Below are 72,089 nucleotides of genomic sequence, written 5' to 3'. Positions count from 1 at the left end.
TGTTCGTGCTAGGTTTTCGCCACCTCCTGACGTGAATGTCATGTAACGTAAGTTTAATTATGTAAATTTTTGCGAACTACAAAACTTTGCGAACTACTCTGAAATTTGCAAAGTAAATGTCACTTTTTTACACCACCAGTGTGAAGAGCGCGCCGAAGTTACTCAAATTAATGATAATTGACAGGAATATTGAGGAGCTATACCATCGGAAATAATAGCCGAACATTTCTCTACCGCCGAACATGCTCTACGGAGCTCCCAGAGGATAGCGCTCGTCGAAGTTTTCAGCGCAATCGATGTCAGTCCGACGAAAGGAGGTTGGAAAACCGGCCCACACCGGGACAATAGAAACAGATAACACAGACATAGCTTATCACGTCCGGCTTCCGCTGGGAACACGCATTCCCTCTCCCAATGTCAGAAACTGTTACTTTCTCTACTATCACTCTGTGGGCTGGGCTTGCGACCTCCTTTCGTCGGACTGAGAGCAATTGCGCTCAAAAAGGCGTCGCGCTGTGTTCCGAAAAGCTATTTTTTTCTGATGCTCCTTCTGAGCTCCCGAATATCACTGTCAATTATCATGAATTTGAGTAAATTCGGCACGCTCTTCGTATTGGTGGTAAAAAAGTTACATTTACTTGGCAAATTTCCGAGTTCCGTTCGCAAAAATTTACATAACTAAACTTACGATGTATGACAACAACAACAACATAGATGAATGGATGATGATGATGTGGGATGTTTCCCTGCGTTGAGTGCAGGACCCTACCCCATTCCCAAAAGGTTCATATGAAAGGATGACGAGGCAAGGAAATCCCTACAGTTCGTGAAGGAGGCCGGTGGCCCTCAGAAAGGAAAGGAAAGCGCCAAGTGCACGGCACTGATGTCCAGGGTTACTCCATGGGCCGAGAACTTTGCAGATGTTGAATGGCCTCTGATCCAGCATTTCAAGTTGACATTTAAAGGCCCGCCGCTCGCGTACGTACTGGCTGCAGTCTTCTATAATGTGTCGGATTGCTGCCGGGACACCACAAGTTGTACACAGCGCCGTGTTGCTGTGGCCCAGCCTATACCGGAGTGCAGGGGTGAATGCGACGCTAAGTCGTAAACGACGCACGAGAGAGTTAAAGAGGCGAGGGAAACCGCCTGGCATTTCAAATAATAGTGTTGGGTCAACAGCATACAGAAGCGACCACCGGGTGATGTCATGACACCATTCCTGATAGGCCCAAGGCGAAGTCAATGCTGACAAGAGGGAGCGTCTATCCCCATTCGAAAGTATGATGGGGACTGCTGAGCGGCGATGGTGAGCCGCATCAGCTGCCCGATCCGCTACTTCATTGCCTCTTATTCCAATGGGGCTAGGAACCCATTGGAGGGTCAGCCGGTGGCCCCTGTCTCCTAAAACCTTGAGCGTCGTCAAGATGTTCACCACCACCGGAGCCAAGGAGCCACGGATGCCCATGTTGTCTATGCACTGCAGCGCTGCCCGCGAATCTGTGTAAACCACCCAGAGGCGGGGGTGGTGATCCAAAATACACTTTAGGAATAACAGGATGGCATACAACTCCGCAGAGGTGGCCGAGGTGCGGTGCGATATAGGCGGAACCCACGTGAAATTGATTCCTCTGGAACTACAAATGCCGCAGATGAGCCGCCAGCAGTAGAGGAACCGTCCGTATATACGGCGGTTTGGTTTCCGTATGCAGCGTCCATCCACTCCAGAGTAGCCTGCTTGAGGACTGGAGCAGGGGTTTCGGTCTTCGACCCCTTGATTCCCGGGATGTGAGACGAGATGGATGGTTTCGGCAGTGTCCATGGTGCCACTAAAGAAGCGGTTGGGCAACAGTGAAGGCAGGTATATGGTCCGTTAGTTCTTGCGCACACTGCGCGATTTTGCTGTGGTTCCGCTTACGAAGCTTCTGTACCAGTGGGTGACGGCGATGGTGAGCGCGCAATCGCAAATAGTGGCGGAAAGTTTCTCTCTGGCGGAGGACGCCAATTGGGAGTTCCCTGGCTTCGGCTACCACCATCCTCGTCTCAGCGCAACGCCAAACGCCCAGACAGGTCCGCAAGCTGCGCGCCAAGGCGCAACAGAGCTTGTGTTCGGATGTTCGTGATAGTCCGTGCAACGCAGGAAAGCTGTAGGCTACTGAGCCACGAACAAGCGCTTTGTGGAGTGCCAAGAAGGTCCCGCTCACTACATCCCCAGCGCAAGCCGGCAAAGTGACGTATCACATTTCCCCAACGTTGCGCCTTTGAAGTGAGATAATCATTGTGTCTTGCCCACGACAGGTTGCGGTCCAACACAACACCGAGGAACCTGTGGTGCCTGACCTGCCTTAAGGGCGATCCTCCGATGTGTAGTTGGAACCGGCGCATCTCTTTCCGGGTAAACGGAAGCGTAGCGCTTTTCTCAGTGGAGATGTCCATCCCAGCTTTCAGGAAGTAGGCATGTATGACATCAAGTGAGCTCTGGAGCCGACGCTGAATTGCAGGGCGGGACTTGCCAACCGTCCAGACGCAAATGGCATTTTCTTTACATATCCATCCAAATAAGCACGAGGCAGGTACATAGCAATACAGTTTATAAACTAGCGAGATGACTGGGCGGCAAGGATTCAATAGATATTCACACATTCCATCCATCTATGCGTGGATGGGATCGTGATAGCAGAATACAGTAGTAGTCTGTGAGCAGGCGCGAACCACTATAGAAGAGCTCGCTGCGAAGAGGGCCGAGTCTATCTTGTTGTCCAGTTATAGGACCATTTATAACAGCAACTATCAAGAAACAGTCACCACAACGATAGAACCCGTGCGGCAGCGGTCGCTGGATTCCTGACTAGCTTTCTCAATGGCAACAGATATCAGTAACCTCTGCCTTATATAGCTTATTCAAAGATCGTGCTAACTGTACTTACCATCTCCTTATATCTATTTATCTCCTTATATCTCACCGCGCAGCCTGAACCCCCTATGTTCACGTTTGTCTGTCTGCTTTTCAGTCACGTTGTAGTTTAAAGAACGATTGTGGAAACGGCACCAGCAGTGGGCGTCGATCCTATATACCATCCCAGTTCCTGTCAAGTACGCTACAGTTACACCATGCTCTCTGCCTTTATATCGAAACAACAAGCTTAGCTTGAGCTAAAATCAAATCAAATCCAACAACAAGATTCAGTATGACACACAAGGACACATGGTCCGGAGGAGCTGGAGGACCGTATCTGTGCGTCGCTTGCCACCCGCGCTGTGATAGCGCGACATCTGATTTTTTTGTACTTTCGTGCCATGCAGTGTCACTCCTCTTCTGGTCCCTCGCCCAGTGCGTGGACGTGCCTGATACTTTGTCGCCAACCGGGTTCCTTTGACAATTTTTGAGAATATTTCAAGTGTGGCAATAGATCTTACGTAATATGATTACAGAGATCCTCGATCCCGTTGCCCTCGAAGTCTCGAATTATTAAATTATATGTAGCGTATCTACGAACGACAGAATCGACAGAATCCCGCAAAAAACACAGTATATCTTCCCGAATATAGCAGCAGCAGAAACGGAAATACATTCAAGAATTGTCCAGTGAGAAAATACTCGGTTTGTAAATTGTCGCGTAAATACCTCACTTGCAGAGTAAATAGGCGTGTTTTGAGTCCTTTGCTCTTTAACATTGTCATGGTGGGTCTCAAAGGCTGCGTTTCCAAGGAAGTGAACCTGTCAATATACGCGGATGATGTATGTATATGAACAGTAGGAAATTCTCGTCCGGCCGTACAAGCCTGGTTACAGCGCTCGCTCGACGCCATCACCAACTACTACCTGGATGCAGGGATGGACATCTCAGCTGAAAAATGCGCGGTCCTCTCATTTACGAAGAAGCATATGCATCGTTTTCGGCTGCAATTCGGTATGCGTCACCTGCAGCAAGTTAATCATCATAAGTTCCTGGGACTTATTTTAGACCGCAGTCTGTCATGGCGCCGACAAGTGGACTACCACGCTTCTAAGATGCAGCGCCGGATAAATGTGCTCTGCCACTTTGCTGGTGCACGATGGGGCAGTAAGGAACGGGACCTTCTCATGATGCATAAAGCGCTCGTTAGGGGATCAATGCTTTATGGTCTACCTGTTCTCCATGGCGTGTCCGGGACCTCGATCTCCAAACTGGCATTGGCACATTGGCGTAGTACATTGGCACGTAGTCTGCGGGTTTGCATAAGTGCAACGCGCTGTACTGACACACGCATGCACGGCGGAAGCGAAAGAGATCCCGATTGAGATCCTGTGTGAGAGAGACTATCCGGCATCACATGCGCTTGTATGCCTACCATTGCTGTCATCCTCTGGTCAGAGAAGTCTATAAGTGAAGAAACAGCAAAGTCTCCGTATGTGTCCGTGAAGCGCATCAACATCTCCATCGTTTCACTGCGCAGCATGTAGTTTCCTCCTTACCTCCGTGGACACTCCCAGAACCGGCAATCTCGACCTATGTCCTCGAGATCAAGAACAAGAAAAAGGGAGTCACAGTTTCTGTTTTGAGGCAAACGACACTAGAAATGATGGGTGCGGTATACACAACTCACTATGCTGTCTCCACCGATGGGTCTCCCACTCAAGAAGGTTCATCCTCCGCTTTCGTCCTACCAGAGGAGTCCCTGTCATCCGGGTATAAGCTTTCGCACCGCACGTCATCCACCTGTGCGGAGCTCTATGATATACTCTTTTTCCTGAAACAGCTATTGGAGTGTCACTTTCAACCCCACTGCTGGGTGATCTATACTGATTCTAAAGCAGCCCTACAGTGTATTGCAAGCAGGAGCATTCGAGGTTACTTGACATCAATCGCTACTGACGTAGTGCAACTTTACAAGCGACTACACGGACAGGGACACCGGCTGGTTTTACAGTGGATCCCGGGCTTCATCGCTATACGTAGTAATGAAGACGCAGACTTAAGAGCTGCAGAAGCCCACCGCCGTCGACATACGATCTCCATAAGAGCATTGATCTCCATTGCCAAAAGGGAATAGACGATCTTACCTGTCGGCGCTTGCATGAGCAACGGCCGCCCGTCAATGGCGTCAAGACATCCCGGAAGGATCCCTCCTCCACTCAATACATCCCACACTGCCCTTCATAATGCCGTCTCCCCTTCGTCGGACCCTTACACCTATCGTCCGTCGACTTCGTTTGAACGACGCATTCACCCCATACCTCCACCACAAGCTGGTTTACAGAAACACAATGCTATACCCTTGCTGTAATATTCCAAGTACCGTCCAGCACAGTACTCAAGTACTGTCAGCAGTATTCAACTGAGCGACGCGTCCTCCAGCGCCAACTTGAAGCCACTGGGACACCCTCACTTGCCCTTCCTCAACTGTTTGGGCTTCCGGCCAACCCAGCGCATCAGCTATGAGCTCTTCAAGCCCTCATCACCTTCTTAGCAGCAACAGGACTCTGGCGTGAACTCTGAACATTCATCATCATTCACCATCTTCTCCCTCTCACGCAATGGGATAGGGTGTCGCCTCAGCGGCGAAACATCTCACTACATCGTCATTACTTTGTTGTTGTTGTTGTCCTGACAATCGCTGTTGTCCTGTCCTTTCTATGTCTACGTGTTCCACATCGGCTGCCTGGTACTTTCCAATATGTTATATCACGAACTACCTCGCCTTGCGACACTTGTCTGTATAGATTTTTCTAGAGACTGGCGGCCGATCTGCTGCCGCGCGCAGTTGCTAGTGATGCCAGAGGATGGGGCTCTCTAGCCTCAACCTTGGGGGTTTTCTTAGCCATCCTTAGAGTCCCAAACTCCGTTTTCTTTTTAATGTAACGTTTTCGTCATGCCGATTTCCCCCCTACAAATGCAAGGACCGGAGGCGTGCAGTATACTCATTATCCGCGCAAGTGCGGACGTGGATACACCTATGTCAAGTAGCGCGGCTGTGGATCGGGAAGCGGATCTTACATGCTCGGGTACAGTGCAGATGTGGATACTATCAATGTAATGCCTAATGCCACCTCCATGCATAACACGCCGCAGCCAGAAACGAAAATCATGTGGAGAGGAATTTATTGCTCATTTAATACGTCCACAGCACTCTACGGATCATCATGCTTTTTCAAGTCTGCCGTCTTCAATTATCACTACTACACAACGACATATATCCAGCGTTCCTCATTCAGTTATGCGTAAATTAAGGAAGGGTTTTCTCTCTCACGGGTAGCGTTCGATTTCTTCGATTTTCTTCCACATAATATGCAACGACGACCTCTTCTGAAAATGACGACTTTTAATGGCAGCGAGAGCAACACAAAAAGAAGAAAAAAGCGACGTGTTACAGCGAGAAAAAAGTAAGATGATGATGACAAAAATGCATTTTGACTAGAGGCGGAACGCAACTTTCGCATGCACTTGCTCTGTCGTGAAGTGCAGTTAGCAACTCTAACGTTGCAGGGAACTCTCTTGCAATCTCTCTCTCTCTTGTATCCGCGGCACAGTTTGTATTGTGGTGTTGCCTCGGTTCTTTCAATTCTTGGACGCTTAGTGCGTAGAGAGCGTGCGAGAGGAACTGCAGTAAAAGGAGGCGAGAAAGCTATCTAGAAAGTTTCTGCGCTTTCTATTAAGTACTGCCACTTAGGTTCGTCCTCCTTCAGAGCATTATCGTACGACGAAATGACCGTTGCTTGTGATGCAGAAATGCTTCGCCAACAATGCTCATTTCGTCGCGTACGCGTTTTTACATATAGGGCAGAGCATTGCAACAACAAAAGCATTAGACAATCTTTCTATTATTTATTTATTTTTTGTCACCTCGTATCGCGTTTTTAAAATTTTTGTTATTGAAGTTATCCATGATGAAACACACGAGACGGGCGATAACAAAAATGCGCGGCAACAACCTCTTATCTGTATAGATTAAGGTACGAGAGAAACCTTTTTCTCGCGTACCATGATTTAAGCGAAACGGAATAAAGTGGGTCGAAATGGAAAGCCAACAGATCGCAGAAGCTCGTGTTCTGGTGTTGGTGGTGCTAATTCGAGTCACCAAATAAGCTAATGAAAGAGCTCGCCGATGTCGGCCTCACTTGGGCAACGTCACAAATAATGATCGGGGGGAATGTGCGCCTGGGCCGACTTCTAAGGGAACTACGCCGACATATGTCGGACCGTGTCTGAGGAAAACCCAGGAATAACCGCAGACAGCACGGGTGGCACCGGGATTCGAACCCGGGTACCTCCTAGTCTCGCAGTGACGTGACCAGCACACTAACTATGGTGAGCTAGACACTAACCACACAGCCACGCGAGCTGGTAGCTCGTGTTCCGGCTTCGTCGTCTGCTAACTCATGTTAATTTCGAAAGCGGGCCCACGCGGTGCAAATGTGACGACACTGGATATACAGGGTTCGCCACGATAAACTTTGTGGTTTGTAACGAAGGTAAAACAAATAAAAACAGTGTCGGGAATCTAAACTAGATGTTAGATGGCGTATATAATGTACCAAAAGTTTATATCGATACTGCCACTAGGCACGTTTCTCAGCGGATAAATCGTGGGAATTAAAAAGCCGGGTATACCTGTGTTTCGAATCGGCTATACCTGTGTTTAAGCTCCTTTCGTCAGATGGCGAACGCACCTTTGCAGACGATGTCGAAACCAAGTGAACAAGTGGAACTGAACTTCTCATATCACGTTAGTACGGTTTCGATATCGTCTGGAACGCCGCGTTCGATCGTGTGGCCATCTCATGGAAGGAGCTTAAACACAGGTACAGGCGATGGGAAACACAGGTATAGCGTTTATTTTTTTTCTTCTTGTTGTTTTTTAATCTCCACGATATATCCAAAGAGAAACTGGCCAAGTGGCTGTATCGATATACAATTCCGGTGCATAATACGTCCTCTAACATCTAGTTTAGCTTCCCGACACTGTTTTGATTTGTTTTATCTCCAAACGCCAAAGTTTATCTTGGCGAACCCTGAAGTTCAGAAACTCGCTGCCGCGACGTATCGAGGCCGGGCGAAAAAAGCGCTAGCTGGTAAATTCCTGGAGTTAGGAATGTGCCACGAGAACAACCGCGATTGCCACGTTTTGATCGAGGGAAACCCAAATGCTCCGAATCTGGCAAAGGAAGCTTCTAGGAAATGAACACATGACCATTGTACACCAGCGCCGCCAACTTGGTAGACTGGAACTACTATAGTGAACAATCAAGAAGTGACAAGAAAGCCGTATTAAAATAGAACATTTGATATTCTAAGAATCTTACGTAATTTCTTACATAATATTAGTCGTACGGCCTTGTTCTGCTCAAGTCTTCCTGTAGCCGTATCTTTTCGGTAGCTCTTTCTAAAGATGACCACCGGACTCTTCCATGATCGAGAGGCTAAACACTGTCTCGGCGTATACGTTTTGTTTCCCTACAAAGCAAGCGCTCACTAAGTCGTACTAACAAATCACATCCCGCTCAGGATTACGACATTGACTTTCGAGACGATGCATCCCTCGGGTGGAGCCTTCTTTCCTTTCCGCGATGGATTGGGAACACGAAGCGCATGCTGGCGAAGACACCAAAGCGAATAAAAACATGACCTCATTTGTGTGTACCATTGATGCAAAGAAGGTACCCGTGACCTCGTAAAGGAATACGGCTTATTGGAACGACGGCGTTCTCCGTCGGCGTTGTTTCGGTTTCACTGTCTACCAGTGTCATGATTACGTCACAGTAGTTCCTTGTGCGCCAACAGGGGCAGTGATGCACTTAACGCGCGTTACGGGTTCACGACAAGTTGAAGAACTGACCCCTGATTCGTCGTGCTATGTACATGCACATTAAATAGGCAGTCCACGTGCCATATGTAGCTCCGGAGACTTCCGGCGCACGTCAAAAGAACACTAGATGGTCGAAACTATCAGTAGTCCTACTCGGGCACATGCAACATGTCGTCACACAAGTAGGCTGACACGCCTTACGTGTAAATCTACTCCAATTACCATCTACGTGTGGAAAGATTTGAGAAAGAAAGTGATTTTTTCTTTTCTTCGAACATCTCCATGCCCACGAACTGGTTATTCATTCATTTTACAGCGACAGTTGTACATGCGGAGTTCAGCATCTGATAGCGTGCGTGCGCTGTCCGTCGTAGATATCGCGACGCGGTGAGTCACGCACGCAGAGCGCTGGGAAAATGGCGTGATGTGACCTTGGGTATTACGTGAAGTGTGGTGATACAGGTTGCGGGAGTGGAAAGCACAAGACGGCAGGCCTCTAGCCCGCGGCACAGGGTGGATAGTGTGGACGCAGTGGGTTACGAAAAAATGGACTTCAGTGTTGTCTCATCAATCACACACCCAGGACGGGCTCTTGTATCGATTACGTTCTGGCTCGAAACGTGGACACCACTCTCACCACTATACCCATGGCTACACACAACAGTGATCATAAAGCGCATTTAACTTTCGACTGATCAACGGTTATATCCCACCTCCCTTATCTTCCGTACTTGCAATACGAAATCGTTGAGAAAGGACTGAAAGATTCCTAAATATATGAACATGGTTCGAGTTGGAATGCATTTGTAAGAGACAATTTCGAATTATTAACGTATTATATTTTAAGAACTCTCAAACACAGAGAAAGAATCCTGTTAAAGTCGGCCCACAATGCGTATCGACACACCTGTCGCTGTATTTCAACGGCGAGTACCAAAGGTTACTCGTAGCACAGCTACTCGTATTTTGTCTTTGACTCTCCTTTGTTGTGCTTCTCTTGATGACTAACGATTGACTGGGTTGATGGGGATTCAGATATCATGACGTCCATGTTCTGTTCGTCCAGGAAATGCGGTTCCAAAATAGGCTTAAAATTGAAAGTTTCAATAAAATCAAGGTAGCGATTACTCCGTACGTGGCGCCTCCATCAATCGTAGTCGCTATCGCCCTTATCAATCGCACTAAAGAGCTGGATGTTCCTGTGCCTCATCCGGCTTACAATTCCCTGTTCCCTCTCTTTCGTTTTTCTTTAACGATCCAATTAACCTAAATTACCATACTCTGTTACATATAAGCTCCCTCTTATTTTTTCTTCTGGTATCTTATGCCCCTCCTGCGCGATCAGTCCTCATCAATTCCGATTAAACGCCATCAGTCGATGAACGGAGACACGTAAGAGAGCGCTGCAGACTGATACGAAGTGGAACGAGAACTAAAATCCGATAGAGCTCCGAGTTCCCAGATAAACTTCCAAAAAAAGTAATCGCAAGGACATCCGTCTGTCAATGGCCCACACGGTCGATGGACCGATAATTCTGGAGCCATGGAGCCATTAGCATCGGGAATAAAAAGTGAAGAAATGTGTGTGAAGAAAATGAAAGACCAAGAACATGTCGGTGCTTAGCTCTGGATATAGGAAGAGCGGCGGCACTTCGTTGGGTGCTTTCTTTTACTGTAACTTTATTGAGCACACAAGTGCGGGAAACAAGGAAAAAAAAAAAAGCCGTGAGGCTTGACCGATACTTCTATCGGAACCGTTTGCTATTTTCTCATTCGCGTGATATAAAAAAAAGGTAGCTTTTGCGTCTTCTTTTGGCTGCTTGCTTTCTTTCGTTTTCTGAACATGAGTACGTTCAAGTCGTGTCAACAGCCGTTATCGTTGTAGATTTCAATACTCCGCAGTTGAATTGCGTTCCAGAAGCCGCGCCGTTACAATTTGAATGCTTTTGCAGTGTGAGAGAAAAAAATATACGAAAGTTACAAAAAGGTAGTCTTTTGAAGCTGTTGCTAGGATATCACAGGAAACATCTTACTCTTTCGAGTTGCTCGTAAATATGTTTTTTTAATTTCATGCTGGCGACACGAAACAACTGTGGCTATGAGCGGCGTATAGAGGTGGACAGATGGAGAGATGACAGCAGGAAGAAGTGGTGGGCGGGGGAGTGCATCCTGGGCCGACTTCAAGGGGAACTGTGCCACCATTAGTGTAGAAAGTCTTCGGAAAACACAGGGAAAGCTTCAGACAGCACAGCCGGTGGAAGCATTCGAACACAACACCTCCCAGTCTTCAGCACCATCTTGGCTACCATCAAAGAGCGGGACGCCTTAACCCGCTAGGCAATGCCGCTGGTGGACAACAAAGAAATTACGAGGAAACATATGCATTGATTTGATGAAATATATTTGACATTGAAATATAAACTGATTTGCCACGTGTGGTATTTACATACACGACTAATCTCTAGTTTTGAATCATACTATGCGTAGCCGCCGAGAATATTCTGGTGGCAGGGATTACTCAACAGGACAAGAGCATACAATAATAATAATAATTGGGTGTTTACGTCGCGAGACAACTGAGATCATGAGCGACGCCACAGCGGTCGGTCTGTGGATTGCTTTTGCCCACCTGAGGGTTCTTTAACGTGCGATGAAAGCTCATCACACGGCACCGGTACGTATTATTATGAGGATTTATATTTCTGCGTAATATAACTTTTTACAATACCTCAGAGTAATACTAAGTCACCTTTCTTGGTAGCGCAGCCTTGTAACGTCCGCCACGCTACGACAGCTCATGCTTACGTCAACGTAAAACCAGAACCGTTTATCTCAAGAGCTACGTCAGCCTGCTGGACGTAATTTTTGCGTGTCGGAGGTATATGGAAAGTTATGTACAACCGAAAGCACTACTTGGTTCAATGTTTAACTTTTTTCAAGGCTTCAAAAGCGCTCTCTCATAAAAACATAGTATGTGTATAATCTAAAAAAGACAGCTCTAGATTGTCCCGTTAGTTGATTGGTCATACACATCAGCCCTAGAGTTCAACCCGCCGTGATAATTCTAAATTCTTTCAGTCGCCTGCGTGGGGGGCGTGGTTGAAGATATTATAGACACGTCGAAAAGGACATTTATGACTGTGCGAAACGTTACTTAAAGGGACCATGGAAAGATTCCCGAAAATTTGAAGTTATCGGTGCGGAATCTCTCAAGGGTGACTGTTATCTGAAGAATACACGAATTTTGCATTATCGCATTGCACGCGGGCGCAGTTCATGTGCAAAATAAGCGGCTGATCGACTCACCCCCGACTGGCAGGGCACCGTAACGGCAATGGTAACGGAAGGAGAAATGGTGTGCCACCGAAATTAGAAGTGCTAACGATAACAAAAACTCACACCAAGGTACTGCATTACGGGAAACCGAATCCGAAACGACACACACACACACATCAGATTATGATGGGGTGAGCAATTCACCGCCGCTGTGGCGGAACACTGCCCCACTGATGAGGCGATGATGATGGGAGGAGTACTCTTAAAGCTCCGTCGCGAGACCGGTTGAGCGCAAAAACTCCGCAAGAACACTAAGGCCTTGCAACTGGTGGGCAACGTTCGACCACGCTTCGATAATCTTGGCGAGGTTGAGTGGCCGTTGGTCAAAGCGTTGTATAGCAATTTTCATGAGTGCACGCCAGAGTTGTACACGTTACTCGGAAAAAGTAATTGATTACAATTACCGTTACTACTGCGCGGAAAGTAATTCTTTACCGTTACAAATTACTTCATCAAAAATGTAATACGTTACCGATTAAAAATGTAACGCGTTACTTTTTCCGTTACTTTTAACTTGTGGGCCATAGCAAAGCCAGCAAGCCTGCAGTGAATGCAACTATGCAGCTCTTGTTGCAAATTCTAAAATGAGACACCAAAATATATGGTAAGTGAAATTTACAAATACATTTGAAAGCAACATACAAAACACATACACGCGTTTATTACAGATTTGTTTGCTGAAAAGGGTTGCCATTGTTGAAAGAAGGTTAAAAAAGTAATCGATTACTCAGTAATTGATTACCGAAAATTGTAATCAGATTAGTTGGAAAATTACTTGCTCACAAAATTAATTGATTACGTTAAAAATTACTGAAAAAATTAATTGATTACTAGTAACGCAATTACAAGTAACGCGTTACGTACAACTCTGGTGCACTGCACGCTCTTGGTGACGTTGCCCACAAGCCACGATGATGTGGAAGAGGTCGCCGTACACTCCCCAGGTGGGGCAGAAGGAAGACGTCTGGTATTGATGATGATGGTGAATATTGAATTCGGATGATGGCTATTCCTGTTGTGCAATGGGATGAGTGACTTTTCATTTTATTTTGTATTAAATGATTTTCTCTATCTCCAGTAATATGGCGGCGAGACCCTCACTAGGGACGCCGCTGTGCCGCCTCTTGGTGGGGATCTTCGTTTCGATTTCATTTATGTTACTTACAGTAAAAATTGCCATATTGGAATGAGACGGCGATTTACTTGGAACACATATGTCGTTTTCGTCATGAATCATTATGAAATATCGACCCTGGACAGCCTCATACACGTGCAATGCCTTGATACGCAATTCAGTGTGTAAATACTGCCCTGGGACATCCCCACGACACGGTTCGTTCAGTGAACACCAGGGTGCGACTCCGAAACTTCTCGGCGCCTACATGCCTTGAATACCAGACAAAAGCATAGGAAGCGCAATATTAGATCTTCGCAATGCATCCATCGCTTCCTCGTCCAAGTCCGCATGACACCACCGAGCCAACGTGTTTCTCTTCGAACGAAGCGGCACCTTGCAGAACGCTCGTGCTCAGCGTTAGGAGAGCGTACACTGTCGTTCGCTTTTTATTTGCATTGCGCTTGCGGTACAAACACCTAAATACCAATCAATGTCAACTGCTAGATAGTTGGGCTCGATGTGATTGGTAGAAACCCGTATGGGGCAATCTTTTACCGTTTTCCGCGGAAAAGTTAAAGCGGAGCGCTACGGGGGTTCAACTCCTTGTGTACGTGACGTGGTTACATCGTATTTCTTTACTACGTATACTAACAAAAGTTTCGTTTGTAATGCGAAGTGTGACGAGCAGAAACACACAGCCTATATAAGCCCTTTGCTACAAGCTCACACTGACCACAGTATCAGCAAGACTGTCAAGCTGTCTTTCATGCATGTTCTTTGCATTCATTTTCACTCTTGTTTTCCATCTTTCCCTTTCTCCTTTTTTCGCAATATAATATGATGTCCACTTTTCGTTTGACTGAACTGTGCTCTTTTTCTTCGACTTAGCGCATATTCCCCTCTCTGTTGCCTGTTGTGTGCGCATGGTAGTGCATAACATGAAAAAATGAGTTTATGTTGGACGCTGATTCGCGGCCTCTCAACTTCACCACCCTTCGCACAGCCAATCATGGCAACAGGATTTGTAACAATGAAAAATATATTTCTAGTATGTGAAGGAATGAGCAGCAGCGCAAAGGACACACGGTCGAAGAATCACAACACGAATACTGATAACTCGCAACTGAAAGTTTTATTGACTGACAATCGTTTAAATAAGACCACAAAACTAGAATGAAATAAACGAGGTGTGGAATTCAAAACAGGTCTCAGCTTGTTTGAAGATACGTAATCTCCTGTTGTGGCAATCGTACGGACGGCATGCTGAAGCAACGGTCTTCCCCAAGGCCGTTGATATTTCTAGGAGTTCATATCACCACATAACATCACGGCTATGGCAGTATTGCTTACTACTGTGAGCGACTGCCTATGTATGCGACATTGGAAGATGTCTGGTCACTCCCATCTTGAGTTGCTGGACTAGACTTTGCGCTCCCCCCCCCCCACACGCACACACAGACATACATTAGATGACGATGAGGTGGGCGATTCACCGCCACTGAGGCGGTACACTGCCCTATTGCAGATTGGGAACAGATGAGGGGATGATGGTGGGGGGAGCACTTTCAGAGATCCGTCACCAGACCGGTGGAGTGCAAGAACTCCGCAAAAAGCCGAAGGCCTTGCATCTGGTTGCCACACTACGTTATGAAGAAATGTTACTACATATAGATTCTTTTTTTTTAAATCCCGTGAGATGTAAGGATCTCACCGATTAGACATTGCTTACGTGTTGGGTACGCGTGACAGCGAAGCAGGATTCACACATGGGTTTCAAAAAGTGGCGCCGCCTCAGCGTTCGCGGCGAGGTCGAGAGGAGCCTATCACTCATAGCGGAGCCCCCAGCGTGGAAATGCGTTTCGTTGTTTTTGCTACGTCAAGATTGTACTGACACTTCTTGCGCCCTTCGTCCGAATTTACATCGGGGAGCATTTCTGCTTGCACAGTCAATCGTCGGAGAGACTGACGTCACACAATATAATACAGATGCAGAGAAAGAACGGCAAAAGAAGCGAGACACATGTTTACCAGCCAGGTAAGTAATACACATGGTCACACTGAAGTCGTATTTATTTTTGTTCATTCCGTGGTTCGCCCAGGTCGTCGTGGGCAGCGTTGATAACAAACAACGTTTGGTGTCAGTGAATTGACTCACACGGTCGCATCAAACGCACACAAGAGAGGACACAATATCACCGCGCGGCATTGCTGTTGTGTTGGGAGGCCTGCCAGCGCCAAAGAAGCCACTTCGCGAATGCCAGTAAGCAGTGGTTTACCCAGAATTTCGTCCTTGTGGGGGGCTCTGCAAGGGGTGTATGTACACACATGTTTTTGTCAAAATAGTGCGCAATCTCACAAAATTTTAGGAGTCTCACCTAGATTTTCGGGGGTGTGGGGGGGGGGGGGGGGTAGAGGAAGGCCTGGATAAATCACTGCCAGTACGCCAGTAGGCCTGAAACATATAATGTATCTCAGAACCCACCTCTAATATATAGCTGTTTACTCCATAAGCCAACGACTTTCGTCGTAGTGAACGGTCTCATGTCCAGGGTGTGCCGTTCCCTCGTGTATTGCTCTCAAGTCATGAGCGGTAGCTGGAACAGTACATGTGTGGTACAGCAACATGTTACGGTGACCCAGCTTGTGTCGAAAATAAGGAGTAAAGGTGACGTCTAGCCGCTGTCGGCGCATTGGTGACGTGAATGACTAGGTAGTCCGCCCACACAGGATGACAGTACGGGATCCACTGCATGATGACCCCTCGATGTCGTGACTCCACTGTTGGGCAGCGAAGGTTAATACCATCTATGAAGGTAGAGATAGTCTCTCACCTCTTAATATAGCGTGATATAGCGTATTGTGGTATCGGTGGGTCGCTGCTGCCGTCGAGTTCGCTTCTTCGTCGCAGGTTAGCTGCGACGATTATGTTCGCGCAATACGACATTGCTGTTCCTCTGCAGCTAAAAAATAAATAAAAATAAACAAACTATGACGTAACCTTTCGCTGCTCTTTTGCGCGCGGCAACAAGGATAAGGGATAACAGGTATAAGACGAGCCCCAGCCTTTCTTCACGTGGCCAGCTTGGCTTTGAACTTCACACTGTGCGCACGTGCACCGTGACGACAACAAACTCACGGTACCAAACCTTTCCCAAAACACTATTCACCTTCTTGTTGGTGGTGGTAATGATGCGAACAGTTTGCCTTATGTTGGGTTCCCCTGTTAGCATGACTGCACCCAGTCTTTTATATAGAGCCGTGTCTACCCAAATCAATCGCGCTCTACAACATGCTCAGCGTGTGAAGCCTTTATTCGTTCTACGTACCACACCCTGCTTTTCATTCCCAATGTGTATTCAAAGGACCTTCAACTGTCATATCGAACCCGTAAAACGAAATGCTGGATCAACACAGCGTAGCGAGATACACAGTGTTTGTGCAGCCCCACTTCTCTATTTCCTTTCGGAGATTTCCCGCTCTATTTTCGTAGGGAAGTAGAGACACTCAGCTCAAGTGGAAATGCGTGGAGTACTTTTAGCGAGACGTTTCATCGTCACAGAGCGGCAGAATGTTTTGGCGCCGAACGCGTAGAAGCGATCGTGTTTTCGTTCGAGGTGTCATGGACCGTGACATAGATACAAGCGCAGGTTGGCGTTCCAAGTGTACACCGGGTTGCCACCATAAAATGTTGCAAAGGTAATGTTGCAATTCAGCAATGGGACAGTTTTGCAGAATTTAGAGACTCAAAGCTGGCATAAAACGTAGATACGAAGAGCTCACGTGTGACACGTTGGTGTTCCTTAGTTTTTTGAAAATCGTAAGCGTTTTGATTTAGTGTTAAACCGCGGAGCAACTGTGGTTCTGAGTAGCGTACAGACGTGCACAGAGGGAGAGAGAACGGTAGGAAGGAGCGGGGGTGTTAGTATGCGTCCTCTGCACACATCAGTGGGAAATGTGTCGACGTTCGTCTGGAAAGTCTGCCGGATAAACCCAAGGGAAAAAACCTCAGACAGCGCAGCCGGTGGTAGGATTCGAACCCACCACCTCCCAGTCATCAGCAGCACAACCTTAGCTACCACCAACGAGAAGGACGCCTTAACCCGCTCGGCCATGCAGCTGGTACGCTTATGAAAGTAATGGTGTTGCCGTTTACTAGCATGTTCCGCACGCTGGCGCCGATTACAGCACTTCCGTAGAGCGCGGGAGAAAAGTAAAACAAAGAAAACATTTTTTCCGACGGTGCCGCCATCCCTCGCCGGAAGCGAACGTAACAAGATCGCATGAGCCCGCCTTAGAAAGGAACTCCACTACATAGAATGATCCTATAGCCAGCCATCACTCCGAATGACACTGTTCTCTCCCCTGTTGTTGAAAACAGGAGGCGTATGCCTCTTTATGACACAATTGTGGCAATTGCTGCAAAATCGCGTATGCCCATCCCTTTCCACAAATAAGCACGCCGGGCTCTTCAACTAAGGCGCGCCCAGGTGATGCCCATTTATTTCACCAAGGGTGGCGCGGGGCGAATGCTGAACGAGTTCAAACAACGAATGTGCAACACCTCCTGGTTAACAGGATCGGCTCTGGATTCGCTTCTGTTCAAGGTCGACCCAGGGTTACGCTTTCGAGTACCACCTTCCTTTACGCGACAAACGACAACTGTCCTGCATAGGCTACAGCTCAATGTACCGTACAGCGCACGACTCCTCTCCAAATCGGAAAGCGAGACTCTCCGAACCGTAGTGAGTGTGGCGTTGTAGAGGATGTAGAACACATCCTTCTCAGGTGTCAGAAATACGTCGATGCTCGAAGGGCATTAGAGACAAGCCTCTCTCGTGTGGACTCCCGAGATTCGACATCACGAAACTGTTAGGTCCTCCTTCGTCCGACACTTGAAGACTTTTGGCATGCAACCGTGCTTATGGGCATCCTATAACACGGTGAATGTGTGACGTGTCCTGTGTGTGCCCCCGGTGATTCCGCCACTTTACTCTCACTTGGGCGCAGCTCTTGAACTTTTGACCTACATGTTGAACTCCATTATCATCTCTCTTCGTCTCTGGACATCATCCCTTTGTGTTTTCATCATCTCATCATCGGTTTGAACTTTCTGTATTAAGTGTACTGGGGTAGCCAGTTTGACTTCGTCGAAACTCACATCCCCATTTTTCTCTTTATTCACATCACATCACATCCCCTCCACAAATTCGGATTTATAATGGTGTCATTCTCTGGAATGGTTGACCTTCAGCGTGCTACGTCATGAGTATGATTCGGGGTTGTGACTTTTCATGATGACACCAATAGCGCAATCTTGATAATAATAATAATAATAATAATAATAATAATAACTTTATTTTTGTTTAGGCACCCAAAATCAACCAATATTGGGTCTTCTTATTGGTGCACCACAAAAGCATGTTATACATGAAAAACAGACAAAAAGGCAACAAAGTTAACAGAAAAACACGAAGTTAAACAGAAACAATGGCACTAATACTTGTAAGAAACTCATGAGAAGGAGCGAAAATGTCAATCTCATAATGTTGTGACGCGGAGTTCAAGATTGGGTTTAGGAGAACTCGTCCCAAACCCGGTCGTCACAGGCCAACTGGTCATAGGTGAACTCGTCAAGGAGGCCATCTCGTCACAGGGCATCTCGTACGAGGAACTGCCGTCACGCCGGAATAATCGTCACAGTGAACCTGCCACCTGCTCACCGCACCGTACTCCCTAACGTGTGAAATAGTAAAAAGCTCTTTTGACCTAACCTTGGTCAGTCTCGACGGGTGCATATTCTAAAAGAACTGACCCACTCTCCAACGTGTTAAATAGTAAAAGGCTGTTTTGACCTAACCTTGGTCAGTCTCGACGGCTGCATATTCTACATGAACTGACCCACTCCCCAACGTGCGAAATACGTAAAAGGCTCTCCTCACCTAACCTTGGTCAGTCTCTCAACTTTTGTCCGCGCCCCAGCAACGGAGCCCCACGCTGAGTTTTCGTCACTTCCATGCTCTCCGTGCCCTTAGCAAAGACGTGAAATTTGTACGGTCAGCGGTCTTCGGAATCCGGGTTCGCGGAAGTGCGTGTCGGGCACTGGACTAATCCCTTTGGTAAAACACGGTGAAACGCATTCCCTTTGGAACGGGGTCAACCTTGCAACCAGTGTTCCGGTGACGAACCGCCCCCCTTGACAAGTGGTCCGGTGACAAAAGGACCTCATACCAGAGGGCCGGTGTGACCAATTATCTTGTGACGAGTATTCCGGTGACGAGTAGGATTGTGACGAGTGGACCGGTTCCCTCTCTGACTAACTCCGCGAGGCGAAATGTTTGCACTTTAGTGTCCCTTTAAGCTGTTACATGCAAGCCGAGAAAAGGCCACGTGGAAGGTGCAAGCGCCTCTGCGGTTTAGTCTAAGCGTTATTCCATGCTGAGTTCGTTGCAGCCGAAGCGAAACAAAACGCCGTCCCGCAGAAAGGCTGGCTCGTACAGCGAAAAAGAAAAGAAGGAGAACCTTGATCCGTTTCGTCATAATAGGGACGTCTGCTCACATTACACCTCCGTTACCTAAAGTCAGTTGAAACAGTACGTGACGGCAGAAATTGAGGTGTGTGTGCGCAATGTGTTCGCCAGGCCACGCCACTGGTCTTCGATTAAAGAGACGGTCGCATCAGTTCCAGTCGATTCTGAAACTATGATGTCATTTTGTTCCTTGCTGAAAACCAAGGTATCGAAAATCCCAAGCGAAATAGTGGATCAGTTTGGCGAGAGCATGTGCCGGATGTTGAGTGTATGCCGGAATTACCTCTCTGGAAATAGGTAGAAACGTCATTTCCTATTACCACCAATCAGAGCACGGTCCTGAGGAAAGGGATGCACCGGCGGTGCGGGCGTATGGACGGGCCTCCTCTAAGCGGGGCTCTCTCGCTCTTCCGGTTATGGAATGACGTCACGCTGATGTCGTTGTCGCCGGAGCCTCCGCAGCTGCGGGGCAGCGCTGATCTTTAAAATGCGTGTATTTAATATACATGCACTCTTCGGACAAAAAAAAATAATTAAAAAAATAGCCAAGCACATTGTCGGTTGATGCTGAGCATAGCCGTTCATAGCCCGCTCATAGATTCTGTTTCTTAATGCGACCGTCCCTTCAAATGGTCGACCATAGTGCCCATCCTCTTTAATTTCCAACAAAATAAAGAAACAACTAAAAGTTTTACCAACTCAGTTTGCAACTTTTGCCAACCTTACTTCATTTATCGAAGAATGAATCGCCCTTTCAGCTTCTATATGTTCCCTGCGTACTATTAACGCGGCTTCTCAGGAGATGACTGCCGAAAGTGCAACGAAGATACTTCCACGCCCAAGCAATGCAAAGCGAATAAAACCGGTGGAGAAGGCAGTAAAGGATGTCTGGTACCTTCTTATGAGAAAACTGAAATTTTCGCTAGACCCCCCCCCTCCCCCACGTATTCAAGACAGGAAGCGGAAGCGGCGCTCCTAACCGGAAATTAAACGGAGCCGCCGTTTCCGGTTGAGAATTACGTGTGCCCAAGTCCAACCACATACCTGGCCACTATAGATATGGCTCCGTCCTCGAGTTTATCCTTCTTACACTTAACTTCCGTGCTGTGATGTGGAAGATGAGATAAAAGTTGATGTCTTCTAGCTTCTTGTTCTCCGATACCCTCTTATTGCACTTCATATTATGTGAGTTCTAAACCACATGTATGTCATATCTCTGTATATAGAGTGTGATTTTTTAAAATTCTTCACAGTTTTTCCTTTTTATAAAAAAAAGCCATGAGAGCAGCATACATACTGTTTCTGCAGGTGGGTAATACGGGCAGGCGACATTCTGTCGATGAGTGTATATCATCTACGCCAACAACGCCGAATATAATCTTGATGCTTATAATGTCCGAAAGGATTCGTGCGGGGATGTCAGGAGTGTTAACTGAAGACGACGATGTTAGCAGTGTGTGCCGTATACCTGTGCTCAGCATACGTGTGCGGTAGAAGACGACAATAAAGTATCTTTGATGTTTGGTCGCTGATTGCGCGTGACACGCTTACACTTTCAAACGATGGAGATGATTAGAGTAAGTGCTGATCTGCTGGCCCGATCAACCACTTTGCGGCCCAGATAAGACGGCGATGACAAAGTCATGGGCTTTTCATTGCAGGATGTCTCTTACTTTTGTACGAAAGCCCCTAACCAAAGCGTTAATAAATATGTAACGAGTCATCCAATAGTTACATAACTCTCTTCCAGAGAATGTTCGCCTGGCCTTCTAACTGAACTGCACAAACAACAGAGTTTCAGCGAACCGTTGATAACGTGGCTTGCGTCATCGGACCCTATCAACCGGAACCAATCGGTGGATAAGATTCTGTGCCACACACTAATGCGATTGGTTCCGATAGACACGATAACCGTACCAAGGGTTTGCTAAAACTGCCTAACATCTATGCTGCTCTCATCACGCTTCTTGTAAAAAATATTGTACACAATAAAAAGTACGCTGTATATAAAGAGCGCACCTAAATAAAAAAGAAAAGAAAAGTTTGAGACACGTGGGTTTATTAGGGGGGAATGTGACGTAATGGTGCTGTCACATTTCAATCGCCCTGCAATAATCATGCATTGAGTTTATTGAAAGTTTTTATTTATTACAAATTTATGAGGTTCATGGTATATTTCATCGAGGATTATATTTACAAGTATAAATGGGTTTCAATGGGTTTGGTGCGTAGAATTGAAAGCACTGAAATCTTGCAACACATCCACGGAAGAAATAGCAAACGAAAGTAACAAAATATTGTAAAAATTTCGCATATCCACTGTGCCGCATTATTATGCCGCATTATATTGAATATTAACACTGCCACGCTTACCCACCCGCCCCAACAACAGCCAATACATTTAGCGAGGATGAGCGGGAGAGTTATTAGCCCAATGACGAAACCACTTACTACTTTGTTGACAATGCAGAGCTACATGTTGAAGTCGGCCCAAGACGCACACTAACCCCACTGTCCCCCACTCCTTCCTGCTGTCCTCTCTCCATCTGGCCACGTCTGTACGCCGCTCGTAGCCAGAGTTGATTTGCGGTGCTAACACGGAATTTAAAAAAAAAAAGAGCTACCTGTAGAAAGCAGATATCAGTTTCTCAATGGCGTTACTACTCTGCATGGGCTGTTCAAACAAATCCTCGAGATTTTGCGGTCGAGAAAGAAAAAAAAAAAAAAAACGAAGGCGTAGATACCTCATGTAAAGACAAACACACAAGCATAGAAAAACAACAAATCAATGAAAATATACTGAGATTATTTTCATTCATCCCCTGTGAGTTGAAGATTGGAGACTTCGATCTGGCGCTAATTCTCTTCCCGTTCTCGAACAAGCTCAGGAAACGTTACGGCATAATCCGATTAGGCTCAGCGAGCAACTTCAGAAACGCTTATTTTGAGCCCAAGCGTGTTTCAAGTGAGAGAAGTACGCTTCAAAGGAAGCATTATAATTTTTCGAGCACTGGAACTCTTGGTAAACGATGCATAAGTACTGAGCTAACGATGGCGTTGTGCATGTTTCTCTCTAAGATGTAATTAGCTTCACTCGGTGTGGCGAATATCTCTTACGTAAGCTTATCGTTGCGAGCTGTCTATTTCTGCGAACCTTGATCTATTCTTGAGGGGTTTTTTTTTTTTTGTGTGTGTGTGTGTGTGCGAAAGACTTTGGAATCGTTGCGAGACTTTTCTAAACAAAAAAAAAATAAAAAAAGTGGTTATTGAGCATCGAACGCCGATGGTTTGTTCAGGGACTACTCGAGGGACCTGCTTATTTTCACCTTTCCGTTTCACATTTTCTCCTACCGTGTAACCGGCGTCAAATGCGTCATTTCGTCGTGAGTCACTACAAGTTCACGCGCGATGCACCATTTTCCTGAGGAGTGGCGTCCTCTCGAATGTGGTCTGCTTCTGGCTGAAACAAATGCACGTGAGGAGGCGCCGCGGTTTCGTTTTCGTATATTTCGTTCCAGCGTCCTACGTCTCTTCGCTTTTTGAGTATCCGTCTTATACCCCTGTCATACGGCAAACCGAATGGCATTCCCAGCGAATGAGAATCGCACCGAATGTCATTCGTTTGTCTTACATCGAGCTACACGAAGAAACAGAATGTCATTCGCAAACGATGTCAGTGTCGATAATTAAGACACCAGGGCCGAACATATGAAGCATTATACAGGTAGGTTTGTTATATTTTAATTTCTTTTGCTCGAAACTAGCGAAACATTAGATTATTTCATAAAATAGTTGCCTTTTCAAACACAAAAAGGTTGAGACAGGTCATCCTACGTTATCCCAGGTAAACGTAAGCGACGGTCCTTTGGACCAATGGCAACCTGCATTGAAAGTTTCACATCGAAAAGAGTAATAGAAGCGGAGAAAATGGGCACCGCGAATACTGAAACTCATGCGGCTCTGACATCATAGCCCTCACCGCCGCCAGTGAGGCAGCGCACGATACGTCACGTACTTACGGTTGCCAATAGGAATGGACGAAATGCTGAGCTCTCTGACGTCGGCGCTTTGCTCCGGAGTGTGTTCGAGGCTTGTATCGCGCTAAGTACGACACGTAGAAGAATAATTCTTTTTCCTTCAGTATTCTGGCGTGCAGTACAACGCGCCCTGTGATGTAATGAACCACATCTATGAAAGTGTCCCAACCCCTTTAATTCGCTAAGTACCACATGCAAAGACACCCAGGCTGCACAATGTACTGAAAGTCGAGTGCAATAGGGGTGGATGGGTAGGTGGAAGGCCTTGAACAGACTCGTGAAACCAAAGAAAGTTCATAAGACACATACTGTCCACCCCTATTGCACTCGACTTTCAGTACATTGTGCTGCTTGGACAACTAAGAAGCCCATCTGCACCGCACTTGGCAACGTGGCGACTGGGAACGAGGGTACACTGTTAGAAAAAAAATGTATAAATCAGGTATAGTTCTCTTAAAAACAGTGTTTAACCTTCCTTCCTTCGTGTCAAAAGCTATCAAATTTGTGATAAAATATTGGAGTACAACTTTTCGTTCGTCTTTCATTTCTTCGAGCGGTTTATAGTTGTTGTTTTTGACACCTCTCTACTCCGAGGGTACGCTGTAGTTACGAGAGGGAAAATCGAATGAAAGTTTCCTGAACTCATTCGCTAGGCGAATATCATTCGCATGTATTGCCATTTGATTTAACCGTGTGGCACAAAACGAATGTCATTCAGCGCGAATGTCATTAATTGGGAATGACCTTCAATTTGCCGTGTGACAGGGGTATTGGATTTCGAGCCCGGTTTCTGCTGCTTCTGTCTGTACGAAGTTTGAGTGTTCGTTTGTTGTATGCAGCATGACTCTCTTTCTCGCCGTGCCATTCCATGCCAGACAAATGAGCTATGTGCCACTGTTTTGAAGAAAAAGAAGGTTCTTACGCTGCCGCCATTCTGCATTAAATAAGAGCGATCAGGTGATATTTAACATGACTCGAAACGCCGCCTCATCTATGAACCTGTCCACCAGGAGTTACCATGCAAAATATTTTCGCTTTGCGGTGTATTGCCACTATGCCATCGAATTTCCAAAAAAAAAACAGTACGAGAAAGCAGCCGCGGACCACAGACACGCTTCTCGCATGACGTAGAAACGACTCTGTGCCTTTCTGCTTTGCTGTTTTCTACTCAGCTCATGCGCCGCTTATAGACGACCCTCTGTTTACAAACATGTGACGTCAAGAGAAGATCGGTTGGAGATTATATTTTGCTGTGGTGAGCAAGAAGCGGGAAAACCGCGTCGCCTGATAGGCCGATAAAGCTGATAGTGCCCACCAGCATGCTTTGCGCGGCGGTGAAACGCAATCGATGACGAGGGGTGCAGGTGCTTCAGCTGTGCAGCTGTACGTCACTGGTGTCGTGCAGGAGCCCATGATACGTCACGACGTCTTCTCATTCGCCGATGCGCTCTTTGCACGAGAAGAGCATTTTTTTTAAAGGTGTGCGTAAGAGAGCCTTGCGAGTGCTCTGTGGGTCACCCGCGCTCACCGTTCTTTCGCGGGAGGTCATTCTATTCGTTGCAGAACACGCCGCAACGGGGAAAAAAAATTATCGTCCCTCTTGAGTGCTGCTTTAAAGCTGTTCGTTATCGTTCCTGGTTCCTTTCCCAACATTTTTAGTGCTGAATAAAAGGAAGCGTAGCTTCACTCACTGAACTCCAGGAACGGGAAAGTGGTAGTAGCATAGAGAGCTCATGCGCTGTGCGTTCCGAGGAAAATGGGCCAATTTGAAATCTTGTCTTATCACCCTACGTGTAAATCTACTCCAGTTTCCTTTACGGGCCAATCTACACGGTTTTCACGTGCCACCCAGTAACGTTTGGGGCGCGCCAACTTTAAAGTTAACGATAACGCCTGTAGTGTGCGAGTTCAAGGTTGGGGCCCAGGCCCCATTCGGTCTTTTCGGGTATTTTGTGCAAATATGGAACCACCACGAGAAATACTTCGCTGCACCTTAGCATATCAGATTTTATCCTCACGGAAGCTCCGATACCAAGCAAATATCTGGTGAGCAGTTAACGTAACTGCTCATCAGATAAATTCGTCATTGCGAGAACACCGTGTTCTGGACATGCGCAGTGACGACCCTCTTGTTGTTTCGAGCGCCATAGCACTTGGGGGACATACTGTAATCCAGTGAGACCGTGCCCACCCGCGCTTTGTGCAAGGCGTGCGTTATATATTTTGATGCCTATAACTCACACTGACACACTGTTGTAGCAGTGTCTTTTGAAATGGTATGTCTTGCAGGTTAAGCTCGTACATGGCGGCAGGCAAGGGAATCTAGGGCATCTGTCACGGAGTGAAAACGCTATTTCGCAAAAGTTGGATGGCGCTAATTTTTACGCAAGAAAGAAACTGGATGTGAAATCGCGAGTCGCTGGGTGCAAGAAACACAGAAGAACATGATCGCCGAGGAGCTGACGGAGTCGAAAAAGGCCTCGAGGAACAACGGAGATAACTGAACATTAGGGTTCTAATCCCAGTGGAAGTTTCCAGTGTGCTACGCCTATCGTCGTTCTACCTATGCCGAACGAGGCGGTACGCGTTTGCGGCGACGTCAGTGTCACGACATACGTCATCAGCTGGGTGTTGCCCAATACTCCTTGCCTCATCCCGAAGAGCTTTTCACCAGGTTGAACGGCGGAAAGAAATTCACCAAGCACGACCTTTCGGAAGCCTATTTACAGCTGCAATTGGATGAAGAGGTCAAGGAGGCCCCCGTAGTGAACACACATAAAGTCTTGTTCCGGTTCAACAAGACGCCTTCCGGGATTCCCTGAGATCCAGCGATCTCCCAACGGACCGTGGAACAAGTCACCGCTGGTCTGAACGGCGTCGCGTGCTATACCTGAATGACATCATTGTGACCGGAGAACGGACGCCCAGCATCTGTTGCACCTTGAACAAGTCCTCCAGCCTCTGTGCGAACGTGGTTTCCTTCTCAAGAAACAGAAGGTATTCTACCTTCACCGCGTACAAGGTGTTGGCAGTTGTCAACGTGCCCGAACCGAAGAACGTGGCAGAGCTCCGGGCCTTCCTATAGGCCTTGTTCAATACTACGGCCGATACATTAGGGCTCTCGCGGACACGTGCGCGCCTCTGAATAGACTCTTGAGGAATGATGTACGTTGGAAATGGTCCCCTGCGAGCATTGGGTCGTACGTCTGGCGGCCCGGAATGGACAACGACATCGAGCTAGCTTGTGCCTCGTGTCAAGCATGTGCCCTTTCACCACCAGCACCACCACCATCACTACCACCCGCTGCTATTTCGGACCAAGTGCCCCGGTTCCTCTGCATCAATTCCAGTCTACAAAAAACGTGGTGCAGGATGCACGCGGGTTCCACGGAATTTGAGGGGAGGAGCTACCTTGCAGTGGTGGACGGCTACAGTAAATGACAATAAGTGCAGGCTATGAATTGTACAAAAGCTGCATCAACGTTCGAAGCCTTCCAAGCCATTTTCAGCTCAAGGCCTTCCAGTTCTGCTTGTGACCGATAATGGTCCGCAGTTCGTTAGCACGGCATTCAAGGACGTCATGCACCGCTTTAGGAATCAGGCATGTCCTAACACCCCCATACCATCCGAAGTCAAATGCTCAGGCCGAGAACTTTGTCTGTACTCTGAAGTCGCACGGTTCTTCGTCTTCAGAAGGAAGGGAAGGACTTGGGCTCCAGGGCTCAAGGCTTTCACACATCTTGCTAAAGTACAGAGTTACGCCTCGCGCAACAACTAGGCAACCACCGTGCAAGCTGCTTAACAAGAGGCACTGCCCTACAGAACTAGACTTGCTAGGTACAGGTCACTGAAACAGCCCCTGGACAGCCGACAAGGGTCCGAGCATCCGCAGCCTAAAGTGAACATCGATTGAACGCCTCCAGGACGCGTTAGATGGGATGCTCCAATGAGTATACATCAGCAGACGTCCCACGTATATTAACCTGTGGACACCGTGCGCACCTCATCCGCAGTGTGTCCACAAAGAGCCGTTTGAGCACTCCTTTTCGCTCTTCACACCCCAGCTCGCTCTTCTCTGCGTTCTCCTCTGAACAACAACAACAACTTTATTTTCGGCCTTGGTGAGTGGGGAGTTTCATCGCAACAGGCGATACTCTACCCCATTGCTGGGTGGAATGGGGGGAATAAAATAACGAGCCCCTTCACAATAACGATCGAAGTCCGATGGTGTCCAGAAATGTCAGAAGAGCTGTGAGCGCAGAGCGTTGCTGGGCTGGATTGGGCCAGGGACCAAGCCATTTCGGTAGAAAGGGCGAGAGTCCAGCTGACGAAGAGACTCGGAGAGTGTGGTTCGGGAAGGTTCGTAGTGAGGGCAATGAAGAAGAATGTGCTCCAGATCCTCAAGAGCCTCTGACTGCGTCGCCGCCAAAGGAGAAATCTGCGCAGAAGGCTTGTTTTTTGCGCAACACGCAGAAGAGAGAGTCATGTGATGCCATAGCCCGTTGTGCGGATGATTTCAAACGCCGCTGGAGACGCTGGAGAAACATGGCGGCGTCTGCAATGCCTCGGAGTAACACGGTAATTTTCAACGCGAACAGCACCAGTACAACTTGAATTTTTTGATGTTGGGTGCATATGCCTTGTAGGTAACGGATTCTCCATCGGGGGCCACTATCTACGACCCAAATGCAGGTAAACGGCCGTGGTGCCTTTGTTTCCTAACGCTCGCGTTTAAGACTCATTTGTTCTTCAAGTCGCTTTAGCCCACCGGCTAGTGAAAAAAAAAAATGCAATCGATCCTAGCTGAGCTTGTAACATAGGCATATTAGCATTGCGTGCTACTTTTCTTTTGTGGTTCACTCACTGTGTTCTTGATGATCTTTCAGGAATAAAGGGCTATACCGCTTAGCATCGGTCATTCATTGCTGCGTGCGTCTCAGCGTCTTCCAGAGAGTATGGGGTGTTTTCTCTATGAGCAGTCTTGGAATTATTTACTGTCTTATGCGTCACAGGTAAGAATGTTAGGTAAACGAGAAGTATGGCCAAACGCTGGTATGCGTATGCGCCATAGGCAGAGACCGATGATGCCTGATTATGTCTGTTGTTTTTATCAGTGTGCCTCGGTGGAAGAACTTGGCCAGTGAGTTCCAGAGGCCGGAAGACACAGAGATACAGTTGCGTCGGTTTTATGCAAGATGCCAACTAATTATACGGCGAGTAACATGGATGTTTTTTTTTTCTTGTCTTCATAACGTGGTGATATGGTGATCACGATCTGTATGAACTGGAATGATCTGGATATGGCACCTTGTCACGTGCTTTCATTATTTGTACTGCTTATGTGCCGGCAGGCATGTACGAATGCACATGTAAATAAAGTCCACATAGAAATAAAGTATTTTGGGAGCACCACTTGCGTCCTTCTGTTTATCTCATGATTAAAATTACGATATTTCCATAGCCGCGCGATACCTATAGGGTCGGAATAGAGATCCTCCACAGGTCCCTCGAAGATCCGCATCGGCGGTCCTACGACGTCCATTTCGCATAATTTTCTCTTGATTAGCAACTAGCAACTTGATTAACTGGGAGCAAATGTGTACGTTGGTGAGACGTACCCAACATCCACAATCCGACGTTCGCTGGATGTTGATGGGCGGTTAATGGTTCTGTGGGTAGCAACGTGGGGGAGGTAAACATTGCTTCCATTCCTTCCGTGTGTCGGAGATTTCCGGCGCACGTCAAAAGATTCCCAGATGGTCGAAATTATCCGCAGTTCTGCAGTCTGAAAAATGAACTTCATCACACAGCACGCCTGGCATCCCGAATGACATCGCGCTCGCCCCTAACTTGTTGAAAACGTGAGGCGTACGCCTTTTGTTGTACCACTTATGTATACTACAAAACAGGCGTACGCCTTCGATTTTCAACAAATCACGAGACAGAACGATCTCATTCGGGACGATGGTTGGATAGGAGCGTGCTATGAACTGAAGTTAACTTTTAAGACTGTACACTGCGGCACGTGCAACGTGTCGCCAGACATAGAGGCTGGCAACCTTACGTACAATACACACTATCATTATTATTATTACGAGAGCCTTCCAGTTGGGCACACCCCCGGCATGTTCCCCTCTTTCGCACACACTCTCTCTCCCCTGTCGAGACACCATTACGATCTGTATCCGAAATCACATATTTACTGCCATCACTCTACCATCATCATTACCCGCGGAACATCATGTTCACAAAGGGTGCTTTCCTCCAAATCCATCGCCTACCAGTCTTCCTAATCGATGTGATTGCACACACAGCTCGGTACAAATGCTTCCGACTCGTACAGAACAGGTTTGAAACGACGCGATTGTTTACGTCCAGTTGGACATTAAAGTCGTTTGCTTTTCTGTCGGGCCATAACTTGGTGACAGCACCTAGCGGTCATCTATTTGTTTACACACAAAGATAACTGTTTCTGTCGGCCTGCGTGAGAGTCGTTTGGACTTCATATAACTGTCTCTGTGCGAGGCAGCATCTGATAAAATGGCCTCGTTAACCGCTGAACACAAACAAGGAGGACAATAATTTTGAAGCGTTTCGGCCCGACTGGTTGTTCGCATCGCCCCGGTTGATAGCGCGGTACTTTTCGGAACTCCTTAAGCGATGCCATCTTTCTTTGAAATCGATGTTCCTTTCACTGAAATGTCCGGCCCGCATTGTTTTGTTGTAAGTAAAGGAGATGCTGTTGGAAGGATGATGATTGCGAGGTTTCGCTTTGCTGGTGTCGGAGACAGCGCTTTCGAAAAGCGGGGTCATTTTTTTCGATGTCGCGAAAAATGGGAAGAGAGAGAGAGAGATACATGATGACGATGAAATGGGAAGAGAATTACACACTGCACTTCGTTTTTTGTTGTGGTTGTGTTGTGTTAACAAATATTTTTGTGGTACGCTCTTCGTGGGAGGAATTTTGGCGAAGCTATGTTTTGTGTCACTGATTTGTCCTCCTTTTTTGTCCAGATTCAGGTTGCGTCGTTAATTTGATCTTTTATTGGTATCGTTTCTCACAAACCATATGCACAATGGTGTAAGCTACTTTCTCCAGTCGGCTTTAACAATAAACTTGTACGACTAACAACAACAAATACAGTGACGATGATCAATGGGGAAATTCGCCACCTGGGTTGTGGCCCACTACCCTAATGCCGACGGGTGTGCATGAGATGTAAAATGACAATGAGGCGACGAGAGAGGAGAGACGGTAGCAAGGCAGCACATCAGGATTAAAGAATATAAAGGAGATCGGTGTCTTGCAGAAAGTCCAGGAAAATCTGCAGGGCACGACGGTGTTGCAGGATGTCGGTCCAGGGCCCAAAGACTGTCCCCAAAGTGAATGGAGCGGCAGTGATTGACTTCAGTCGGTTTCACGACCTTTCTCGTTGAACTCTGAAGAGAACACAGTCCTCGACCACGTGCTAGATATCTGCTAGCATGGCACACTGGGAGCATAACATGGTATCAGAGCGACCAAGCCTGTATTGAAAGAGAGGGGTGAAGGTGACACCGAGGCGGAGCCTGTGTATAATGGACGAAAAGTTGCGAGGCAGCCGATTGAGCAAGATTAGGGATAAATGGGGATCCACTTCTCTCATAATGGTCCTTAATGGGACAACTTGAAACCATTGTAGATGGGACAGGTGACTCGCCATATCGGTAAGGTAGCTTCTCCTATCCCCCTTTGTAACGACTAGTAAGCCATCGTACACTCCAAAAACAGAACCAACCACGACGACTTATTACCACCATTGCCAAACATTGCCAACCACGAATGATAGGGTGCAATGGTTGGCAATGGTTAGCGCACGGCGTGCTATGCGGTTCAGTTCGGGTTTTAGGGCGTAGGAGTTAGGGTGTAGGGGCACCGACCTCACCGTGAAGATCGTCACTATACGTTCACCAAATTACCGCCAGCGATGCTGTACAGTGTCGCCTCTTGCGACGGAACGCTCCTCTCATTATCACAAAAATAAAGTTGTTGTTGTTGCATGTTTCGCTTGTCTGACCTGGTACGTGTTATTCAGAGCTTGTCAGTGTTTGGGAGATATCTCGATTATGGAAGCCTCTAATCTAAAGTTTCCAAGCTCAGGCAAAGGTCTGGTTGCATCACGGATTTTCCACACTGTCTTACAGGGGCGTGTTTTTTGAGAAGGCAATTCCGACAGAAAAGGCTGAGGTTCATCGCTTAGTGACTGATTTCATTCATTAGTCGAATTTTCCGATGGCAAGAAGCTCAAACTGACATTTTAGTGAACACGTGCCAAGTTATTTCAGGCATTACAATACGAACTTGGAGTAGCTTCGAACAAGGCGATATTGCGCGCATGTAAACGTTGTAATTAATTGCTGCAGGTTCCCAGTTACTCTGGATTATTGCTCTGGCGATTACAGGAAGGCGGTAATCTTTGAGAGACGGAGACACATCTCAGTTCCCTTTCAGAACGTCGTTAATTATGCCATGACCTTTTATATTGTCATGTATTCCAAAGACAATCGACGACCGGAATTAGTAATCCTCTACTGTCTCGTAAACGGAGAAGAATGGTTGATAATTATAGACAATAATTGCAACATAATGCACGTTCGATTATGATCTCCAATTTCATTTGCAATAAACGGGACTACTGCTCCTCTGATGTCGTTATTTATAGTAGAAGCAGAGTCTCTGTCCGAAATAACGGCATCTCCCGACCTGAGCCTTTCGCTTCAATCATTTGCAATTTATAACTTCTCCCATATCAAATACAATACACATATCTTCACTAATCCTGTGTCCTCCCTCACTGCGTTTATCTGCGCCCTGGCAGCGATCCTTCACAATACTAATGGTTGACGGTGTATGAGTTCTCACTCGTGTGCAAAGGAATGCTGGACGGTCTGCTCGCGGCAACGGAACGCGGAGAACGTCGACATCGCCTCTACCAGTTGCCGTTTCTGCCACGGTATCGTGGATTCTGCCTTGAAGAAAGCGTGACGAACCATAAGTCCTGGAAGACAGGCATTGTTTTCGATTGAGCTGCATTTTGTGAGCTATAGTGTAAGCGGTGCAAGGTCCCACATTCGATTCACCGGAGGTGAAGCCGTCGCAGTGTACTCGACCCATTCGATTGGAAAAAGTGTCGCGGAATTCTAGCACGAGTTCACGAAAATTGTGCACCTCCGCCGACGCCATGCACCGCTCCGTACACTGTGGGACAGAAGACGTAAGTCCGGCTGCTGCGGAGCACGGTTCTTGTCGGTGATGCCTTTTCATCATTCCGGGACATACTGGCAATCTACTTTGTCGAGATAGGCCGGTTCTTGCGCGTTGAGCCAATTAGTAAGGCAGCAGTCACTCACAACTTGCTACTCATCAGGGGCAGCGCAACTTGCTGAATTCAGGGGTACCCCAGATCCCAACCGGTGCCCCCTTCCATTGCCCACCTAGATCCCCATCCCCCCGTCGCCAACCTAGCACACATGAGACTGAGAGTTGTGTAAAACATGCTGGAACCCGTGAACACTTTCAGGCGACGTCGTCGTGAGTTCTACCGTATCATTCGGCAAAGCCGTGACTGTGCTGGCAATTTGATCGGTTCATGCAAAGGGTTTATGGCATTTTATTAGCATGCGGCACCTGATATAGCACTCTGGCGCCTCACCTCCATGGGAACTTTGCAGCCCCTTCACATATTTAGGCGGTCTACAGTAACCCCTGTTACCCCCCCCCCCTCCTTCCGCCGCCTACACAGAGTATACGTCTGTTACAACTGAACTAAGGGCCACACTTTTATATTCGATTGAGGGTTATTAGAAGTACATCAGTGCCATGTATTCAAAGGGAGTCTGGCCATTAATGTGATCTGCGCTTAATGGGATCCTGAGGCTCCACCCACTTTTTGAGGTGTATAGTCTAGACAATCACAAGTCGAAATACAGTTCCCTATTATTACTTATACTTAATACTAGTACTTATACCTCACCCTTATTTACTGGGTGCCACCATTTTGAAGAAACTGGATTGATTTCGATTGAAGCGGATATCGACAGACCAAAACGACGGATTTTGCGCCCACTTTCATCAACGCCATCTGCATGGAGAGAGGCATGTTGGGAAGACTCGGAACTGCAGAAATCGTTGCTGGCAGAACTGATTGGCCAGGAGAGCGGCGGAATCGCTTCTTCGTAACAGACGGCTGCCGGTGTCATGGCCGGTATGAACTTTTAACCACGTAACCGCGAAGTAGATGGAATCAATAATGCCCCAAGATGTATGTATAAATACAATTCAATGATACAATGCAAAATCTTACGCATCAGTGGCGTCTTTCATGCTATTTTCTCGAGATCGCGTTCTTGACTAGGCCTAACGGTGGCGACGAAACATTAATGTAAATAATGGTGGCAGAGCGAAAGTTGAAGCCGATTTTGGAGCTAATTACAAGAGCATGTATACTCTCAGAATAATATTGGGGTAGTTCATAAAAAAATTATGTCACGAAATCTCGGCTTCGCCGTTCCAAGCGCCGTCCTCCATTTTGGAGAAATGTTGGTTTCACGGTGGCCCCCATGAGAAACGGCAACCAATGAAATGCGGCCAAGTTTGATTGACAGGTAGCCTCTTTTTTAGGCTCCTGCTAATGGTCAGAGTTCCCTTTAATACACAGCACTGGTGTACTTTGAACAAGGGCGGCACCTATCGTGCACCTGGTTCTGCGCCGTGCATTTTCTGGCGAATTGAAGGCGCCTATTATGGAAGATAGGTGAAGTCACACAACTGTGGAGTCGTGTGGAAGAAACAAAAACTCTCGTTGTCTTCTTTCCCTTGTCGCTGTTGTCGATACATTGCTGCCGTCGACACATCGCGCCGAATAGGCAGCAGCTTGTTTGGTCTTAATGGCGTTGACCGGAAGCACGTAGCGATCGAGGCTACACTATCTATAAATAAATAAATAAAGTATTTTAAAAACATGCTGTTGTGGTAGCACGCCCTTCTCGTGCATGAGAGGCACCACAAAGACGGCGCGTGTCGTCTATAGGCACTAGTGATGTCCATGGGAGTCAAGAAGGCATGCCCCTATGCTGTATAGCCGAGTAGCCGCCAACGCAACAAACGCCAACGCATTGTCCAACGATAACGGAACGTTCCAACAACGAAACTTTCGCGGCATGGGGCAGAAATTGAAACAAAGATGCCAAGCAGCTATGCATTTTTAAACTTCATACGCAACATGCACATGTCTAAGATGGAGCCTCATATTTCTCAGAAATGGAGCGAACGTCAGAACACAACGCTACAACTATTTTTCAAACCGATCACCTTTCTGCAAGAAAAGCAGCAGCAGCCGCACACGTAGAGAGCTGTGCCCAAAGTGATATTCATTTTCGAGCTGCACGGATTTTGCATTTCCCGCGGATGCGTCTTCTTTTTTCTTCTCTGCTATATGCAGGCCGTTTGGCTCGCCTGGGTAAACGCGCTCTCTGTATGAAGATGTATGAAGCGAGCCCAGCTCTATTCTTCGCCGGATCGATGCCATTTCTACAGCGCGGTGTTATAACAACTTTGCCTCGTGAGCCGTGTTAGATGTGTTCTTCAGGCGTTACCCCTTGCCTTGTGATTGTTTGGAAAGCACTTTGGTGAGGGAGTCATCGAGAATGTTGCGTGAATAGCTATCGGAGCTCTACTGAAGGCTGAAGTTTATGCAACCAACCCATTCATATTCTAATATGGATGGGTCCCATACCCCATGTTCTTATTATACGTTCATGCAGGAACCTCTGATGCTCTGGACATCACGAAGGCGTGTCTAGCTGTTGCACCGAACTTCATTTTACACGGGGAGAGGAATGCGAGCATGCCCCACTTCCGAGTTTCAGCAAGAGGACCAAGATGACTAATGTTGTTATCTTTGAGTAAGTATCAACATAAAGTAACACTACATGTTGTATAGGTCATAAAAGAGTCGAAGGTTAAGAATAAAACGTCAAAAATACAAGCAGGGCATTCGGTACGAGGTAGATTCCTTTTGTAATGAAACGTCACATGGGTCAAAGCCTCCTATACATCATCCAGGTTCATCAACGTGCGGTCGTGCCTCCCAACTGTGCCGGCTCCTGCTTGACAGTACGTTGACAACATGGCCACCGACGTAGTTCGTCTCAACTACATCCTTCGGCAAAGGGAACGTCTGAAAGTACGCTGCGATATGTCACAAGGACATGCGAATGATCCACCACGATCCAGTTCTGCTCAAATCCATCTGGAATACATTTGGGGACGAACGATTCTTCCGATTTGCTAAACACACACACACACACATAAATGGGATGATGACGTGGTGGGTCATTCACCGCCGCTATGGCGGTACACTGCTCCATTGCTCTTGCGGAAGGGATGGGAAACGGATCATGATGGAAAGGTGTCCTTTTAGAGTTCGTCCATTAGTCCAGTGCCCATTTGCTAAAAGTCTATGTAGTTCTCTGTAATGTTTCGTTATCAACATAAAGTAACACCACATATTGTAGATCATAAAAGAGTCGAAGCTTAAGAATAAAACGACAAAAAATACAAGCAGGGCATTTGGTACGAGGTAGATTCCTCCAGAATCCAACCTCAAATGGGTCAAAGGCTAATTGAGATCAAATTGCAAACTATAGCCGTGCGAAAGGCAACAACAAACTACAGCAGTGTTGCTCGGAGATAGGGTGACCGTCCTTCCGCAAGGTTCCGGAAGTTCCTTGAAGCTTCACAGAACGGCCAGTTTCACACCTACATACTGTGCATTAGGCTTAGGTTTTGTACTACAACTAAGCCTACATAAAGAACTTGCATAAGTACTCTTGAAAGCGATGGTGAAAGCAAAACATGCGATCAGCCGCGAGTAGAGATGTAATTGCAAGATGTAAATGGCAAGTTGCGACGCAGCGCTGCGTCGTCTCCTCTCTTGTTTGTCCTTGTTTGTTTGTCTCTGGTTTGTCGTTAAGTTGCGCTTGTAATGAGATTCCACAAGAAGGCGGCCCCTTTTTCTTTACCTATATCTATTTCTGTATCTGTATAAATTATCGAAAATAAGCCGTAAGGCCAAACAAGAGGTTTGAATTGGGCGTCGCTCAAAGTGCTTATACGATACATGATCGTGCACATTGAAAGGAGTATGAGACGATTCCAACCCTCACTTGTGTCATTCTCCCAGGCACTTCAAATTTCAAGGCACTTCAATATTTCAGGAACCGCTTTCACGAACGTTGAGGAATTTCCTTAGTGGCGTCCTCAGTAGCTTTGTCAGTGCTATATACACGAGCAGCGTTGAGCACTGCACGTACCGAAAGCACTGCCGAAGCTGCTGAGGACCACCAAGTGAAGAATCTCCTCAATGTTCCAATGTTCATGCAAGCGGGCCCAATTCAGCGGCAGTGGCCAACACTACGCCCTAGGGTATCTAGGGATACTAGTATATCTTTGCGACCGCAGAATCCAGCACACCAACCTAACGTCATTTTGTAACGTCGTTTCTTGTTTATGTAGCCACCTTCGGCGGCTCAGTCGGTACCGTGTCCGTCTGCTGTCCCCAAGACCGGCTCAAACCCAGCCCAGGACGGCGACAATTTGGTGGAAGTGTACAAGTTGCTCAGACACGCAGTCTTCCGCGACGGACGTTAAATGTGGTGTGCCGTGTGTCGAGATTTCGGCGGGCGTTAAAGAACCCTCAGGTGGGCAAAATTAATCCACAGACCCAGCCACTGTGGCGTCGCTCATGATCGCAGTTGTCTCGCGACGTAAAGCCCCGAATTATTATTGTTTATGTATGAAAGGGAATTGCATCAGTACCAGAGCCGCCGATGCTTCGAACAGAGACTGTTCTTCTTCTGGACACTGTCCTCATCATTGGCATGGTATTTAAAGGGCTAGGTATGACATGTTAAAGGTACTGTAAAGCAGTAGACAAGCATGATATGCCGGTGATGTGACTAGAGACTTTGTTGCTTCTAAATACCATATGCGGAACCATACGACCGACAACGCGCTATAAATATTTTTAATTTGCCATGAAAAATGCGGCGTAATGGAGCGGTGCGACGCCTGGTGTCAAACAACCCCCTGTACAGCGGGCAACACTGAAAATTGGTATTACACACTATTACATCGGAACTTAGTATTTTTAGTAACCATATTATTAGTTTTCCTGTTTACCTATGCATTCTGAACCCCTGTTAACAGTGTTTTTTGCGAAGGAACCCAGCGCTGGACGCTGTTGGATGGAGGCTCTCCCTACTTCTCTGCTGCGCCTGCGCGCTCCTTCTGTTCGCGGCCTCTTTCGAACGCGCTGACGCTGCCTTGCTATCGTTCTTTTGGTACTGCGAACTACTCACTTTCGGTTCTTTTGCCTGTTCGATAAAAAGGCACTCGTTGCACCAAGATGCCTGGTACGCAATGTTGTGTTTGGCTCTGCTCAAGCAACCACATGAGGACGCGCGAGGAAAGCAACGACGTCTCGTACCACAACGTACCGAAGTGTAAAAAGCGGAGACTAGAATGGTCTCGGTCGCTAGGCATGGACTTGCAGTTGGGCCATCGTGTGTGTTCAAAACACTTCACGATAGGTTCTTATGAGGAGTTTCTGCCTGGCTCACAACGTCGACGTTTGAAAAAGTCAGCATTGCCGAAGATGGAAACAGAAGCACCGTCGGGAAACGCCGAAGTTAGCGAGGTTTGTTATGTTACATATATACTATATGATATGCACAATGACAGTTTAACATTGAATACGCTAAGGTATTACCTCGCGGTAATAATGCGATTGCAATGGCTTAGGAAAGTATAATCGTGCGGGAGTCAGTCGCTTTGTGTAGTTGTTTGCCTACTTGTAATGTGAAAATGATCCTGAGGCTATGCATTTTTTTGCAGGGTGCAAGCTCTGCGAATGGATCGCTAACCATGCCTGAATTGGTATGTTACATTAGAGACAGTTACAGTGCAGTGTATTTTCACGATTTCCACATTGATCTCTTGCTAAATAGTTTCCAATGCCCTCTCTTTTGAAATCTTTTTAGTTTGTGAGTGCGCTTTCCGCAATGGAAGACGTCGGATCTATTGAAACCCTCCACTCTGGACATTGCATGGCTGCAGATGATGTGTGTACACGAGAATTATTTTGATCAATGGCTCAAAACCAGTTAACCATGTGGAGCCTTGGAAATTGCACAACTGCTTTTTATGTTTCAGAACCTGGTCCAACCTGTGCCTGTAGACTCTGTGACTCCTGCAGACCATGCATACGCACAGTCTCATCCCAAAAAGACCAAATCATCCTGTAATTATCCAAGCTGCATGGTCTTGTTTATAGATCTCTGCTATGAATGCTATCTTGTTTATAGATGCTGTGGTACAATATCAGCTGACTCCTTGTTTTTCCTCTACAGATGCTCAAGTAAGCCTTCGTGCCGAGTCCTGTAGCATTGGGGTTCAGACAAACCCCATGGACATCCTGTGCACAAAATGCGGTGGAGGATCAAGTCATAGTACCGAACACCTGTCAATGCCATCACCTGTGACGGTATCCACCCCAAAGTTTAGAAGAGTGTGTGGAGCCGAGGAAGAACAAAATGACACGATATCTACAGTTCAAGATGACAGGCATGATGATACCTACTCTCCATCTCTCAACGACAGCTTTGCAGAGTAAGTATGGCATGTAAATGGGAGACAAACGAGGCTGTTTGGTACATGACAACAGCAAAGAAAGCGAGAAATCTTGGTTATCTACAATATTTCTCTAGAATTCTGGTCCAGTTTGACGTTTTGAATTTTGCTACCGTTCAGTTGTGGCTATCTTATTTTTGTTATTACACACAGTGGATTGTCTTATTACACAATAGTACATGGATTCTGCAATTGCAGAGGTGCAGGAGAAACAAAGACGTCTGTATGTGATGAACAGAAGTTTATCGTGTTTGAGAGCTGCCTTCGGCAGCTGTTCCAACGGTGCAGACAGTGTGACACATCCTGCAGAATCAAACTAACTGTACGGGGTACCCTGGTTGATGTATCTGCTGAGTGCTTACTTGGCCACATTACAACATGGAGGAGTCAGCCACATATAAATGGATTTGCAGCAGGGAACATTTTACTTGCCGGTGCAATCCTCTTCAATGGAGCAGCTCCCACAAAGGTCAGTCCACTGTTTTTGATTCATGTGAAGCAGTAAGTAAGCTATCACAATTCTGGCGAGGTTCCACATGATCATAGCCCAGTGTAATAAGAAGAGCTAATCACAGGGGCCATAGCGAGGCTTACCTTCCAGTTGGGAACTGAGTATCAAACTGCTTATCACACCATGTATCATTTCTAGAGGTGCGCCTACAAGAAAGCTCACAGATTAGCCCAATGATTAATCTCCCATGTGGTGAAAAGGTGCTATCTATGTGTTGTGAGTGCAGCCAAATTATGATTGTGGTCAGTTTGGAGGTCACGGTGTGCCATATACAAAAGTCGAGTCACATGACTAGTACATTGGAACGCATCTGGAAGGGAGAAAATATTAGATTTCCAATTACTAGAGCCCAGATTTTTAAGGGAACTGGCTGGCCCACTTGTCACCAGAAAAGTCATCACAGGAAAACTGGTCACACCAGCCCATTCATACAAGGTCCTTCCATCACAGGAACATTCGTCAGGTGGGTGGGGTGGTTCGTCATCGGAATACTGGTTGCAAGGTTGACTCCGTTTCAGAGGGAATGCGTTTCAGCTCGTTTTACAGAAAGAGATTAGTCGAGTGCCCGACCTGCACTTCCAGGAACCCGGATTTCATCCGGTTAGGGCTGACCTGTGAACGCAGGTTCTAAAAAGACTGCACCCATATAAATTTCACAGCTCTGCTTGGGGTATGAGGAAATCACACAATTCAACATACGACAAGCCGCCATCTCGAAGTTAAGAATTATGCTGTTATTCGTAAATTTCCAAGTGAGGTTAGGTGGATTCGCCATGGCAGAAGCCTTGCAGAGGCAAGACAACGGACAGATAACTGATAGATAGATAGATAACAACTGGGGTGGTAATCATAAGGCCGAAACTCATAAGGCTGAAAATTCAGAAAACCGACCTATCGGAAGACCTAAAAATAAGGAACCCAAGATACTAAAACTGTTATCTCGAACTGCGATAAAAAAATTAGCACCACAAATTAAATACGATAGACTTGTTGTGAATTAATATGTCAAATAAGCAATATAACCGAACTTGGTGTTAATAACGTACTTTCGACCACTTAGGGGTTAACGAAAACTAAAAGTAGAACAAAATATGGACCACTGTGTTATTGCACGTGTTTATTTTACACAATGGCAATAGGTTAAAACGAAAAATTATGAGCTGCCCGATGACATTTTTCATGTCATTTTCAGCAACGGTTACGATTTTTCAGTCCTTTGACTTTCAGCCTTATGATAGTTCAGCGTCATGATTTTTCGGCCTTTTGATAGGCTTCCTTACAACTGACGAGACCATTACTATTGTAGTGGCCGTAACTGGGACTCACACTGATGCTGGAGATACAACTAATGCCGAGCTACTGAAAGTATGATGTCAGTATAGGCCCATTGAAGCCCAATAAAACTGCATTTGTCATTTGATATCTTTAAACCACATGTCATGGCATACGGTCCAATGAATAATTCATAGGAATAAACAAAAGTAAATTTGTAGTTCGGCAGTCAAAATCCATGCTGTGACACGAGTTTTCATTGTGACGATTATTCCGGCATGACGATAGTTCTTCGTATGAGATGTCCTCTGACAAGTTCTCCTAGACCGGATTTTTAGACACGAAAAACACGTTGTTTTAGGTGCCTATAGCAGGTACTAAAGATCCAGATTTAGGCATGATTTTTTTTTTTTTTTGTCGGTAGCCCTGGAAAAAGAAAAGAAAAAGTGAATATATCAGTTCCACCTGCTAGAACAATACTGTCAATGGAAGTTTTGTCTTTTTGCATCACTAATATTTTTTGCTGCACCAAATGCAGACTTATCCACCTTACTATGGTCGCAAAGCTTCGGTAACTGGGCCCCGCTGGGCAGTCAGGCTTTTTGTAGTGAAATACGATAATAGAACTCTGAATCTTCAGGCATCCCAAACGACCTCTGAGAGGACTTTCAAGGTCTTGAAAGCTTCCTTTTTTGGCAAAATATGAACAGAGGGCACACGGATGCTTGTGCTTACTGTGCTACACATGGAAAATATACACTGATGTTCTTTATAAACGTATGTATATTTGGGGTGAGGCTCTAGGGGATGACATACTGATTTCCTGCTTCTGCTATCATGACAGTTAATTGAAGACCAAGATAAATCAAGATGGCATCATTTTTATTTCACACACCGTCAAATCTCCACACTTCATTCTGCATTCATACAATATTTGTATTTATACATATCTACTAGCAGATGCATAAAACTACACAGATACTATAACGGCGGGTAACGAAACCCTGTGTACGTCTCTGAGGGAAATTCGTCTCTAATACGTGTCACGACACAGGACGGTAGCACTTTACGGTTTTCTTTGCCCAGTGGTCCCCATACCCAATGGGTAAACTGACGGTACGCGATATGTCTGTACCTCCTGTAACAGTGAAAATAGTAACTTGATCATCATTGCCCTGTACTGTTGAGTGCTTGGTGTAGGCAGCGATGTCTACGATACTGATGAAAACAAGCGATTATGCTTACTCGTGGATGCCCCTGTCTGCGTCCATTTCTTCGTGCATTTGCTCTCTGATGTATACAGCCGCAACACCTAAGACTGCTGGGTTCAGGCAGAGAATTTCGAAGTCCTCGTGATGCGTAATACAGTCATGCGGTTGTTTGATAGTTGCCTCTGGCACATCCCTACAGCACAGACACTCGATATGTGTTGGCATAGCGCGGCAGTTATTGCAGGAGCACCTGTATGGTAGAATATTGAGCAGCTGTGAATAACAGAAACTCTATGAAAGTTTGCACAACTTACCAGTTTCTGAAACCATTAGGCCGGTCTGGTGACTGCGGCGGCGAATCGTCGCTATCCAAATCGTCACACTCGCTTTCCGACGTGTCTAGGCGTCCAGGAGTGCTATCGTAACTACAAAAGTTTAACTGCTTTGACACTTCCAAAATGCGTCTCTCCAGCGGAGTCAGGTTCGGAAGACCACTCATCATGCCTAGCAAAGGACGCTCTTACACTCCCGGTTTCGGTTTCCAAAGCATGGCACCCACAGGGGTCGCTGCGTTACACCGAATGTTGTGTGCGCATTGTCGCTAGCGGTGCTATTCCCGGGAATATTTTTCCTAAAACTGTATAAGACTATTTTTGCCGCCGTATAATTGAAACGTCACAGCAACGTGTGGAAACTGTTGGGTATTATTCGAAACTGAATTTTTACAAACGCGGTACAAAAGCGGTAGTGATAGACAGCTAGGGGACAACACAAAGAAAATGAGTGTCTGCTACTTATTAACTCTACGTAATTACTGTTAATGCTATTTATTAATTAATGGATTAATTAACTGTATTTTTAATTTAATTACACTCACTTCCTTAATTTAGTGCAAGAATATGCTTTCACAGGCACTGCAAACAGTGCATCTAGAAACTATCAGTCAATCAAAAATCAGAATAAGATTTTTCATGGAAACCATAAACGAAAAATGTGTAAATGTAAACTGTTGATGCAGCAGCTAATATTAGTTTTTCCTGTTCACCCTAGGTCCTGCGCCTCTTGACCTCCATAAACGTTCGCGTTATTTCAGCGGTGTCCTACAATGCCTATCAGCGGGGATTATTTCTCCCAGTTATAGCAAAGGTATTTCAGTAGTAGCTGTGTTGCTCACAAAGTCTATTGTGCAAAGATTGTTATGTAAACATTTGACAAAAGGGTACATGTGTGCTACTGATACTTCGTGTACATAATGAAAAACATATAATTATGTATGTTGAGTGTCATCACGTTATGTTCAGGTATGGAACACCGAAAGCCAGAACACCCTAGCACAACTAGGTGACGTCAATGTTCTGGGAGACGGGCGCTGCGATTCTCCAGGGCATTCAGCGAAATACCTGACATACACATTTATGGACGCAGCCACCTCAAAGGTTCTTCACTTTGTTCAGGTCCAGGTTGGAGAGGTATGCCGAAGAATTTAAGTAATTCCTACATTTAGTATACATTACATACAACTTTATCAGGCTCCCGAAGTGAAATCCAGCTCCCAAATGGAGAAGTATGGCTTCATCCGTGCGCTTGAAGGCCTGAAAGATGCTGAGGTGTCTATTGCATCAGTGATAACGGACAGGCATCCAGCAATAAGGAAATACATGAGGGAAAAGGAGCCAGACATGCAACACACTGTTGACACGTGGCACGTTGTAAAAGGTATCTCAGAGTCAGTTTCAAATGTCAAATGTACCCCTACATTAAATCTTTTTTTTTTTTTTGCTAAAAGGACTGCAGAAAAAACTGGAAGCTGCATGCCGAAGTCAAGGTTGCAGTGACCTGAAGCCATGGGTAACATCCATCTGTTACCATTTGTATTGGAGCAATGCAGTGTCTCAGGGCAACAGCGAACTCCGGCTCAGCATTTGGAGAAGTGCGTCCCGTCACGTGCTCAACATGCATGCTGACCATGATGGGCCGTATTCCAGATGCCTCCATGATAATATTCGGGGGAACAAGTGGCTTCGAGCAGGTACCCCTTTTGTGAAGAGCTGCATATACACTGTTCATATAAATGAAGCTTACAGTTGTTGTCCTAGTTTAAACCCAAGCTCAGCCACGGTTTTGCAGAACTGTGAGAAATGTTTCATGATTTGCTTTCAGATTCAGCTGCCTATAGAAAGCTGCTGAAAATTATCATGGACCCAAGGCTTCTACGTGACATTGGGCAGCTGTCATCAGTTGGACAGACGTCCTCCCTGGAGTCGTACCATGCTGTAATTGTAAAGTTTGCCCCCAAATCAACAGCTTACACACCTAACGTTATGAAGGCCAGGTACATATTTCACATCTGTTTTGACTTGTCTTCCACATGCCTAGTATCCTCATTATGATCACAGCGAAAAGCCTTATGCAAATCTATCTGCTTAGGACGCAGCTTGCAGCATTGCACTTCAATGAAAATGCAGGCCGTGAGCATGCTCGCAGATCCGACGGCCAGTTCATGTTCAGGCGGAAGCTGCAGAAGGCAAAGAAAGGGGCTGAGGTGGTAGCACCAGTAAAAACGAAAGCTACACATGGTAGGTTAAGTACATGCCGCGTATGCATACATATTTGGTCTTAATTAATGTATTGAGTCGTTACCTGGACACTAAAGGAAGAGTGTTATTCTCGCAGAGTACGTTAAGAAACTGCTCGAAGAGGCCACCCAGGCATGTGAAGAGCGAAGCTTCAGGAGTCTGTTGAGGACAAGTTTATCTCCAGAGCCACCAACAATGACTTCTGCTTATGCAAGGGAGCCCAAGGACATTCTCATAGCCCGCAGGATGCTTCGATTTCATGACACGACAGTGGTGCAGTGACTTATGCACGTGGCGGAGGTGGAAAATGGGATGAATGGGAAATGGCAATAACGGTACTTGCGCTGAAGTGGGTATGGTGAATGGGGTTAAAGGGACCATCTCATCCTCAGAGGTGTCTGTGAGCCAGATCAGTAATTTTCAACATGGTCTCGCAGTTGAGTTGGCCAAGTTTCTGTTCCGAAGACAGCTTACTTATTGAATTAATAAGTTTTATACAGACACGCTCACTCTGCAGCAAAGCCAGAATGACGTAAGCCAGGCACACAAATGGGAGTGCAGTGCAGGGGATTGTCTCCCAGCTTGTTTGCTTCGAGTTCGCTCTGAAATGTACTAAGTGAAGAGTTCTTGTGAAGAAGCATCACTCATGCATTTGTTAATAGTTGCCTGTCTTGGAAGTTTGCTGCAGTAATGCAACAAAGGCTGCCTTCTGATTGTGCATGTGCATCATTTAATAGCTGGTGTCACATTCACTTAGCCCCCTTAATGTTCATGATGTCGGCAGAATCCTGGGGACTACCTGTTATCGTTGCTCAGTGATCAATCCTGCTTGGTGCATTACGGTGGGCTTTTGCTCCAGATGTTGCCGGCATTTGATGCTTTGACTCAACATGGAGCTGTTGCTTGAAAGGCATATTGCGAATTTTCATTGTCATTGGGTCCTCTTTTGTCATTCGTGTGTTCAAGTGATTCCTGGATGATTTCAGCCTTGATGAATCCTTGAGGTTTGTGTAGTGTTCAGGGATGTGTTCGAAATTCTGTCAGAACACCCCGGAAATCTGTTGGTGCACACTTGAGCAGTCATCACCATCTCCAGTCACACGTCGGAGTAGTCCACTTCGCTTTCCTTCTCGTCCAAGTCTATAATTGTAGACATTGTCTGTCAAGATCTCACTGTACCCCGGTATTATAAGTTAACAGTGTGAGCTTCAGCTCCAGTGTCTTAATGGAAGGAAAGATTGCTGTAATCGATTAAGTAAGCTGAGTGGTCTTCTCATGGACATGATCTCGATCCACGGGGAATGATCCAGTTGCCAATTCTTTTCCCATGTTTCCCATGTGTAAAAAGAAACATGTCAACAGGTCTATTAGATGTGCTCGGCTTAATGGTAATGAATCGAGTGAATGGAATGGAAGATGTGCGTGATCATTGGGTGCAAACTGAGTTGAGTGTCATTGTCGTATCCATGACCCACTTTTCTTTGAATAGCATTTTCAACAGAGATTGGCCAAGAGGGCTGTGTGCATTCTGTCGTATTCTGCAGGTTCTTTCAGATTCCAGACGTTTAGCAGAATAACAATTTCAGTTATGTCACAGTGATCAAGTTCTTGGATAGATATCCGCTAAAGGACTGGCTAGTAAAAATAGTGCTTTGGCATAATCAATACTTTTAATTGTGCCCTGAATTTCTTAAGCCACAGCAAAACTGCCTTTGCATCATTGCCATGATAGTCTCTCTCACTGCAAGTTTTCGGAATGTATCTTCCATCTGTGAGGTGTTGGTTTGTTGGTACTTGTTTGAAAATGAGACTGCTTCATGAAATTAAGTGAAATGCAGAAAGATTGAAGTACACTCACCCTAATTTGCTTTTAAGGGTGTGGTATTACCTTCCACAATCCGTTATGAATGTTCTCTTATTTGCGGTAATGGTGTACGCTCTACTAAGTTTGGTACGCTGTAGCTCCAACCAAGCTAGCACAGAAGGAGTATGGACATTTTGAAAAGGTTGGCTCCCAGTTTAGGAGTAATTGGGGAGCACAAGGAACAACTCTTTGTACTCAGAGTACCTGGACTCCACTCAGTAGGAGGCCCTGAAAGAACAGGACTCCTTCTGTATATGATTGGTTGGAGTTTCAGTATTCCCCTTGAGTTCCACCCGCCCAGACACATCTGTCATTTTCTCTGTTTGGTTTTCACCTCTGTTCACGGCACAGAAGTGATAGTGGTTATGCATAGTACTGTGACTGATAAACATCAGTAAAATATGTGCCATCACGCGAGCAACTCATTTGATGTCGATAAACACTTCGCTTATATTGCAAAAAGCAGAGAATGAAATCATCTACATGCCAATGTGATCCACCCTCTGAGATGACAGCGGTGTGGTTCCATCATGTGCATCATGCGATCCTGTACAACCAGTATGATGGTTCATTCAGTTTCACTTTTTTTTTTTTTTGCTTTCGGTTTGTTACTGCATTACTGCAAAATAAACCTCTTGCGCTTCTTTATTGCCTTGAATTTTTTTGTACACATGTTCGAGCACGAAACTGGTATATTTGCTACATACTGCACCCTCTCCATCTAGCTGTCGCTAAAAGGAAGTAACGCACCACTTCCATAAGATAAACCACAACGTGGTTGAACTGAAGCGATTTTCAACACGTACACATTCGGGACTATGATGTGAACGTCACGTATGCAGTCCAGTCGCTATTTATAGTCAAGTAGTTCACGCTGCTCCACCGTTCTGCATGACTTCGCCATACAGTTTAGACAGAATGCCTGCAATGCGAGCTTATGGGTTGCTTCACGACAATTTCCGGAAACGCTCACCAGCACGGACACTTTAAGTCTCCTTTGGCCCTGCGACGACAGACGAAGAAACGAGACAGCGACGACGCATACGCACTTTAAGCCTGTTTCTATTTCTTTGTACTCACTGCAGCCGCGCCCAAGTCATATCCTGTTGAGTAGATCTAGTTTCCCAAAAAGGAACCCCGTCAGAATGCATCCACCGCGTAGCCCATAACAAGCATTCCAGTGTTCCGAGTTGCGGGAAATCATACTGAATGACATGACGCAAAATAATGGTTGTGAGCATGAAACACACAGTGAACATACAAGTCCCGACGCTGTCTGGCTTCTTGAACGCCTGACACATTTTTTTCAGCGGCTCAGCATTTCGTTTCAGTTCGCTTATCCGTTATCCTCACATGTGGATCGTTATGTGGATTGCAGGGGCGGATTTTATGGTGGATTGTGGTGGATTGTTATGTCGGGCCCAGTGTTATACGCATGCAATGTGGTTGCCGCCGTCTGTGGCAGGAGCACGGATTCATTTCGAATACCAAGTACAGTGTTGCCCGTAATCTTTAATTGTAATTTTCTAATTAATTGCACCGTCGATTGGAATGAAACTTGCGCAGTTTTTGTCCTGGTGGCTTGGACTATCGAATAGCCACACTAAATGACATTTGATCGGTGCTGCTTTACAGTACCTTTAAAGGTTCATGCGAATTGTGTGTCAACAGCCCGGGGGGAAGAAACGGCCCGTTCAGGCTTTTATGGCCGAAGTGAATGGCCGCTTTGTTACAGTGTGGAGGGGATTATGTGAACGAAGTCATGTTTGCTCCCCCCAGACCGGTCACAGAAATGCCAAGTTCACGAACAACGGGTCGAAACGGGGCAACAGGCAGGAATGTGCGAGCCTCCCGAAAGATAAGGAAGATAGTGGTTACGTGAGGAAATTTTCAGAGCAAGCAAAGTGTGTTTATTTTTTTGGTAACATATTTGTAATACACAGTTGTGTCATGCAATTAAGACAGTAAAAGTAGTGGCCATGCAGAACATAACAGTGTCGATAGATGATAAAGGGGATAGAATAGTAGGAGGGAAAAGGTCTGGACGTATGTTATTTGTGGAGTGTTTCTAGGGTGTCCTGTGATTTGTTGATACCGAACGGGTGAAGGTTATTGAACTTGTATATGAGGTAAGACTCTCTCTCACGTCTGTCACGTGTGGATCTGCACCCGATTTCTAGAATACATAGTTTAATGTCGTCATAATTGTGACCAGGAACGTTAAAGTGTTCGGCGACTGATTTGGGGAGTTTGTTGGAGGTGTCGGTTCTGTGGCCGGTAAGGGGGTTGTTCATTTGTTGGCCGGTTTTACCAGTGTATTGCATAGAGCAGTCGCCGCATTCAATGCAGTATATGACATTGAAGTTTGTGCATGTGAGTGCGTGGTTAACAGAGTGGGTGTTATTACTCGCAGTGCTTTTGATGGAGTTAGCGTGTTGAACGTGCTTGCATGTTTTGCAGCGCGGGAGGTTGCAGGGGCGTGTTCCATTGTACTGGGTGTTCGTTTTGCTCATTTTGGCGTTGACCAAGGAGCCTGCGAGGTTTCTTGCGCGTCGGTATGTTACCTGTATTTCACCTTACCTTACATGTTTTCGTACCTTGTACGTATGTACTTTACTAACTTTACTACTTCTACTAACATGTACCTTACATGTTTTCGGAACCGCTATCGCGAGCACTTTCTGATGTAACAAAAAGTCGCTAATTACGAGGGTGGTTCCATAAGTTTCCGGCCCGAGGTAGAAAATGCGCGCGAATTTGAAAATACGATAAAGGACGCGTACCGCCATCTGTTGGAGGGTTGGAGCAACACCCTCAACCCTCTCCATGCTTTTGTCGGTTCGAGAGAGGCATTTAAAACAGCCAGGGTGCACTCTTCAGTTAAAATGGAAAAAATCGAGTACCGCGCTGTGATAAAATTCTTGACAAAAGAGGGACTTTCGTCTAAAGAAATTAAAGAGCGACTGGACAAGGTGTACAGGGAAGCCTCTCCGTTGTACATAACGGTAAAAGACTGGGCTAAACAGTTTCGACTGGGGCGAGTGTCCATTGAAGATGATCCACGCGATGGTCGTCCAGTGGAAGTGGTGACACAAGAAAATTTGTCTCTTGTCGAGAAGGAAGTGCTGAGCGACAGGCGTCTAAAGGTGAAGGAAATGCTGGGGCTTTCCAAAACAACCGCTTTTCACATCGTCGGCGAGGGCCTTCACATGAAAAAGGTCAGTGCGAGATGGGTGCCACGACTTCTCTCGTCAGTTCAAAAGCAGCAGCGCGTCGTCTGTGCCAAAGAGTTTTTGGAGCTCTGTCAAGAGAACGAAGAAGAAATATTGAAGTCAATTGTCACAGGGGATGAGACTATGGTGCTCTACCATGATCCCCTTTCGAAAAAGGACTCGATGGAATGGCGCAAACCAGGAGAAGCACCCCCAAGAAAAGCCAAGGTCACACAAACCACAAAGAAGATCATGGCAACAATATTTTGGGATTGTCACGGGATCCTCCTCATCGACTTCAAAGAGAGGAACACCACAGTGAATGCGATTTATTATGCTTCACTCCTGCACCGACTGCGAGACGCCATCAAGGAAAAGAGGCGCGGCAGGTTGAGTCGAGGTGTCCGGTTGCTCCAGGACAATGCCCGTGTCCACACGGCTTCTTTTGCCAAGGCTGCACTGAAGGAGTGCGGCTTCGAAGAAATCCACAACCCACCCTACAGTCCAGACTTGGCACCGAGTGACTACTTCCTGTTCTCAAAGATGAAGAGGGATCTCAGAGGATGGAGCTTTCAAAGCGATAGTGAGGTGCAAGAGGTAGTTTTCCAGCATTTTGTGGACAAAACTTCGGACTATTTTTTCGAGAGTATAAGAATGCTGGTTGAAAGATGTCAAAAGTGCATCGAAGCTAAGGGTGACTATGTCGAAAAGTGATACACTTGTTTCGTCCCTATGACTTTAAAAGTTGGTCGGGCCGGAAACTTATGGAACCACCCTCGTATGTACACTATTTTCACCAAAACCGGTCAAGCCATCGTACACACGTCCAAGATGATGAACGTGTTTTCACTCACCAGGGTTTGCGGAACAGTAATACAAACCGCAAGAATGTTCGTGATGTTGAAGTACGAATACTTCTCGCCGTATTCTACAGAACGCTATTTCACCATCCCCTAACGTTCACGCTGCAAGGCCATCTTGCAATACAGGAAACGTGGCACGTCGCATTGCTTCCGCACAATTCTAATGTGGACAACTCTTGCGAGGATTAATATATATGCAAATGTTCCCTTTGGCAGCCGTGCCTACCGATGGGGTACAGCGAGGTGCGTATGCTCCAGAACTGGGCGTCCTGTCCTCGGGTAACGTTGGTCTAGCTGGGCTTGCAGGGACGCAAAAAATGTTGCTACGAAACCGACGATCTAGCTAAAATTAAGGATAGAGAGAGACGTGGAATTAAACTGGAGAGCAATTCCTTGTAGAGTATAACGTTTGTGTGATTTCGACTTCGCGTGCTGTCGGTGCGGAATTGTTTCCTTCCTCCGTGAGCGCCGTGAAACATACCCTTTCATAATTGGTGCATCGGTGCTGTAACTCGGCACCTGTTTACACAAAAACGCGGTTCAAGGAATGGGCGCCACCATTAGTGCTGCCATCCCGTGGTAGTCACGAGAACTGTGTGCACGTGGACTGCCGTTTGCCGAGTTCCTTCATTTTCCCGTGTGCGTTTTCGTTCATTTTCGTGTCTGTCCCTCTTCATTTCGTGCCCGTTCATTTTCTCCCGCTCGGGAACGGGTGTAGAAAGGATATCGCATCGGCCAGCACTCCTCACGTGAACGCGGAAGCAAGCAATCTTCTTTTTCTTTGATCTTTCGAACGTTGATACGCTACTCAGATGTTTACCGGATGACTAGTTATATGGAACGTAACGTTATCGTCAGTCATACTCATTAAAGACGGCAGCCACCAGTATTCATCCCAGTGGGAAGAGCGATCTTGGCAGTCCACCCCTGTTGTGTCGTCGCCGGGAACGAGGCTAAGGAGAGCACGGAGACTGGTGGTTTAGTAGTAACGGCGCCGTGCATAACTGATGTGGTGACGATATAGGTTCTACTTGTTTCCCCTCTTTTTCTTTTTAAATCTCTCTCAATAGGACGATCGCTTTTCACGCCGAAACTGGGAGCTGACGCGTGTTCGAATTATCGCACAGGCTGTGCTGTCTGAGGCTTTCCCTGGCTTTTCTATCAGACTTTCAGGCGAATGTCGGCCCAGGACGCATACTAACCCCCCTGTCCCCCACTCCATCATGCTGCCCTCTCTCCATCTGTTCACGTCTGTACGCCGCTTATAGCCACAGCTGCTTCGCGGCGCTAACACGGGATAAAACAATATAAAAGAAAACATTCGGTCATGACACTCGTAAATAAGCGTGACTGAGCACTAGACCTCTCTGAGTTGGGCGAAAACAGTCACGTGCTCTGCTGCGACATTTGCTATTTCCTCCCTAAAGTTCAACAAAGCTGTACACTTAACAGTAGCGTTAAGAATTAAGTAAATGAGTAGCAGAGGAAGTTCGAAGAAGTTAGTACCAGCGGAACACAGCATCCAGGCACGATGTCCGACAGCGTCAAAATGGCGGCTTTGCGACGTTTGCGACGTTTGCTTCTGCGAACGGTGACCTAACCCTACACATTGGGATGTAGTACTCATGCACCCAGTTACAAATTACTCAATTACTCTCCTTGAGAGATTTGAAGATTGGCCGAACAAGACGCATCAACCGATATTTGCGCGATAACAAAAGCTAATGCTAATATAACGCTAAGCTAAAAGTTAAACGATGACAAAATCTAAGATCATAACATTCCAATGCTATCGAGCTAAGGAGAACATTCCAATGCTAAGGAGCGATTGCTCAGCACACCCGTGTGGCCCTTTACCGCCCTCTCTGTGCACCTGCTTTCCGCTCTCCCCAGATCTGATGCTGCGCGAGTAACCAGAACAAGAGATTTAAAATATTATCATCCATTTAAAATAAACACCATCAACGGGTATGTCACACGTGAAGAAAGACTGCACTGAGATACCCAGCACCAAATAGACGTGTTCATTACGCTCCCATACTCATCACGTGATAACGCTGCCATAGACATCGCACTGGAGACGAAAACCTGTCCGTTTTGATGCATTTACACCGGTATAGGATCATTCCAAAAGTGATAAAACCTCGAGAGCGGCGCTGCCGTTCACATCGCTGATCCGTCATACGATTCCCATCAACCACTACCAGATGACAGCGCATTACACAATGCGGAATAAAGTCTCCAATCCAGACGGAAATGACATTCCAAAACTTGCGTTTCATTGGCACGTTTTACTTCATTTCAGGCTCGATTAGCGAATCTTTCGAAGCAACGGCCCCGAGGCAATTTGGACGAAGCTGCATTCTCGGCATCGTGTTGATGTATCTGCGAATGGGCAACGAAGGCGGCGAATCGTCTGTAGCGAAATAAATAGCAGCTCTAATGGCGTATGAACGCCATTCTTTCGCCGTATTTCCTGTGCTTCGTCGCTGGGAGAACAAATGGTCTTTAAAGGAGGCTACGCACCGTTAGCGGCTATTATTGGGAGGGAGTGGGTTATTGGAAAGGTTTAAACTTTCGTGAACGTTCAACTACTACGTGTTGTGCGGCTGCCGTGGAACGTTTACAATCAATGTAGTGTCTCGTAAAATTTTATCCCTCACTTTTTTTATACACCGCGTCAAAAAAATTGTAACAAAAAGCAAAGAAAAAGAAAGCACGCTGCTGACCAATATGCTACTGAGGGATTTATCTGTTGGGGACGTGTGTCACATCTTACAAGTAATTTTATCAAATTGTTATTTAAATTTCAAGAAGTAGAGAATTAATTTACTGAATTGAACTCTGAAATATGCCAAGTTATAGTAACGTTTCCTTGCTAGAATCATGAAGCGCAATGCGGATTTAGCTAAATCCACCACAAAATACGTTACCTAGCGTTATCTGAGCAGCAAGAAAAAAAAAAAAAACAAGAGAGAGAGAGAAAAAATATACTTTAATGGATCACCACACTTAGTTCTCCTCTCAAGACCAGTTTTCTTACATTGTCTCATACATTGTCTACAGCCAGCTGCCACGTGTACCTGACTTATGCAGATTGTATCCGCAATACTTTTGAAATAGTTGCTCACCTGAATTGAACAGATCAATTACGCGTGAGCAGTCTTGTATCAAATAGGGTACCACGTATAGGATTAGTGCTCAGGCGTATTTTACGGCCGCCTTTCTGCTCTCCCAGAAGGCTGTGGGCGTTTATGTTTCTTCGTTCGGAGGCGCTCGGGGGGAGTCATAGCGAATACACGGCTCGGATACACCTCCTGGATTGGCTCGGAGCGCCTCCGAGCGAATAAACATAAACGCCCTGTGTGGGGCAAAACGATTGGTCCGTAACTAACACCGCATTCTGACGATATACTTTCATACAATCACAACGTTGCCCCCCCCCACACACACACACACACACACCCCAATAAATAATGCGGAAACTTACAATCACGTAATATCCTCAACAGCAACAACAACAAAACCTTAATTAGAACTTGTGAACTTGTCTTAATTACAAATGATGATGCTATGAGATGTATCTACGGCTAGGCTGCCCCGCATCCCCACATCATTCATTGACTGAGTGAACGCGGGCTAAACAAGCTATTGCGGAAGCTTACCGTAGAAGTAAACAACTGGTCCACTCATCTACTGTCTCTCAAAGTAAAACGAAGAACGAAGCGTCTAAAAAGAAGGAACTGAAAAGTTCATCGTGAGAGTTAATGCGTCGTGGCAACCAACCGCTACATCTCTCGGTAATTACGGTCTTCCTCGCAGAATAACTAAAAATCGAAATCCTGGCAGGTGAGAAGATAATGAACGCGAAACGTTCTTTCATTAAAGGTGAATCTACCCGAAGAAAGAAAAAAGGAAAGAAGAAGACTGTGGAGGAGAAGAAAAAAAAGCCAAAGCGGAAACTGAAGAAGGGAGACGTATGGGTAGAAAGACCTGGTCGACGCCATTAGCATGGCTCAATGTCACAGTGGCGGCATCACCTCGCTGTGCGTGGCTGCCACGGAGAAGGCGTAATTTGCTTAGGCCAATAGATGTACGATGTTGCTGTGGCAATTGTACCTCCACTGTGACAACACTAAATGGAACGCCGGCCTCTGTTGCGCATCCGAGACAAATGGTATAGCGGCAAAAGGTTGTTCTCGGGGTTTGCCAGTGGAACGAGCCGTTGTACAGAGGGACCAGAAACGCTTTGTCGTGTAATGATATTTCAGGAGGAAGAGGTTTTTTTTGACGTGGCAATGCTTTCTCGGAGAGAATATGTCCGGCAGGTAAATATAGTAAATGGTCGGGCTGAAGACAGAGAGGTGGTGGGTTTGGGCTCTCGCCTTGGGCTCTCTGAGGTTTTCCTTGGGGTTTCGGGCGGACTTGACTTCTTACGGAATGTCGGAACAGGTCCCCATAAAGTAGGCCCCAGGACTCATACTTATCTCCTCCCCCCTGTCTCCCATCCCCGCTTGCGGCTCGAGGGTCCAACGAGCGTAAGGGTCCAACGAGAAGGAGGATCCAACCGGGTCCCAACATGAAGATGGGTCCAAGCAGAGACGGAAGATCCAACGGGAACAAGGATCCAACGGGAGGAAGGATGCAATGCGAGACGAAGGATCCAATGACAGATCACAACAATAATAAATGGTAAAGTAGAGAGCTTCGACATAACGTAACAAAATTTACTTAGAGGTTTCGTCCCTCATGAGATAGACATCGTTAGTGCCAGGCCATACGAGAGCCTATACCTTTTGGACTTCACTAGTTCTTCACAATGTCGGCCCTTCTGGCCTTTGGAATATTTTTGCAGTAATAAATGGGTCGGCCCTGCCTCATATACAGGGTCCAGTGTCCTCTGACTAACTGTTGCAGAAGCAACTTGCAAAGCGACCTCCCGTATTGTTTAACATACACACGTACACCAACAGAAAGACGACTGTCGAAGTCCGGGTCGGTGTCCTCCTTTTCATCCCAGTGTTCCTCCCGAATGTCTGACATGTCCCCTATGCAGGTCGCACGCGTTGACTTCATTGTTTGAAGACGATTCATCGGCTAAACTCCTTACGACCACTGCCCTTCTGCTTAGTTTGGTTGGTGGTGGTCGGCCTGTGCTTATCTGCCGTTTCTCTATGGATTTCAACTGGGGTGCCCCGACGTATTTGCCCTCCCACAATAGGACCCACGACATCATTCAGTACCAAAGCAGGAGATGGACGAATTCTGTACTGGAGTTTTCGTTCAAATCAAAGCATCCGAGAGGCCTATATATACCCACCAAGAGTATACCGAGAGGCCTATCAGCTATATCGGTGCATAGCATGCTACAAGGTCAGCAAATCTGCCAGGGAGGAAGGAGAGCGATGCCCGGTTGCCCACCTCACAGTTAAGAACGGGGTGTTGGTCACGTACCCTGACAATCCGAGACCGCACAGCTGCACACCGCAAGAGGATGCCACGGCTTCTTAAGTTCTGGGCAACAGGTATCTGTATGAAGTGCGGACAGAGACGAAGTCGAAAGCGGCTTGCCAAACAGAAAACTTGGCTCTTCGATTTTGAATGCGCCGCTACTGAGGCTGCCAAGAACGTGTTTGGAAGTGAGCGGAGTTCATTAATGGTGAGCATGCAATTCACACCGGACCTCTTTTAACCTACGATAACCTTCAATGTGATCCCTCGCCAGCAACCTAACATATATCTTAATATTTCGAGGTCAGAGGATGTGTCTTTCACTTTGCTAAGGTCATGAATCAAAAACGTGACCAATTGGGCTTGAAAAGCCTTTGCAAGAGCAACCCTGCTCGGCACCTCCAGGCACCCCCGGCACCTCCCGTTTGTGCGTGAGGTTTTCCGTCTGAGCTTTGCGAAGGACCTCATCCAAGGAAGACCACTGTCTATACCCATAAAAGAAGCCAAGTTGAACAGTTGCGCAAGGTATTTCGAATCCTCCTGGGTAGAAAATATCATCATAAGCGACACCTGAGGGTCAGTACGGCAATACAGGGCTCAGGACGACCAATTATGTCGAGGGCTGGCACAATAGGCTGCACAGCCGAATGCCGAATCGCCACCCAACCCTTGCATAGTTCATACAGTGGCTGCAGGTATCGCAGCATGCTACGCAGAACCGGATCCAGGCCTTTCTTCGCGACCCCATGGCCGTTCCAAGGCAGCCCTCCCAAGAAATCCTGGAGAGAAACACCAAGCTTGTCATCAGAAATGGCGATGTTCAGGTCGTGGCTGGAGAACTACCAAGCAACTTTCAGTGATGTTTTGAGATACCTGGATCGTATGTAGCAATAGAAATCTTATCGTCCTAGACGTAGTGTTGTCCCTTTCCGCACTATTTTGTTTATTGTCGAAATAAATGTACAGATATTTCGCATTTCGGCACCAAGTTTCGTCCAGAGTCGATGCTTCAATTTCATCCTATTTCTTTTACCACAAATGCATGCAGCTAGAAAAGGGATTGTGCAGGTTTAAATATTGCTGCGTCTTGTGAAGGGGTCAGTATGAAATGAACCGACCGCAAATGTTACCAGACCGCGGAATTATATGTGAATATAATTGTTTTGTGAAAGCACTGTATGTACTGCATAGCGATTTGACCCAAAAGTAACACAAAATGATGCCGCCACACTTCGAACGTACTCTCCATAGAAGTAAAGTGAGAGAAAGAGCCTCAGTTGGGGATGGGGGCACAACAAAGAACATAATGCGCCAAAGGGGGAGGGGGGAGCTCACAACAAGGAACATAATGCGCAAAAAACTATGACGTGGTGGAGCAGTGAAAAGTAGTTTCATTAAAACGAATATAAACATATCGTGGCCATGAGGCTGGCTGGCAGTAATGACTGTGTAATGGCATTCCTTGCACTGACAGTAATTTAATGACATTCAGCCAGGTATGAATAGCACACACGAATGCTACCGTTCGTTTTGATTTACGGCTCCATGCATATCCGCGCTTTCCGTTCGACGTGATGTGCATACCACGGATGCATAGTATAGTCCGCACGCGCTCAATGTTTTTCGGCCATGTGTTTATTGCGGTATTAATCTTTCCCGCAAAGTATAGGGAAACGCGTGAAGAAGTTTCCAAAGAGCTAAAGGATCCAAACGTGCTGAAAGATCCATCGTGTTGGAGTATACAACGAGCAGGAGGGTCCAAACGTGCTGGAAGATCCAACATGTCAAAGTATACAACGAGAGGAAGGATCCAACGTTGGACCCTCCAGCACGTTGGAACCTGCTGTCCCCTCTCCACCTGCCGACGTCTGGACGCCGCTCATACCCACAGTTGCTTCGAGGCGCCAACACGGAATAAAAAAGAAGCCGTAAATGCTTCTGTAGTCTTAAAACGGGGGGAGGGGGGGTTGTCGAAATAGGCTTGCCGTTGATGGCCACGCGCGAGTGAGCATCGTGATATGATGTGATGTGATAAAGAAAAATGGGGAGTGGGCATCGTCACGACTTAGATTCACTAAATATTAGCTTATTAGTGACCTTATCACGACTGTGGCTACAAAAGTGACGAACTCGTTATTGTTGATACTGGTATGGGGTGAAGGAGTCCCAGATAATACACGTGTTATAGTAGTTAGGGCTCGGATATTGGCCAAAAATATTGGGCAAACCCTTGTCATAATTTTCATTAGAAACATAATCACATTTCAAAAGATAGAAATGTTAAGAAAGAAGGAAGCCACTGAAAAGGTTAGCCAGCTGTAGGACTCGAACCCACATCTTCTAGATTGCCTGGATGTTAATACCCCAAAGTCAGACATGTAAAATTCTGAAGTTTCGTAAGATCTCTCTTGATAACCTTGGTAGACCCTTTTCTTAAAGGGGCACTAAAATGCAAAAACAACTTGCTCTCAAATGAAAGTCCGTGTGTCAGTTAGTGTAATGGAAGCAAATTTATTTCACACGGCGCTACCTTTTAGGTGAAAAACGCAATGAAAGTTGAGCTGTCTCTGGTGCGTGTGGCGGTGGGTGGCGGAAGGGCTTGCCGTTGTCGGCCTCACGTTAGGTGGGCAACGTCACGACTGACGCCCTGGGGGAATGTGCGTCCTGTGCCGACTTCTAAGGGAACTGTGCCGACATATGTCTGAAAGCGTCCCAGGAAGAAAAGCCAGGGAAAACCCCAGACGGCACAGCCGGTACCGGGATTCGAACCCGGGTACCTCCCAGTCTCGACGTGACATGGCCAGCACGCTAACCACTGAGCCACGGGAGCTTTGTCTTTGGCGGCAACGAACGGGATCCCCGGGAGGCAAAGGTTGGCGGCATCCAATGAGACAGCAGGAGAAGCGCGCGCAATGCTATCGTGGCCGTGTAGATTTGGAACGGGTCCGATCGTAGTGTTCCGTATATGCGCGGCGTGATGCGCACTACTGCATTTTTGAATACTGATTCACTGAATTGTAGCCCACAACAGTTCTTGCGAATGTTCCACTGACAACACTTATCTTCACATCCTTCGGACAGCGACGCCAGTCCGCCTCGCAACGCCCACTATGTTTTTCACAGAGACTGCTTCATGGCGTGGCACGTGCATGCACGCGCAGCATGGATTAAAAAACACCGATGCACGAGCTGAAATGACGTTCACTGCTTAGCGCCGGAGCAAGAAATAGTCCAGTATAATTTCTATTGTAGCTCCGTAACGGAATCAAAGTTTTGAATTATGGTAACAAGTACGAAATTGACATACCGTGCAACGTAATTTGAAGTGAACTTGTTTTTGCATTTTAGTGCCCCTTTAAATCATGCAGGGAATGACTCAAAACATTATGATCCTGCAAAGAATGCCAATGACAGTAAGTATGACTTTTCTTCACCCAGACCAGATCATGATACGTTTCCAAGGGTTGCTAGCAGTAGACGCGATAGATACTCTTCAGGAAATCAATCATTTCAGCCTTATCTACATAGGTCACGTTGAAAATGACAAAGAAAAATGCGGGTTATTTAGATACCGCACAGCCAGAAGGGATACCGTCAGCACATGATGATGCTTGATGATGATGTCGGCTTGATGATGATGAGCTTTTCTCTATATTGAGCGCCTCCAAAAATTCAGAACACCTTAATCGCACCCTTTAATATCTTCCTTGACTTTGTTTCGGCTGTTCATCTGAAGTACTGTAGAAGTGCGCTTTTTCGCGCGGAATTATTTTTCGCGCATTCCTCCAAAGTCGCGAATTTACGTTCCCGCAAATAGCTCTGGCCATATGAGGGCGAAAATCGTGCTGCGTTCTACGCTATACCGTGACTATCTTGACCCTTTCTACTCCATGCAGCGTAGGCAGTTTATGTAAGCCGCAGAAGATTGTCTTATCCCATCATGCAAGATGTAAAGAAATGAAAATTGATCATGCTTTTGTTACCCCTACAAACGCATTGCACTATACATGTACATAGCACTATACCACGAAGCCGCAACATGTCTTTCTCCGCCTTCTCAAAACCAGCTTTTATGATAGTACGACATCTCAACCGAACTGTTCAGTGCCCTGAGTGATAATGAATGAGAACTGCTAAAATTAACTGGCTGACCTGCAGCACTATGGCCTCCTGCAGGGTCCCTAAAGGCCATTGCACAGGAACTTTTCTCCCATGTCTGTGAGGACAATAAAAGGATTGACCTAGAACGCCGCCATCTCCACGAACACGGATGTCTTAGTAGGTGCCGAAATATGCCCGAATATTGACCGCGGCACGATATGCAAGAGCAAAACACTCCCGGAAACCTGTGTCGCGAATTTAAGTTCTCGCGAATCACTCCTCAAACAAGCTTTGTTCGAAAACGCGAAAATATTTTCCACGCGGAAAAAAACACTTCTGCAGTGCCAGATGACACATCATCATCGAATGCAGATTTGGTTGATTTGATTTTAAGAAAAAATAAAATGGAGATTTTGGCTGAGGCACTAGAGTGAGGCCCGCAACTCCACATCACTTACACCACTTACCAGTTGCGAATGCAGACTTAAAGTAATAATTAAATTCGTTCGCAGACGCAGAGGAAAAAAGAGCATTGGTCACGTTTCTTCTACGTGGGATAGAACCCCAGACTCACGAAACGAATCCACATATGCAGAGTAGCATTATGAGACCTACCTTGCGCTCTTCGCATATTTCTTTTCACTTCAGAAGACGCATACTTGTCTTAGTAGCCCGAGCGACTGATGCAAATCGATTTTTTTCTAGCTCCACGCAGCTTCTTTTATACACGCGAATGATGGCTTGTGTTATCCAGAGATCCGTTGTGGTGGTTCAGCTTTCCTGTTGGAGCGTATCTCGTGGAGTGTTCTTCTTAATAATATTTTGTTACCTGTTAAAGCAAGCGCGAGACTAATTCACGTGAACTTTGTCACCTTCGTACGTCAACTTGTGGAACAGCAGCGACTTCATTTTGGTTATGATGAACGGGGTGCTTTATCGCCAGTAGCGGTACTCTACCGTATTATTCGTGGTATACTTTGGTGAAGGTATAATGATCGCGGTGAGGACCGAAGACCCACAGCGATGGTGCTGGTGAGCTGATTTTGACCATGGACCCAACAATTCTCTCATAGTGAAAGGGCGAGACTCTGTAGGGAGTTTAATGAATGGTTTTCACTCAAACGAATCGCAGACGGTTTTGCAACGACCCAATCAGGAGATGGCGTTCTGAGTCACATCCCCTTCTCATTGGTCATCCGCCAAACCGTTCGCGAACCGTTTGAGAAAAAACGATTCACTCAAACTCGCTTATATTTGATTTAAAAACACCGTAAGTGTAGTCCTGTAAGGTTAGTACTGCTGGCAATGGGAAAGGACGTGGAAAACTGACTACAGTTTGCCGCAGCATCAAGTGTTCGTAAATGACTAGTAAAAGCGACATCGAACCCTATCCGATGAATGAACGCGGCAGGACGAGATGACATATTTCGCGGTATTGGAGCCGAGAAGTTTGGGAGTCGCCCCCTGGTGCTCACTGAACGAACCGTGTCGTGGGGATATTCCCGGGCAGTATTCGCACGTTGCATTGTGTATCAAGGCATTGCACGTGTAAGAGACTGCCCAGCGGTGATCTTTCCTGATAATGCACGAAGAAAACGACATATGTGTTCCAAGTAAGTCACATTTTCATTCCAATATGACAGTTTTTACTGTAAGTAACAAAAACGAAACCGAAACGAGGATCCCCACCAAGAAGCGGCACAGTGGCGCCCCGAGTGAGGGTCTCGCCGCCACTTCCGAGAGCGAGCGTTCGAGGAGCTGTTGCGAGTTTACGCGTGAAAGGAATGTCGGTTGCCCACTGTCGGTGACGCACCGGGTTCCATTGGACGTCTAAAGGCTGATCCGCATGGAGCGATGTTTGCACGCGAAAACGCGACGCGAGCGAAGATAGTACTCCCACATGCAACAATAGAAAAACGTGCGTGGCGTGCCCCCAGTGTTGCACGAACACAGGGACGCCTGTGCGCAGCTATGTTATGTATGAAACTATAAGATAATCGCTAAAGTATGATACATATTTATAGTGGCCTTGTGGTTGATACGCAACGTGCCACTTATTTTGGGGATGACTATTATGGTCTCGATAAATTACGCAAATGTTCTTGCATACGAAACGGCATGCTGAACTGAACTAAGCCATATGAAGTGTCCGGGTAGCATTTTTGGGCTTGTCGGAACGGACGTTCCAAAGCACTCGTTTTGTTACTACGAGATTAAAGCAGAAACACAGAAGAAAAGGGAACGCAACCGCCGGTCGAGAACCGGCGTGGTTTTCTTCATCTATCCATCCATCAGCAGTCGCCGGCGTGCACGTAGGGCTACACTACAGGACAGGAGGAGGAGGAGGAGGAGTGTCGTTGGGAGGAACCAGAGAGGTCTGCCTGCCTGATTAGGCGGCATGTTTTCTCGGGAAGTGAAAGGTAGTGGAGAGGAGGAGAGGAAAGGGTGAAGTGGAAGACCGAGCGGAATCCGCTCGGGGGGAGGATAGCTGCGTCCATGGGCCGACTTCAGGGGAACTGTGCCGGCATACGCCTATTACACATCTGAGGGAAACCCAGGAAAAACCCCAGACGGCACAGCCGGCCCGCGGATTCGAACCGCGGACCTCCCAGTCTCCAAGCGCACGCGTTACCGCTGCGCCACCGGAGCTGGTACTACAGGACAAGGCGGAAACTCTTGCAATCACGTGATCGTTCCGCCAGCTCTCATTGGCGAAAGTCCCTCTCAACTGCCTGCAGTGTCGCGACGCGGAGCGTTTTCTTTTCTCTTTTTTTCTTCTAGCGCTCCTTGATAGCGGATATACGGCGAAAATCTGTGAGCGAACGCGGCATGCTTCGTCGCGCCGACGACGACGCGCGCGAATCGCGAGCAAAATCGCTCCATGCGATTCGGGCTGTAGCCGGACGCCATCCCAAGCTTCTGAAAAAAGAGAAAAAGAAAGAAAATACAGCAAAAACTTGAAGATAACTGTGTACAACTTGGAAAAATAGTTTACGGAACACCGGGGTGTCGCATTTCTCCATTGCAGCGACACCCTAGCAGCAAACAGGAGTGGACACACATACTGGGAGATGGGTAGGATAGCCAGCCACCTGTTTCTTATTCAATGTCTTCGCGATATGCAGGGAGCCGCTCCGATGAAGAAATACGCAAGTGCCGTAACTTTTCTCCTAAGCTGTACGTGTAGTGTAAATGACGATGTGAATACCTCGTTTTGTGATACGCTGTTCGTTGTAATACTTTGTTAGCTACCCCACACTCTTAAAAAAGACCCAAACTACGTATCACGCTGAGGTCAACCAGTGCACAGAAGGATGCCGTTCTCGCCCCCTGCTTCGTGGAAAGTGCGGTGCGTCCTTTTGTGACGATTTGTGTCACCGTATAAGTATCACAAAAGGACGTATGCCTCCCGTTTGTAACAAAATAGGGGACCGAACGATGTCGCTGGGGATGATTGTTGGTCACGAACGTGTTATGCAGTGAAGTTCCTTGTTTGTAGCAGCGAGTAACAAGGTAGTGACGTCACGCGTAAGCAAACACTGACGCCCATATTATGCAAGGATGTGTCTTCTTTATGCGTGAAAAGCTTGGAATGAACGGCCTCGCAGACATTTCCCCGTGCCAGGTTGGGATACCCTGTCGTTCAACTACCAAAACACGACATACTCGCGCAAACTAATGGAACGTAAAAACAGACTTGGAAGGCGAAAGTTTTCGCACGAACGATTAAGCCAAGGTAATCGCACTTTCCGAGAGAATGTCTGCCACAATCGTGTCTCAGCGGATTCGAATTGTGCGCGAGGGTACCATTCGTTATTCCTTGCTGCCGTGCACAGGTTCTCCCGACGGAGCGAAGCAGGATGCGCATGCGCAGAGGATGGAGTAATTAACGGAACCTGCCAGCCCGTTTGACTAATATTCCTCGCTGGAGGTGTTGCTTGCCCCCACAAATTGCGCTTGATGCGTTCGCCGTCCGTAATGGGGCGCCGTAAATTCAGGCATGCGGAGATTTCAGCGGATGCTCGTACGGAACATGGTAAAAGGGAAAAAAATCAAGAGGAAAATGATTGGCCCGGGTGGTGACCGGTATCTTCAAGGTTGGAAGGGCTGAAGCGCAGGTGAGCTGGTACACAGTAACTAGACGTAGGACACGAGACAAGGAAATAGGAAGGGCGAGACGACAGGTTCTCAAAGAACTTGAGAACTCGTCGTCTAATCCTTCCTGTTTCCTTTTCTCGGGTTTTACATTCAGTGTCTTCTAGGTTACATGTTTCCAATGTGACATCCTGCACGGAGTACTGTCGTCAAGCAGTTCCAGTTGACAAACAAGAATAGTGTTAGTAGACATATACATGTGTCAATTAAACATATAACCATCTGGCCGGAAATCGGAGGGTGTGGGTTCGAATCCGACTGCTGGTGCCTTTTCTTCAACTGTCATTATTTAATTGTTAGTAGACAGTTGATGAAGTGCCTTCCGAAGTACCATATCTACCGCATCCAATCAACGGATGAGGTGCTTTCCTGTCACACAAGCAGACTTCAATGACCGTTGAGACGAATGGCCATTGAACATGCGTATATAGCGCCACAAAGCGTGCAACGGATCAACTTCTGAAAGAGCGTTGGATCCTGTGCTGCCTGACAGGTTGAGACGTTACACGCTTGTTTCAATGACCACGGAGGACTGCCCGTGTGACAGTGCATAAGTCAGACGCGCTGCTATTGTTTCCGGTATGTTCGATAACCTCACGGTGACGTTGCGAACGGTCTAGTAACGCTATCTAATCAATACAATATGATGGAGCGCAAGCCATATTACATGTGGGAGATTATATGAGAGACATGAAAATGAAGGGGACGGAATACACAGAGTCAGCCAAGACACCTAACACAAAACGGAGAAAGCACACTCTAAGAAATTTATCTGTTGTTCAACGGAAAAAAAGTATAGTAAAACATAACCCGGACGCTTTCCGTAAAATAACAGAAAATCGTTAAATCCTCCTAGCATTTAGTGTGTAAAGGTAACAGACACTGCGTTTTATCACACAGGTTTTGTGAATTGGTTTACACTCATAAAAATTTAAACAAGCAGACATTTCGTGTAATATTACATTGACCATGCCAATTGCTTTACACTCGTTATTGCAGTTACCCATAGTGTTAACACCACTACTGTTTTTTGCTTTTAATAGCTATTATTTTTCCCAGAAAGAGTTTTATGCAACTAGAATCATGTACATTCAGCTCCCAACCACAAAATAAATTGCACTTAATTGATGGCTGTATGTTATTTGCCTTTCCCCTAAGAAGGCACCCATGGAGAGAACAGACGAATGAGGTCAGGCAACACTCACATGTTCATATGGGAGCTTTTATTATGATTCTGTACCTACACTGAAAACACAAACAGAAAGAATATACCGCCTTTTCACCACATGAATGAAGAAACGTGAAAGGTGTGTGGTGCCTTTGTTCTTCTTGTAGCAGTTCAGACAGTGGCCGACTTTGAGGTTTCGTACCCCTTCAGGCTGCTTATAAATGACACCGCTTTCTAAGATAGATGCTTCTGGTCATTTTCGCTTCTTTGAGATCGTGTTCGTGGACTTGATCAGAAACATGCATCTCGAAATATTAGAAGACCTTGCGAACGTCTGAGCTTTCAAACAAGGCAATGCAGTTGACGGCAGCATTTTCTTGAGGATGGGGAGATACACTAAACACTACACACATGAACAAACTCACTTGTCCTTGTGTGCCTCCTTATCCTCAAGAAAAGGCTGCCGTCAACTTCAAATAACGTACATCGGCTCGCTTTTCTTTTACTCTTCTGTTCAACACACAATGCAATATATTCTACAGCGATACTGGTGCTACTATCTTCCTGCAGGTGACACCGACGACGACGATAGTGGTGAGCAAACGCAGAGTATCAACTCAACGTGGATGAGCATGTAGATTGTACAAGAGTGACATGGGTGTCTGTGGTTGTATTCATGTGATATCTTTGGTAGCTGAGATATGAGGTAAGAGTAGCTGTGTGCCATAGTACGTAAATTGATATATGGTGCCCTAGAAAAGGACAAGACAAAAAAATTACAGGGCTGCTACGATTGAGTAATGCGAATTTCAGCGGTAGCTGTTGCTTGTGGATGTTGACACTTTTATGTATGACACTGATATATGCGCAACTACTTTAGAGTGACAAGTACTGCCTTGTGATCTGTGAAGTGAGTGTGTGTGGAGCTGGGACTAGCGGGACAAAAATATTACTGAATTCGGGACAAAAGCGGGACAGGAAACGCTGAAAAATCGGGACACCTTCCGGGGCAACCTACCCATCCCTGAGTATGTCCAAACTGCTTTTATTAGCTTTACATTATTTTAACTTGTTTTGCATCACCGAAACCGACAGTCAACAGTCAGAAGAGGAAGACAGAAAGAGGCAGAGAAGAAGAAGAGAGAAGAAACAGGAGGGGAGGGGGGTATCGTGATACAACCACAGCGATTTCCCGACACCTTTCGGTTAACAGCTACCGCTGTAAAAAAAAAACAAAAAAAGAGCATGCACCAGGTACATACAGGGCTAGTGTGCGCCACAGACTGACCCTATGCTGTTCTTTTGCTTACCTATCATTTTCATGTAGGGCCACGCTGTCCTCTGCGACAGGAAAGTATGCTTGTTGTCCTATGCTTGTCGTGTATGCTTGTAAAGTATGTTGTGTCGGTCACACTTTTGAGGTCTGTGTTTACGGTTAGTCAAATGCAGAAAATATGAACGAAAATGAAATACTGACAACTTAGTAGGATGCCTCATGGCCCCACCAGTCCCAGGTTGATGTGCAAAGCGTGGTGAATGTTTCACAAACTGCGTAACCATGTACGCTAAAAAACATACTAAGCGTGACCTCACATGCGGATCACGGTTTGGAGGCACTCCTTACCCTCTTTGTTTATCCCTGAAGTGGGGTAGGATCCTGTGGCTACATCACAGCGTTCACAACACGGACAGAGCACCATATATGACGAATCTACGTTCGTGGCTGTTATAAGCAGAGTTCGAGGTAATTCGTTACAAGTAACTCGTTACTGTAGCTAAGTTCTTTTTTTTTTTTTGGTAACTTGTAACTTAACTCGGTACTTTTGCGCGGTGGTAACTTTCAGAGTAACTCGTTTCTTTTTCAGGTAACTTTTCCAAAGTGACTTAAGTTACAAGTTACTTTTAACTGGCTTTTCACTTATGTCCACATATTTTCTAGCTTTCTCTCCGGTTCCTTCATGGCATTTTTTGCCATAAAACGTGATATTCAATCGATGACAGTATTTTATTCAAGAAGTAAGAACCGCTGCAACTGAAATGAAGCTGAACCATTGCGCGCCCACAGGGAGTAAGATGCAAAGCGTTCGAATAGACCTCTACCAGAGAAACGTCATCATGACGTTGGTAGACAGACTGAAACCGAAACAAATCGGAAGGAGAGGGCTGGGTTCCACGAACGAGCACTTGTTCGCTAACTCCCATTGAAAGAAAAGTATGACCGAAGGTCGCGTCCCTTTAAGGGACCATATCGTGATCCCCTCAAGACCGTGGCTTTCGGATGCGACCCTTGTTCACCTCTAGCTTCGAGCGTAGTTCAATTCTACCAAATTTGTGGCGCTGTCGAACACTATGTCGTCATTTCTTTACAAACGAGAGAGGTCTATTGTCGGACATAAACGAAAACGATCTAAGCGTGTTGGACTCCTCCGCAGGCAACTCAAGGTCTAACTGAACTGCTCACGCGCCCTGCACCTGCGTAATGCTATTTTGTGTCCGAAGTAACTTGGAAGTAACTCGTTCTTTTTTTTAAGTAACTCAGTAAGTGCGAGTTACATTTCAGGACGCAGAACTTCGTTATTAACTTAGTGACATTTTTCACACGGTAACTTAACTTGTAACGAGTTTTTTTTGACGGGTAACTTCTCAATCTATGGTTATAAGCTTGGACACTTTGCCTAGGAAAGCTAACACTCGTGACTGACATGCCGATTCTAAAACATCGTAGCCATATTTTCCAAAAACGGCTTCAAAATCGAGAACTCAACCACAATGACATTTTCGACGGACGCAACATGTTCCGTGTCCAAAGCCAAAAGGGAGACGCACGTTTTCCTAAAGTACTTAGTCATTGCCTGATTTACTCACTCGTTTATCGTTAACTTCTAACGCAAAGTTCGAAGGAGCGGTGCCACCACGCCAAACTTCACCTTGTAAGTTGCAGGCGCTGTAGGTTGTAGCATCCGGTAACGTCTTCTGCGAAACACCACCAACTAGCCGGGCTGCTCATACGTTCGCATTGCATACTACCACAACGAGAACGTTTTCTAAAAAAACCGTCTGAAATAAACACTGTAATGCTAGGGAACTAACAACTTGTGCTTCGATTCAACCAGGCTTTTTAAAAAACACATTTTTACACAACGAAAAATAACATCGTGACATTACACATTGATCCAACACACAACACGCCCAAAGCAGATAAGAACCGAAGTAGCCACCAATTAGCATTAATACCCATATGAAACCATAATATCCCTCAGGAAAGACTAACGCCCTTCGTGAATTTAAAAAGGCACTGAAATGTAAACACAATTTCACTTCAAATTACGTAACATCGTTACAGAGCTACAATCGAAATTATACCGGGCTCTTTCTTGCTTCGGTGCTAATCACTGAACGTCGTTTGAGCTCGTGCATCGGTGTTTTTTAATCCATGCTGCGCGTGTCACGCCATGGAGCAGTCCCGGTGAAAAACATAGTGCGCGTTACGAAGCAGACTGGCCTCGCTGTCCCAAGGGCATGAAGATAAACGTTGTCAGTAGAACATATGCGAGAACTGTTGTGGGCTACAATTCAGTGAATCGGTGTTGAAAAATGCAGCAGTGCGCATCATGCCGTGCCTCGGAACACTACGATCGGACACGGCCACGATAGGTATGCGCGTGCTTCTCCTGCTGTCTCATTGGATGACGCCAATCTTTGCCTCCTGGGGATACCATTCGTTGCCGCCAAAGAGGGCCCTGTCTTCATTGCATTTTTCTTCTAAACGATAACGCTGTGTAAACTAATTTTGCTCGCATTATAGTAATGGCAACACGGACTTTCATTTGAGAGCAAGTTGTTTTTGCATTTTAGTGCCCCCTTTAAGTTCATACGGATCACCAAGTGATGGCGTTGTTTCATTCCGATACTAGCCGAGTTCTTTAGTTATAGTTCTTGAGAAAACCTGTCGTGAACAAAAAATACGAATGGACGCAGCCGTTACGTCTTGATCTTGATTCGCAACATAGTATACGCTTTCATTTGGAGTGCTGGCCGACGAAATATAATAAAAAAAAATGTCAAAGGCAACCAGCTGAATTCTCAAACTGTCAAGAATACCGCCAAAATGTAGCATTTCTCGTCGTCTCCGTGCTCCCTCCCCCAAGCACGCGTCGCACGCACCGACCGTATATATATACGGCTCTGGCGTATAGGGAAGAGGAAAGAAAGTGTCAAGGACGGAGGGAGGTCTTTTCGGCGCGATTTTCTCAGGACTACTGTGTTTCTCTGTCTAATTTCGTTGCTTACATAACGGATTTCCTGGAACGCAGAACAAGCATCGGCATATAGGACGAATAAAAGATGAAATCGATCGACAAGCATCGAAATAAACGCCGATTTTCGAGTTGCGACGGTGCAAAATAAGAACATGCAGGTTCATGCATACAAGGGTCGTAGGAAGGTGGGTGCAGGGGGAGAGGGGGGGGGGCAGCCGCCCCCTGAATTTCCGCTCTGTAGGGTCCCGCCACCCCATTTTTCATCCGGAAGTCTCGTTTACCTTTCAGCTCTGTTACCGCAGAGTGAACACCGATTTAAAAAGATTCCCCCGAATAGGTACTATCCCAAATTATCTTACGTGATACTGTATGTGCGTACCTCCTACGCGGAGAGCAGCGACACTCCATTCACTAGCCTTGCTTAGAAAACGCAGATTTGCTCTCCAGCAAAGGACACCAAGGCGGTGTCCTTTGCTGGCGGTGTTTGATCAGCGCATGGAAGCATTCGAAAGCCCTTATGCTGCGGCGAGGAGTTCGCTAGTACGTTTGATGACTCCTGAGCCATATCTGGCTGTTTTTGTCTGAGCCACCGCTACAACAATCGACAAAGACTGTATAGTGCAGCAGTAATTTATTTATTTACTTTATTTATTTTACCCCAAGGGCCCTTACGGGCATTACATGGGGGGTGGGAAAAACAGTTAGTTACAGTACACAGAAACAGAAAAAGAATTACAGTATACATACAGTTACAATTGAGAAATCAATACAGTATATAAGATATAAATAAAATACAGAACATTTGCATGATGAAAGCAAAGATAAAAAAAGAAAGAGGAAAAAGAGGACATAATACAAAAGAGTTAGTACACCAATGAACAACCCGAACATACTTAATAGAATTTGCAAGTAATCTAACAGAGAAAAAAAAAAAAATCAGTTTAGCGGACGTATAATGTTCAAAAATGCCTGGTGGTCGTGAGTGGTGGCTATGTGTCCTGGGAGATCATTCCAAATAACTATGGTGGAACAAAAGAATGACTTCGAGAATGCGTTTGTATTACAGTGAAGACGTGTGATTTTATTAGTGTGGTCTAGACGGGGGAATATGATACCGGCACGAACGATTGGGGATTGATCTAAGGGTATGGTATGGAAGAATCGATGAAAGAGGGACAACTTTGAAATGGTACGACGATGTGCTAAGGTCGAGAGGTTGAGTTCAGCTTTCACTGCAGATACTGATGTTGTGGTGCAGTAATTGTTGAATATGAGTCGTGTTGCCCTGTTTTGGATGCGTTCAAGATTATCAATGAGGGATGTTTGGGCAGGATCCCATATTGCGGAGGCGTATTCCAGTTTTGGGCGAGTGAGAGTGAGATATGCTAGATGTTTTAAGTGAGGAGGTGCCTGCATCAACGTTCGACGGATACAGCCAAGTGAGCGATTAGCGTTCGATATTATGTAGTCAATGTGTGTATTCCATGACATGTTTGCTGAAAGATGAACGCCAAGATATTTCTAAGAATCTGCTCGTGGCAGAATGAAGTTATCGATTGTGTATGAAAATGGGGGAAGGGTGCAGTCGTTGACGTGTGAAGGAGACAATGTTACATTTGTTGATGTTCAAGGGCATTTGCCATACTGCGCACCATTCTTGTATTAGCGTTAAGTCATTTTGTAATGTTGAGTGGTCCAGAGGAGAAGCGATTTTACGATAAATGACGCAGTCGTCTGCAAAGAGTCGGACGGTTGATGTTAGACCACTAGGTAAGTCATTGATATAGATGAGGAACAGCAGAGGTCCGAGAACAGAGCCCTGCGGTATGCCAGATGTTACTGGGATTTCGGGAGAGTGGAAATTGTTACAGGAAACAAAGAGCGCCGTTTCGTAAGAAATGATTCTATCCACCGG

The 72,089-nt window shown here is 46.3% G+C and overlaps 2 protein-coding genes across 3 annotated transcripts; one reads left to right on the top strand and one right to left on the bottom strand.

Annotated features, from left to right (window-relative positions):
• The first annotated feature begins 38,097 nt into the window (after positions 1 to 38,097).
• Positions 38,098 to 46,314, top strand: LOC135388278 (uncharacterized). 2 transcript variants are annotated; one of them, XM_064617712.1, is made up of 13 exons: positions 38,098 to 38,539; positions 38,737 to 38,778; positions 38,883 to 38,963; positions 39,055 to 39,142; positions 39,252 to 39,510; positions 39,730 to 40,000; positions 43,576 to 43,671; positions 43,827 to 43,994; positions 44,055 to 44,241; positions 44,312 to 44,554; positions 44,686 to 44,857; positions 44,953 to 45,101; positions 45,199 to 46,314. In XM_064617712.1, the coding sequence occupies exons 1-13, from the start codon at positions 38,249 to 38,251 to the stop codon at positions 45,381 to 45,383; spliced, it is 2,232 nt and encodes a 743-aa protein (XP_064473782.1). In that variant the 5' UTR covers positions 38,098 to 38,248; the 3' UTR covers positions 45,384 to 46,314. The 2 variants fall into 2 exon arrangements, with proteins under 2 accessions (XP_064473782.1, XP_064473783.1); XM_064617713.1 differs by lacking the exon at positions 43,576 to 43,671.
• LOC135388279 (P2X purinoceptor 7-like) lies at positions 42,180 to 43,083 on the bottom strand. Its single transcript, XM_064617714.1, has 3 exons — positions 42,840 to 43,083; positions 42,560 to 42,775; positions 42,180 to 42,452 (listed from the first exon to the last, which is right to left on the bottom strand). The coding sequence occupies exons 1-3, from the start codon at positions 43,025 to 43,027 to the stop codon at positions 42,296 to 42,298; spliced, it is 561 nt and encodes a 186-aa protein (XP_064473784.1). The 5' UTR covers positions 43,028 to 43,083; the 3' UTR covers positions 42,180 to 42,295.
• Positions 46,315 to 72,089: the final 25,775 nt, after the last annotated feature.

The sequence above is a fragment of the Ornithodoros turicata genome, chromosome 3 (genome assembly GCF_037126465.1).
Source record: "Ornithodoros turicata isolate Travis chromosome 3, ASM3712646v1, whole genome shotgun sequence".
Lineage (NCBI taxonomy): Eukaryota > Metazoa > Arthropoda > Arachnida > Ixodida > Argasidae > Ornithodoros > Ornithodoros turicata.
Note: the sequence above shows the minus strand (reverse complement) of the source record. Positions and strands in the feature narration are given on the sequence as shown.

What these genes read in the sequence shown, in the direction of transcription:
- LOC135388279 (XM_064617714.1), bottom strand. Translation starts at nt 43,027, where the DNA reads ATGATGAGTGGTCTTCCGAACCTGACTCCGCTGGAGAGACGCATTTTG. An exon ending in CCTAATGGTTTCAGAAACTG is followed by an intron (nt 42,776 to 42,839) that starts GTAAGTTGTGCA and finishes TCTACCATACAG; the next exon opens with GTGCTCCTGCAATAACTGCC. An exon ending in GCAGACAGGGGCATCCACGA is followed by an intron (nt 42,453 to 42,559) that starts GTAAGCATAATC and finishes TCACTGTTACAG; the next exon opens with GAGGTACAGACATATCGCGT.
- LOC135388278 (XM_064617712.1), top strand. Translation starts at nt 38,249, where the DNA reads ATGCCTGGTACGCAATGTTGTGTTTGGCTCTGCTCAAGCAACCACATG. An exon ending in CCTAACGTTATGAAGGCCAG is followed by an intron (nt 44,858 to 44,952) that starts GTACATATTTCA and finishes CTATCTGCTTAG; the next exon opens with GACGCAGCTTGCAGCATTGC. An exon ending in AAAAACGAAAGCTACACATG is followed by an intron (nt 45,102 to 45,198) that starts GTAGGTTAAGTA and finishes TTATTCTCGCAG; the next exon opens with AGTACGTTAAGAAACTGCTC.